Raw genomic sequence first — 72089 nt, 5'->3', positions numbered from 1 at the left:
CATGTGAAGATGATACATTCTAGATTCCTTGACAAAAGGAGTAGACACCCAACATTGGTTGAGTAGTGACAAGAAATCCAAGTGCCTAAACCACATATGCTTAAACTTAAAAAATGGTTTACTACCACTGGGACTCCCCTTAGATTCAATACATAGAGAAATGGAAAAATGATATGAAGCAACCAAAGTGAGGATTTCTAAATTAATATTAATATTTGAAAGGAATCAATCATGAGAAATAAGAAACCTATCAAGTCTCTAGTAATTTGGTGAAATTCTTGTCCCTTATTGGTCCATATAAATGCCCCATTAGAAGGAGGGATATCAATGAGGGTGTTATATTTCACAAAATCAAAAAATTTATCATTTTATGAAGAGGGGGAATATACCTTCAATTTTATCATCCCGATATAGAATGCCATTAAAATTCTTAGGTACAATAAATTTATCATCTTCAATGTTGGAAATAGCCTCAGAATAGGAATCCAAAAGTTTTGTCTTATCATCACATGTAGAAGTAGGGCCATATATAGTAAGCACTATGAATGACATACCAAAATTAGTAACAACTACTTGCCACTAGTTAGGCAAAGACTTAATATATACCAGTGCAAAATTTATGGTTCCAAAGAATACATGAACTACCCGAAGGACCTACAATATGAACATGAAATGAGTTCCACTTAGTCAACTTTGCAATTATAGAAGAATATGATTATTGAGACAATTTTGCAAAATTACATCAGCACCACCCGCATCAACTTAGATTAGAAAGAAGATATTTTGTCTGACATTTCACGAAAGGTCCCTCATTCTTCTAAGGAGTGCCTTTTGTACTCCTTTTCCTTTCCCTATCTATCAAATTTTTATCCAGAGTAGCTTGAATACTAAGGTCAATTTTCTCCTTAATCTTTTAAGAATTAGGTTTGCTTTGTTGTCTCTTACAAGTAGACACTTGAATTGAATCAGGCATGGGAGTTTGATGTGGAGAATAGCTTTGCAAAGGATCAAAATTCTTCTTAGAGTCCTTATTCGCAAAATATGACTTACTAATAGGCACCTTATGCAAAACCAACTCATAATTAGTTAAATCCTTATAGAAATTATCAACTACTATAAGACTGTAATGAATAAAAGGAAACATTATTGGGGTTACATGGATTAGTAAATATCACTATTCCCTTAAATAATAATGAACATTGTTGTATACGCATAGCCAAAACTAAACAAAATTGTTGTTTCAAATATTCTTATAGGGACACTAGCTAAATAGCCTAATATTTGCACAACAAAAAGTGGGTAAAGTAAGACAAACCTTTAATTGATGAGAAAAATAAGAAATCTAAGGAGGAGATGGCTTTAGTGCAACCAATTATATCACCAAGTACAAGATCAATCACATTACAAGAAAAGAAAAAGATGAAAAAGAGTAGAAGAGATCAGGTAATATTAGATGAAGCTATCATACTTTCAATCTATGATCATACAAAATTGGATTTTGATGCTATGATAAATTATGGAGAATTATGAAGGGGAAAGATGCAAAAAAGAAAGATAGGAAGTGAAGAACAAACAAGTATTATAAGATGTAAAGGACATGTTATTACAAATTGTTCTAAATGCACCAGCCAATGACAAACCTCCAATGATTGATCAATTAAGTTTACTTGTAAAATAGGTAAATGCACTTGATGTTGATGTTAATGAAAATTTGATACAATTATAAGAGAAAATAATAGAGAAGAAGATTATGGAGAAACTAGATGAGTCCATTACTACTCAACAAGTTGAACTTGGTGGTATTACAATTGAGCTAGAAAATATTCTTAAGGAGATAATCCACTTACTCAAATAGTTATGTGATGTACTAAATTTGACACAATATATTTTAAAGAAAGTTGAAAAATATTGATGAGGATTTAAAGAATAGTGTTCCTAAGTTAACCGAGGTACCTTAGTTAATCCAGGTTGATTTAAGTAAAGACATGGATAAGATGAGAAGAAAAAGTCTTGAATTTCAAGCACTCTTGATACCTTACTTGGAACTCATACAAAAGAATATTAATAAGGTTAGATAACTTATTCTTACTCCTAAAATGTCTATTATTTAACATGTGATTGAACTTTGAATGGAGATACATCCACAACACTTGGAATTGGATGGCCACTTGGTAAATATTAAGTCTATCTCTCTAATATTTTTATACCACTATTTTGTTGCATAGAGTAATTTCAAACTACTGATTTCTTTAATGGAGTTCCTAATAAATCTCAAGGTTCTCATTTAGGTGACCAATTGCTAGGAGGTCCACGAATATTGCCTGATAATGTCTATTGCCAATCAATATTGTATAAAAAATTCAAACTAATTAGGTATTGAATTAAACTTTATAAACAAATGATAGAGAAGGAAAACTTTAAACATGAACAAGATCATAAATCATATGACAATGACATATTGCAAATGATTAACTTATGCTTAAACAATGATAAATTTTATTGTTAATCAATATTCTATCAAAGTTTTGAATAGATTAGGTATTGAATTTAATTTCATACATGCACATATCTAATTTAATGTCATACACAAACATATCTAATTTAATGTCATACATGAACAAACATATCATATCATATGTCGTATATGAACAAACATATCATATATTAACCAATAATGTCATAAGTTGAATATTGTCACACATCAAATATAGAATGTCATATACATCAAATGTGTATTGAATATGTCCACTGATGCCTATATATATACATGTCTAGATCAACTAAATCTTTTCCTTCCCACAATGGGAAGGAAACAAGTCTCTCGATGTCCTTTTCCATCGTGTGAAGGGAGACAGTGGAGATGACGGGGCCCTCCTGACATGCTCACTTGACCTCTTGTTGAGGCTCTTCTCTAGCTCCAACTGATACAAAGAAAGTAGATATGAATCAATATTTATTATATGTTGAAATCAGATATATGTACACAAAAAATCAATTATTTTCTTACCGCCAACAAATAGTCACTCTGTAAGTTCACCTCAAATGCTCGTGGATGATTAGGCATGCCAAGACCCTACAACAATTCAATAATTATAATCACTTATAAATACACATATCACCAACAAAAATATTGTACCCAAGTAAATATCACCAAAGTCATCTTATACCCACCAATTCCAACCCAAGTTTTGATTGTGGGTCCAAGATATTTAGAGCATGTGAAATTTGATCTAACAACTTATTTTTGGGTTTAGAGAGAAAATACATGTCATAAATGGTAAGATAAGGTCCAAGAAATGAAAGGAATTATTTGATTGAAGTTGAAATAGAGAAGCACACTTATAGATAAGGGTAACCTTGAGTTTTTGAAGAAAATGAATCAATATAGGACTTAAATGATAATTTGAAGGTCCAATGAGGGTTAGGAGAGTGTGAAATCAATGTAGGGACCCATAATGTATATTAAAATGGGCTAAAATTAATACCAAATAAGTTTTCTTACTTTTTCAAATGATACATGTAGTCCCCACTTTGTTGGAAGCATGTGTCCACCTTATGCACACAATAAAGTAGAAGAAAAAAAGAGAAAGAGGTGAAGATTTTTGGAAAACTACAAGGAGATTAAATATCACCAAGTTGGAGGAAAAAAGATCCCAAACCAAGAATATTAACTATTACATTCATTTGCAAGGATACATAAAAGAACAACAAAATCCTAAAGCTTACTAATAGTCCAAGCCAACTAGTTGAAGAGACCTCACTCAAGAAAATGTCTCAATCTCAAGCATCATGTTGAAAAAGCTATAGAAAAAGCTCAAGTGGTCACTTGAGAAAAGAAAGAGAAAAAATAAAAGATAAGAAAATACTCAATGATTTATCCCACTAGCATAGCTATAAGAGTTTGAAAAAGAGAGAGAAGGGCCATGAATCCAAAAGTCTAGTAAGTTATCTTATCCAAGTTTATTTTGTATGACAGGAGGAGGAGGATGAGAATGAAAGAATGTATAATTTTTTTATGCTAGTTCCATTCATCCCAAAGAAATAGTGAAGGAGAGTTGATGGTGTTAATTCCAAAAACTATAGTTTCTTTGAATCCTAAGGATATGCCTAGTTCTATTATCAATTTCAACATTTGACTTTGGCGTATGAATAATATTAATTTAAAACACAAATTCTCCTACACTTATGACTCTACTAGACCAAGGTGAGTATATCTAATCACCAATTATATCTTTAAACTTGACTATTATTTATAGAAAACATATAACTTCTATCTTGTAGGTCCTACTCCTAGTTGCAATCAACTTGGAATACAACTAATCTTATATTCATATATTTACTTTTAATTTCATTATCTCTTACTCTTAGTCCTCATACCTTTATTTGATTTTCCTACTTCTTCTCTACTTCTAACTTCAATATGTGCTCCTAGTTCTTCTTTATCTAATTCTTTCACTGCCACTTCTACCTTCACTCCTAGTTTTTGAATTAAAAGTATCCAAAACTATGGGGCTGACCCTTTAACAAAAAACTAACATACTATTAGCAGATAACCATTAAAAAAAACTACCCCTTACCACTTAGTAAAACAAAAACAAGGTTTTGATCCATAATTAAAAGAGTATTAGTAGGCCTAACATACGTACTGCTTGTGTAAAAACCATAAAAGCTATAGTAATATCTAAACAAAGGTTAACATTAGAAATTTTGAGATTAACTATTATAAACAACAACTAAAATGAAGAAAATTATTTCGTACCTCCATCAGTGGCTGTGAGCTAGCCACAACTGTGGCCACTCCACTATCAATAGACCATCGTAGATGAGGAGGTGTGTCCGACATCATGAGTTGCATGTCATACAATACACGTTACATCTAACATGAAACATAAAATAAATATAATCAAATGAATTAAATTAACATGAAACAACTGTACCTGTGTGAAGCTCATATGATGTCTATGCTCCGAGTCCATGGTAAAGGTTGAGGGTCATGTGGAGAACTGATGCACAAACATAATTTTTTTTGTCAATCCTTAATATGATTACGTAATAAATATATGTATTAATTAAAATGATTAAATTGATACATACCTCAAGAATTGTGGAAGGGACAAACAATGGGCCTGGAGGATCGTTGCTAGGCCCAACAACACTCTGACCCTAAATTTTGAACAATGTCAATAGATGCTAATTAATTAATCACTCACTATACATATGAAATGTGATCAAATTAGTAAATACTAATTATAATTTACCTATGTATCAATGCCAAATGTGTCATTCAAGAATTGATCGGTGACAAACCCACCATCTGCACGATCTCCAACATGAGTGCCAAATGTGCATAGGGATTCACATGAAGTGCACATGTGACCATGATGTGAAGAAGGCTCCCCCTCAACTATTGGGCTTGTCAAATGGATGAGGGTCTACGTCAAAACATTAATGGTCCCCAGAGTGTTTTCCTCTAAATTTTCCTTCACAACTGAAGGAATAGTCACATGCTTGCACTATCACTTGACCACAGGTACCCTAACTACATTAGGGTCATGATGTGCTCCTGACCTCTCAAAGGATGACCCCCCACCTCTACCCTAGGAGTCTAATATATCAAAATAATTGGGGATCTCCCCAAGGACAAACTCACAATATAATTTCTTCAAAAAAGACATGGGGACCTCATGATTGTTGCAAGGAGGGGCATCAAAAACCATCCACCATCTATCCCAAAAAAAATTTCTAATAGCATCGTGTATGCACCAATGGATGGGGAATCATTTAGTACCCTCTCTAATAGTATTTTTCTCATCGAGTTTTCTAAATAATGCACATATACTACCTTTTGGTATTTCTTTTTTTTTAACATCTTCATATGACAATTTATTTGCATAAAATATTTTTTGTTCATCCCTCTTAACCTGCCAAATATCTAACTGACCACTAACTAAGGCTATCTAGGTGTTAATGGATTAGAGGGATGATGCCAATTGAGCCCTCATTGGATTGGTTTGTCCAAATTCTTTCAACCGAGCAATGAGTCTTTCTAATTTAGTTTTGCCTCTCTCTATTTCATTTATTATATTTTCTTGTGTGCATGGCGGAGGTCTTGCAATTGGTTCAGGTTGTGGAATTTGTTGTTCTTCTTGACGAGGGTTTGGGTTTTGAGGGTTTTGAGGCTCTTGTGGATTTTTCGGTTGATTATGGACATTTTCTGATTAAAAATCAATTGAAATCCAAATAAATAAACAAATTTAAATGAAATTTGTAAAAACCCTACAAAACAATATAAAAAACCTACAAAAAAATATGAAAAGCATATTAAACATTGCAAAGTTAAGTTTATATCACTTACGACATTGTCTTGGGTGTGCTTGTTATCTTCAATTTTGTTGGTGAGGAGGCATATTGGAAAAAAATGGTGAAAACTTTGGTTTTTGACTTGCATACACACTATTCTCTGTGGGAATAGCAAATAAAAATAAAAATGATGGGTTGTGGATCTGTAGCCCATCATATATACTTTTTTGATTGCGCAAATAGTGCATGTGCACTATAGCGCGTATGCGCTATTGAAATTAGGAAAAAGAAAAAACCTTGTCACCTTTTTGGCACCACAACTCGATGCATATGCCCTCATCATTATTTTGAAACTAGCATTTTACATGGAAACCCAATTAGGAGCCAACCATGTTAAAGATTACAAAACAAACTATTAAATATAACCTGGTTAGAGGATTTACTCACCCTATTAGCAGTGGTCTTGTAAGAGGACTTTGACCATTCCATTTATAATGTCACCTAGTTAAAGGATTTATATAGACTATTAAGTCTTCAAATGACTGTTAGGTTAACCCTTGTTAAAATGATTTCAATACAAACTATTTACAATGACTAGAAAGTAAGCAATATATTTTTATCTATGTGATTACAACTCACTTTTGTAGGTTTAGATCTTTGTCTGGTCCTTGTATTGGTTTGCTAATAAGCCTTCCATTGACATCTCTGATCTTGATTTTCTTGGACACCCTTCAAGAAATCACTCCACTTTTCTCATCAATATTTAATCCTTTTCCTAGAATTTACTTATTAATAACAAGATCATATCTACAAGCTTTCTCCTTTAGCTTCACATTCACTCACACATATTGTGGATTTATGATCAACCTAACTATGTGTGTCTCTCTTCACATACAAGCTTCCCACATACACACTCACACACACTGCACACACACACACTGCACACACACACAAACACACTGATTTTTTGGCTCAATATCTCTTTAAATAGACAATTTGTTCTTTACCATTTTCTACATCCACTTTAGATCTTAGGTTTTATGATTAGGTTCAACTTGATTCATTGTATATGTCCATCTTCTTGATCTTCTTCTAGAAGTTTGTTTGTTAGGTCTTTACCTAATCGTTGCCTTGAATTTAATGATCCAACTCATTAATCTTATATTCTAGATAGTTTACATCTCTCAAGAAATCAACTAAGTCAACTTCATCTCATAATTTTCTTGAATTCATTCTTATACCAACACCTAACAATCTCTATAATATGGAACTCAATCATCACTAAAATACTCAGTCGCTATAAAGCTTTCTGGCTTGACATCAACTATCTTTCTTAGTTAATGCTAATGCTCGATCAACACTAGATTTGATCAGCACAAACTATAGCTCGATTGACAGTGGCATTACTTGACAGTAACTTTATTTTATAATTATTCTCTACTTGGATTACCTTTTTTGAAATAAATAATCACTTTTCTTTATGAAACTCTATCTAATAAAAAGTCTATTGTAACTTCCTTTTCATAACTCAACCTTTCCTCTAGGTGCTATTGTTATGAGAAACTTCTCAAATCCTCTTTATCAACCAAATAAATATGATATCTAGACTAGGTAGCTATATGTCTCATCAATAGGTTTGACATCAATGACAAAACAACAATTGTTTCAATTATAAGTTTCCAACAATGTCCATCTCTAACATTGATGGAAACATCTCAAACATCTCAATAGTTAAGTAGCTTTGATTAGGGGAATCAATCATAGTTTACCTCTAAAGATATTCATGAGCACCTTTAGGTAAGGGTTTTGTGAATATGTTAGCAATTTTTTCCTTGGTATTCACATATTCTAACTTCACTTCTTTGTCTTGAACTAATTCCCTCAAGTAGTGATACTTGATAGCAATGTGCTTTATCTTAGTGTGCATCATTGGATTCTTTGAAATGTTGATAGCACTTGTCTTATCACAATAGATAACCATTGGATCTATTACTTCTTCTTTCATATCATTTAGTAACCATTTGATCCAAATAATATTTAAATAGTTCACTATAGCTGCCACATACTTGACTTCAGCTATATATTAGGAAATACAATTCTTCTTCTTTCCTATCCATGATACCAATCTCTTTTCTAGAAAGAATGCACTTCCACTAGTGCTTTTTCTATCAACAATATTTCTTGCCCAATTTCAGTTAGTAAACACCCTTAGTTCAAACTTATTATTTCTTTTCTAATACAATTCATAGTCTAATGTACTTTTCAAATATCTCATTATCATTTTCACTATCACCATGTGATTCTCTTTAGGATTTTTTGAAAATCTAGAAACTATCTATTGGTGTTTGAAAACGTTACTTGTTTCCAATTATCCCAATGAGAAAATGATGCATCTAGGGGCATCTAACTCCCATTATCAACACATCCATTCAGACACCAGGCCAACTATAAGGCATGACCCTTCTTCTTGTTTAGGCTCTACAAAACCTAGGCAGGTAGACCTGAGATTCAATTGATACCGTACTAGTGCAAAACATATCCCTAAATCTAATAAGTAGATATAACCTTTATTTCTCCTATTAACTCATGAAATAACAACAATCTATAGTAGCCAAATGTAGATCTATGACATTCATAAGATGAGTGAGGGTTCAAATTTTATAGCTCTTCAACATGAAAGGGAAAAGAGTTTGATTAATAATGTTGATGTTCAAAAAATCCTCAAGCATGCAGCAAAACGTAATGATCCTATAACTGATCAATGCCTAATCCATTGGGCAATTTCATGAATCGAAAACATACATATGTGACATCAAGACATATTTTGTATACCCATACATCAAATCTATCTAATCACCTTGTGATTTAGACATCAATGTTCATTCAGATCTCATTGTCACAAAATATCCTTCTCAGCATAACCAGTAACCCTGTCAAACACATTAAGCATTTACTTGGCACTTTGTTCCAACAGAAAAATATATCAGACATACAACCTTAAGGGGAGGCAAATTCATCTCAACTCTTCTTTCTAGGACCACATAAGACTACAGATTACTAAGATAGGAGATGAGAACCAGAATGAAACTAATGAAATGATTGCTCATATGTATTCATTTCCTTGAAACAATACAATCAAATGTATGAAATTAAAACATGAAACAACCTAATGTATCAGAACTATCTGTATTAACTTTACACTACTATTGTTCACATGAGAAGAAATTGCTGAAGGAAAATGGTGTCACAGTCATGGGAATGCAACCAGAACTGGATCCAAGACCTTGGTATCACAGTCATGTGCAGATTTTCTCCAAAGAACTAGAACTTCCCAAAAACTAGAACCTCTACAAAGAATGAAAGATAGAAAGATATAGAAGAGAAAGAGTTTCTAGATATGATCTTTACTTGACAAGTGTTCACTTGAAATTCAATCTTCTGGCAACTGAAAACTTCCTCCTTCCTTCTCCTATCTAATCTGATTTGATTTCATCATTAATTTGTAACAAACTTGCCAAATATCCTTGCCTGACGATGAAATCCCTTTACTTGCCAAAATATCTAAAATCTTCATGAAATGATAAAGGAATCAAACTTTAACTGATTTGAAATTAATTAAATTCGACCCCAACAACATTTTTACTATCTCTTAACCATACCCATCTCATCATTATGTTAGGAATCAATTTTGAACCTCCATATCTGAATATGGTTGCAGAAAAGGAACCTGATAGAAAACCTCATACTACTTGAACAGATGGATTCCTGTGCAGAAACTAACCTTAGAATTGGAAAACTCAGACTTTCATGATTTTGACGGTGTATGATAAGGCATACTTTGCCTTCCAAAAATGCCTAGAATCTTGATTTGAAAAACACTCCTCTGGTAGAGATATCAGGTCTGCACATCTTTAATTTTAAAAACCAAAATTTTTAAATATACTTTAAAACTTGACGTGGGCATTTTCAACAAAAATAATAATAAAATATTATTATTTTTAACTCTTCAACATTTCCCTGACCCTTTTAATCTGTGGTCAACCTTAAGGTTTGATCAACACAACGTGGCACACTTTGATTAGTCCAAGCATGTACAATGGATGCCACATGTCCTTTTCTCGCTAACTCGCTATGCTAAATCTCGTGCATCTTTCGCTTGGTGAGTAAGCAAGGATCGCTAGATGTGCCACGTGGCACAATCTCATTACAACTGATCTGATCACACCATATCACCTCCTACTCATTCAACCATCTACCACTTGGTGCTACTTGATTTGTTGTTGGATTAGAAAGGGGACCCACATTGTATTTTACACTAGCTTTTATTCCCACCGGGCTTTGAAATTTTTTTGGCTAGTCGCTACCTCGCTAGCCGAAATTTCTCACCACTTTCCGGTGGTGAGGTAGTGAGTCACCATATTTGTGACCTTTTCAGCAACTTACCTCCTTGTTCACATCATCGGGTTTTATTTGTGTGCCCATTCAAAAAATTTCATAGTATACCCGCTAGCTAGCCGACCATGGGCCTATATTACATGTTGGAGCAGCTTACAAAAGCCCCCATCTCAACTTCATATTAAACATTGTGCTGTGTTGTATCTAAAAATTTGAAATTTCTTCCCCACAGCCCATGTGGGATATAACATTTTCATGGTAATCCTTCCTTAACGCATGTGACTGGTTCAGAACTTTGACGCCCTGCCTTCTCACGCAGTGGGTCTTCTCCTTGTTTGGGCACAGGCTTCTCTTGTGGTTGCTCATGTAGAACTCTTCCTCAGTTTGGCAGCTTCATCTTCCAGTTCAATGTGGGCTTTTATTTCTCATGCATGACTTCCTTTTCTTTTTGCGTCTCCTCTGCAACTATTGCAACCTCCCTTGTGGGCATCTTAATGAATTTGCCTTTGCATGGGCATTGTCCTATTCATGCCGCAATTTTATGGCATCATCTTCCTTTCTGAAATGATGTCTTTAGCTTTCATTTGCTCAAGCTATTATCATTTTTTTTTTTGATCTGCGTGGGTTCTTACTACTTGAAGCCTCTTTTTACTCGTGAATAATGCTATTGTTTGGATATGTGACCTCTGCTCTTTCCATGCCTTTAATGTGTTGGGGTTGGTGCTAGGCAACATTACATGGAGTTCCTTCCTAACTATTGTGGTTTCACTGTTATATGACTTTGAATGGTATTGATTGTCTTTAGATGTGCGACTGTTTCCTTCAATGCACTTGGCACAATCTTCCCATTGCACTTTGAATGGCATCTCGTCCTCCTTTAACTAGCATAGATGGTGTCGTTTACATTGGTGTGAGTAGGTAAGATGCCTATCTGCTTCTATTGTTCATGCGACTTTTTTATGCATGGGTTCCTTGCCTACGTTGCACTGGCATTGACTGGTGGTTTTGCTTCTTGTTCACATGGGGTGCCCTGCAGATTCTTCCTATGGTATGGGAATTTGTATTATTTGTTTCTTATTTACTTTGGTTAGATATTCTGCCCCACACCCGAGGTATGAGAATATAGTTTCAGTCACTATAGCACAAGATATGAAGAAATGATAATATGGCTTCATGCCCATATACTGTAAGATCATTATAAACAATTGGTCATTTATGAATAACATCTCATATGATGACTAATTACTTCAAGCATGAACCAATGAATAATACCATGGGGACCCTTAATGAGCAAAAAAATGCAAATTGAGCTTCTTTTATCCATGTATAATCCCATTCATCTGATGGAATTAGTTGGGCCCCAAAGTGGGTCTGACTAAAAAAAATTTTGTTTTCAAACAACTAATATGCCAACTGATCCATCGATTAGCTCAAATTGACTAGAATCCAATTCAAGCACTAACTGATCCTTAAAAACTCCTTTTATCATTTATTTGCAACTTTTCAATTCTGCGCCAGGAGGTCCGTTGATTGCCTTTGAAAATTGACCCAAACCTCTGACTAGGCTCTAAAAATCGGCACACTGACTCTTCGTTCCACATTCTTCTACCCTGTCAAATCTCATCTCATGAAAAATTCAGGGTCAATAGATATTGACCATCAATGTCACCCCTTCAGAAATACCTACACCAAAACATGTCAGACAACAACAAACTGGATTTGAATTTGGCTCGAAAAACTAGGCAAATGAGCACATGGGGAAATGAAAACTAGGACACTCATTTTTTGTCATGAGGACATTATGGATCTATGATTTAGGCTGATGATGAATAACTGGGCGCAAATGGTGGAAGTTCAAAGTAGGCTACCTTGATTTGCAAGACATAAGACATCAGTAAAATATAATTTTTTGTGAATGGAATGACCTTGGTAAAGTCTGAAGATGGATTCATCAAGTTCTAAACATTGGCACAATTGTAGTATTTTCAGTGGACAATACAGGGGAACAAACCATTTGATCTTGGTAATCACAAATTTCAAGTTATAACACCACGAACAGGGGTACTAAAAAATTTGCAAGTGCTGACACCAGTAAAAAGTCATAAATTGTGTTTGGAATTGCATTTGAAAACTGATCAAACAGATTCATCAAGACTTAAAAATTGAAACATAGGAAGTCTTTAAAATCTACCATGCAATGCAGAAGGAAATTTATCATTTTAGTCAACTGGGTCGAAGTTATAGCATGTCAAACAGGGCTCCCCGAAAATGTGTGCAAAGTGCAAAAGCATGAAAACAGTAACTGACCAACTTTGAGGTATTCAAAATCTATTCAAACAGACTCAAAATGACTCAAAATCTAAAACATAGGTTCTTAGGTATGGATATTAGATACTCCCAAAGAGGTGAATCACAAAAAATTTCTAGGTGCAAGATATTTAGGTGCAAACACAACCTACTGTCGTTGTTTGACACTAGGGCAGAATTGCAAATTTGACAAATGCTTGAAACAGGACTTCGCCAAATAGCTCAGAATGATGATTGATCTTCATGGAAAGCATAAACAGGCTATATGGAGGGTGTTAGACACATTAAACACCTTAGGGGCCTCATAGGTACAGCTGGGTACACATGCAATTATGGGCATTCATAGGCTTGACTTGATTCAAAATTTTAAAAGGATGCTCAAAATGAGAAAGCAATTTTTTGTTCCAACAGTGGCTCTATCTGGGGATGCATGTCCCTTGTGAGCATGGCAAGATTTTAGATCTCTGGAGGAAGCAGACCACACACTTGACAACAAAAGCTTTCTCTCTCGAACAACTTTATTGAAAGCAGGAAACAACTACCTCTACTATGCACAAGCGATGGCCCAGGGCCACTGAACTTCAACAAAATTTTTTACATCTATCATTTACTTGATTTTCATTCCTTTCATGATGAGGTAAACTGAAATTATTATTTAGATCAGCTTCACCAATCAGATTAACATTCTGAAACGAATCACTTAGCAAAACTGAATCTACAACTCCACTTTCATAATGCATATGAAAACTTGCTTCACTCTCCACAATTCTCACATCATGAAAGTTCTGATCAGCCTGCTTATAACTATCAGACTCAAACTGAAAACTCTCTTCATTCAATGAATCACACATGCGATGAATCTCAAATATGAATGTATCATATTGAACATGGGGAAAAGAATCACTCATACCTTGAAAATGTGTGTCCTTATGCATAACCGGATGATACTCAAATGAATACTCTGACTTGTACTCACACATGTCATCAATATAAAAATTTGAAACTAATCTGGGATCTTCAAATGATTCTCTGAAATCAGCAAGTGGATTAGTCATCACATTAAAATATTCATCATAAAAATCATTGCAAGGTATAGGCAGATTTTCAATAACCGTCTCATCAAACACCTTGTTATCATAATCAGATGCAATATCATGATCATATTCATTATCATATTTGGAAGAAGAACAGTTTGACCTCTTACAGCAGTAAGAAAAAGTATCATCATTAAACTTATTCTCTGCTAAATCTGAACTGTCCATGTGTTCTTCAAAAAGAGGATTGATAACTCCATGCAAAGCGCCTTTGTAGACATTAGGAAAAGTGATGTGCTGATCAACATCAAACTCCTCACCATATAATGGATTAGTGAAAACTTTAAAACCATTTCTAACATCACTGTCATGGACACTTTCAACATATGAAGAAAAATCAAAACTACATGAAGACTCAACATCCACTCCGTCAACGAAGCATGTAGAAAACAAATCAAAGTTACTTTCATTGTCTCCATAGAGGTGATTCAAATGTATTGCAAGCAAATCATCATTTATCTTACCAATAGGTACCGATGCATTAATCTTAGGATCAATCATATACTGATCATCACTTCACTCATCCTCAAGACACTCTTCTACAAAATTAGGTAATACGTCTCTATAGATAACCTCTTTGTCTTCATACTATGTAGACACATTTTCTTCATAACTTTCAATCTCAAACTGATTTACATAATTTTGAAATGGAAGCTGACTTTCAGATTTAGAAACAGTACTTATACCTTTACTAGCAAAAGAGAACTCACTTCTGTCATTACTTTCTTCTTCCCAATCAGCATCTGATTCACATGAAGACACATATGTACTATCACAATCCTCTTCTTGACTTGAGCAACAAGTCTCACCATTGTCTTCACATGATGCTTCTTCATAATATGTCAGATCAGAAATTTCATCTTTATCACTTGATACATCACTTCCAGGTTCTTCATCCTCATACTGAGATAAATACCTTTCCTCTTCTTGATTCATTATGTTTTCAACATAATGCAAATCATCAATGGGAAAATGAATGACTGGATTTATATCTCACATGCATAACTCATCAAGTGAATCAACTCTATCATTTTCTGTTGTAATACCATAAACATGTGCATTCAATTCATCACGAATAGAATCATTTATTCTTTGCAACAAAGAGATTTCATGCTCACATGTTTTTATTTATGAGTCTTCAGCAAAACTATTTACAATAGCAGGGGTGCCTATTTGCTGATTTGAAATTAAACATTCTATATGACATTGATTTGTTCTTTGCACCTCATCTTGCTGGCAAATATTTCTAGAGAAGTGATTCTTGGTTAATCCATATTTTATGTTATTCTCAATCTCGATCGCTGTCATGAATACCTGATGCAAATTCTTAGGTTCTTTATCTCTCAATAGATAGCTCATATTCTTATCAAATGCACCAAGATAAACTACTGAACGAATTTGATCATCCAGCTTGTAGCTTTTAGGAATTTCATTTAAAATCTTTGCAAATCTGATATTAAATTCAGGAACCAACTCACCATTCCTGATTTGAATTTTCAAAAACTTATCAAAATAATCAAAGATGCTTACTCTTTCCCTAAACTACATCATGAAGGCTGACATTAATTCATAACAAGATGAAATTGAACATGCTGGTAGGAATGAAAACCAATCCCTAGCATCATCCTCTAAAGTTTGAACAAACAATTTCATCTGAATGTCTTCATGAGCAATTTCAAAATCACCAACCGAGTCACTAAACAACTGAACATGATGACTGGCTGAATTTTTATGGTTTCCACCAAACTTACGCAAATACTTTTTGAGGTCATAAGGCATAATATTTGGAAAACTGTGAATACCATTAAAATTCAATGGCATATACCTCCTAGTAGAGATGGATCTAGGAACTTCACTAATAGGCTGCATACTAGATGAGATGAAACTCAACATTCTTCAACTCAAGACTCATTCATCATTAAATACTTTCAAAATTCATAACTTGCAGCAGATCTTCACAACCCTCTACCAAATGAATGCTTCAAATACACTTCACAACTTTAAAACAACAATTGAAACCAAATCCTGTGAAATGTATAAAATACAAAACTATTCTCCTCTTCTTAGTGCTCGAACTTCACTTGATGGAGAATACATATGTAGAACTCACTTTCATGGGAAAGAAAATTGCATGAAAGTATAAAATACCTTAAGTGTTACTATATGAAACCACTGATCTATTGATTGGCCTGGTGCTAACATGAATTTGTCACACCACTGGTCATAACCTTACAGAGTCACCATCTCCTTGAAGAGAGAAATGAAATCATAGCTGTGATTCATGTTTATCATTACAAATTCTTGCGAAAATAGATCAAACAACACTTCCAGACTTATTTGCCAGAAACATATAATAGATCTCTCTTCTTGCTTGCAAATTCATCTAACTTTCAGATCTGCTTGATTCCACTAAAAACTCTTGAAAACAATTTATACATCACTGATCTACAATGATTCAGAGATCCTTTAGATAGAGTCACCACTCACTATTGTGAGAAAGATTTTAAACATGATTCATAACACTGCAGATCTGAACTGAAAATTCAACTTGAAAACTTTGTAAAACTTTTAAAAACATTTAAAAGAGAGAAAACATCTTTCACCAATTCTAACTCTGAATTACAACAGTATTTTGAAAACAACAACTGGTTGACATGACTAAAGATGAACACTCTTAGCAACACAATCTGTATTGAACCTTGAAAAATACTGCTGTAAATGGTTAAAACTTACAGGGGTGCATGATTTGGAGTAAGAAAACTGGAAAGAACATCAGAGAACTTATTGTTGAAACTTTTTAATGCACTTCTCCTACTGTATTGAATCTCTTCTTTTCATATTCTCAAGATTTTTCTTAAATCTGATTCAATACATTCCCCAGTAGAGTTGCCATTTTGTTGGTGTTTGACAACGTTACCCATTTCCAATTATCCCAATGATAAAATGATGCATCTAGGGGCAGCTAACTCCCATTATCAACACATCCATTGAGACACCAGGCCAACTATAAGGCATGACCCTTCTTCTTCTTCAGGCTCTACAAAACCTAGGTGGGTAGACCTGAGATTCAATTGATACCGTACTAGTTCAAAACATATCCCTAAATCTAATAAGTAGATAAAACCCTTATTTCTCCTATTAACTCATGAAATAACAACAATCTATAGTAGCTAAATGTAGATCTATGACATTCATAAGCTGAGTGAGGATTCAACTTTTATAGCTCTTCAACATCAAAGGGAAAAGAGTTTGATTAATAATGTTGATGTTCAAAAAATCCTCAAACATGCAGCAAAACCTAATGATCCTATAACTGATGAGTGCCTAATCCATTGGGCAATTTCATGAATCCAAAACATACATCTATGACATCAGGACATATTTTGTATACCCAGAAATTAGATCTATCTAATCACCTTGTGATTCAAACATCAGTGTTCATTCAGATCTCATTGTCACAAAATATCCTTCTCGGCATAACCAGTAACCCTGTCAAACACATTAAGCATTTCCTTGGCACTTTGTTCCAACAGAAAAATATATCAGACATACAACCTTAAGGGGAAGCAAATTGATCTCAGCTCTTTGTTCTAGGACCACATAAGACTATAGATTACTGAGATAGGAGACGAGAACCAGAATAAAACTAATGAAATGCTTGCTCATATGTATTCATTTCCTTGAAGCAATACAATCAAATGCATGAAATTAGAACATGAAACAACCTAATGTATCAAAACTATCTGTATTAACTTTACACTACTGGTGTTCACATGAGAAGAAATTGCTGAAGGAAAATGGTGTCACGGTAATGGGAATGCAACCAAAACTGGATCCAAGACCTTGGTATCATAGTAATGTGCAAATTTTCTCCAAAGAACTAGAACTTCCCAAAAATTGGAACCTCTATAAAGAATGAAAGATAGAAAGATATAGAAGAGAAAGAGTTTCCAGATATGATCTTTACTTGACAAGTGTCCACTTGAAATTCAATCTTCTGGCAACTAAAAACTTCCTCCTTCCTTCTCCTATCTAATCTCATTTGATTTCATCATTAATCTATAATAAAATTGCCAAATATCCTTGCCTAATGATGAAATCCCTTTACTTGACAAAAAATTTGAAATATTCATGAAATGCTAAAGGAATCAAACTTTAACTAATTTGAAATTAATTCAATTCGACCCCAACTACATTTTTACTGTCTTTTAACCATACCAATGTCATCATTATGTTAGGAATCAATTTTGAACCTCCATACTTGAATACAGTTGCAGAAAAGGAACCTGATAGAAAACCTCATACTGCTCGAACAGATGGATTCCTCTGTAAAAACTAACCTTAGAATCAAAAAATTCAGACTTTCTTGATTCCAGTGGTATATGATAAGGCATACTTTTCCCTCCAAAAATGCCTAGAATCTCAATTTAAAAAGCAATCCTCTAGTAGAGATATCAGATCTACACATCTTTGAATTTAAAAAACCAAAACTTTTAAATATTCTAAAGTCAAACTTTAGAAAAAATGCCAATTGATTTTAAAACTTGACGTGGGCATTTTCAACAAAAATAATAATAAAATATTATTATTTTTCACTCTTCAACATTTCCCTAATCCTTTTAATCTGTGGTCAACCTTAAGGTTTGACCAATGCCATGTGGCACACTTTGATTAGTTCGGGCTTGTATAATGGATGAGACATTTCATTTTCTCGCTAACATGCTATGCTAAATCTCGTGCATCATCCGCTTGGCGAGTAAGCGAGGACCACTGGATCTGCCACGCGGCACAATCTCATTGCAACTGATCTGATCATGCCATATCACCTCCTGCTCGCTCAACCATCTACCACTTGGCGCTACTTGATTTGTTGTTGGATTAGAAATGAGACCCATGTTGTATTTTACATTGGCTTTTATTCCTGCCGGGCTTTGAAATTTTTTTGGCTAGTCGCTACCACGCTAGCCAAAATTTCTGACCACTTTTCAGTGGTGAGGTAGCGAGTCGCCAGATTTGTGACCTTTCTAGCAGCTTACCTCCTTGCTGACATCATTAGGTTTTATTTGCGTGCTCGTTAAAAAATTTTCATAGTGTACCCGCTAGCTAGCCGACCACAGGCCTATCTTAAATGTTGGAGCAGCTTACAAAAGCCCCCATCTCAACTTCATATTAAACACTGTATTGTGTTGTATTTGAAAATTTGAAATCTCTTCCCCATAGCCCATGTGGGATATAACATTTTCATGGCAATCCCTCCTTAACGCATGTGACTGGTTCAAAAATTTGATGCCCTGCCATCTCACGCAATGGGTCTTCTCCTTGTTTGGGCACAGGCTTCTCTTGTGGCTGCTCACATAGAACTCTTCCTCAGTTTGGCAGCTCCATCTTCCAGTTCAACGTGGGCTTTTCTTTCTCATGCATGACTTCCTTTCCTTTTGGCATCTCCTCTGCAACAATTGCAACCTCCCTTGTGGGCATCTTAATGAATTTTCCTTTGCATGGGCATTGTCCTCTTCATGCCGCAATTTTATGGCATGATCTCCCTTTCTAAAATAACGTCTTTAGCTTTCATTTTCTCAAGCTATTATCATTTTTTTTTTTATCTGCATGGGCTCTTACTACTTGAAGCCTCTTTTTAATCGTGAATAATGCTCTTGTTTGGATATGTGACCTCTGCTCTTGCCACGCCTTTAATGTGTTGGGGTTGGTGCTAGGAAACATTACATGGAGTTCCTTCCTGACTATTGTGGTTTCACTGTTATATGACTTTGAATGGTATTGATTGTCTTTAGATGCGCGAGTGTTTCCTTCAATGCACTTGGCACAATCTACCCATTGCACTTTGAATGGCATCTCGTCCTCCTTTAACTGGCATAGATGGTGCCTTTTACATTGGCGTGAGTAGGTAAGATGCCTATCTTTTTCTATTGTTCATGCGACTTTTATATGCATGGGTTCCTTGCGTACGTTGCACTGGCATTGACTGGTGGTTTTGCTTCTTGTTCACATGGGGTGCCCTGCAGATTCTTCCTCTGGTATGGGCATTTGTATTATTTGTTTCTTATTTACTTTGGTTAGATATTCTGCCCCACACCCGAGGTATGAGAATATAGTTTCAGTCACTATAGCACAAGATATGAAGAAATGATAATATGGCTTCATGTCCATATACTGTAAGATCATTATAAACAATTGGTCATTTATGAATAACATCTCATATGATGACTAATTACTTCAAGCATGAATCAATGAATAATATCATGGGGACCCTTAATGAGAAAAAAAATTCAAATTGAGCTTCTTTTATCCATGTATAATCCCATTCATCTGATGGAATCGATCGGGCCCCAAAGTGGGTCTGACTAAAAAAAAAATTATTTTCGAACAACTGATATGCCAACTGATCCATCAATTACCTTAAACTGACTGGAATCCAATTCAAGGACTAACTGATCCTTAAAAATTCCTTTTATCATTTATTTGCAACTTTTCAATTCTGTGCCAGGAGGTCTGTTGACTGCCTTTGAAAACTGACCCAAACCTCTGACTAGGCTCTAAAAATTGGCACACTGACTCTTCGTTCCACATTCTTCTACCTTGTCAAATATCGTCTCATGAAAAATTCAGGGTCAAAAGATATTGACCATCAATGTCACCCCTTCAGAAATACTTACACCAAAACATGTCAGAAAACAACAAACTGGGTTCGAATTTGGCTCGAAAAACTAGGCAAATGAGCACATGGGGAAATGAAAACTAGGACACTCATTTTTTGTCATGGGGATATTATGGATCTACGATTTATGCTGATGACGAATAACTGGGCTCAAATGGTGGAAGTTCAAAGTAGGCTACCTAGATTTGTAGGACATAGGACATTAGTAAAATATCATTTTTTGTTAATGGAATGACCCTGGTAAAGTGTGAAGACGGATTCATCAAGTTCTAAAAATTACCACAATTGTAGTATTTTTAGTGGACAATACAAGGAAACAAACCATTTAATCTTGGTAATCACAGATTTCAAGTTATAATGCCATGAACAGGGGTACTAAAAAATCCACAAGTGCTGACACCAGTAAAAAGTCATATATTGTGTTTGGAATCGCATTTGAAAACTAATCAAACGGATTTTTCATGACTTAAAAATTGAAACATAGGAAGTCTCTGATGTCTACCATACAACACAAAAGGAAATTTAGCATTTTAGTGAACTAGGTCAAAGTTATAGCATGTCAAATAGGGCTCCCCAGAAATGTGTGCAAAGTGCAAAAGCATGAAAAAAGTAACTGACCAACTTTGAGGGATTCAAAACCTATTCAAACAGACTTGAAATGACTCAAAATCTGAAACATAGGTTCTAAAGTATGGATATTAGATACTCCCAAAGTGGTGAATCGCAAAACATTTCTGGGTGCAAGATATTTAGGTGCAAAGACAACCTCCTGTCGTTGTTTGACACTAGGGCAGAATTGCAAATTTGACAAATGCTTGAAACAGGACTTCGCCAAACAGCTCAGAATGATGATTGATCTTCATGGAAAGCATAAACAGGCTGCATGGAGGGTGTTAGACACATTAAACACCTCAGGTTCCTCATAGGTACAGCTGGGTACACATGCAATTATTGGCATTCATAGGCTTGACTTGATTCAAAATTTTAAAAGGACGCTCAAAATGAGAAAGCAATTTTTCGTCCCAACACTATCCCCACTGCCAAAGAAATATCTAGCCTACCATGAACAACATATTGTAATTTTTGAATCATAGATCTATATAGGGTCAATTTCACATTAGTAGAATCATCAGTCTTTGATAGCTTATGTCCAGTAGAAAAGGGTCTACTTGATGAACTAGGATCTTCCATACCAAAATTCTTTAGTATATCCTTGATATATTTGGATTGTATAATGAAAATACCAAACTTCATTTGACACCCTTGTAGTCCAATAGAGAAATTGATTTCACCAAACATAGACATTTCAAATTCCTTCTAAATTTTATCAGCAAATGACTTGCATAAAGCTTCTCTTCCTCCAAATATAATATCATAAAAAAATATTTCAGATAACAATACTTCATTGTTCTTACCATTCTTCAAATATAGGTTATTGTTATCATTTATCCTTTCAAAAAAAATCTTTAGCAAATAGTTGTGTAATATTTCATACCATGCTCTTGGGGCTTGCTTCAATCCATAGAGGGATTTGTTCAATTTACATACCATGGTCTTCTTGTTTGGATCTACAAATCCTTCAAGTTGTTCAATGTATATGTCTTCCTCTAGTATACCATTTAAAAATTCAAATTTGACATCCATTTTATATACCTTGAAATTATTATAGGCTGAGTATGCAAGAAGAGTTTCAAACCCTTAAAGTCTTGCCATTGGAGAAAAAGTTTCTCCATAATCAACTCATTCTTCTTGAGCATAACCCTTGCATACTAGTCTCGCCTTGTTTCTTGTTACTTTTCCATTATCATTCAACATTTTTTTGAAAACCCACTTTGTCCCAATGACATATTTTTATTTAGGTCTTGGCACTAAGGTCCAATTATTGTTCTTCTCAATCTGGTCAATTTCTTCATTCATTGCTTAGATCCAATCTTCATTATCTAAAGTATCCTTTATTGACTTCTTCTTTTCATAACACTTGTTTTGACATCACCAATGATTTTTTTAGGTTTATGATGTCTTTATATCACATGTTTTTCTAGTACATCTAGTTTCTTTCTTTGACCTTCTAAAAGTTCAACGTGAAAATTAATATCAAGTTCTTTTTCTCTTCCTTTCTCTAGTTCAGGTTCAGGTTCTGCATGCTCGACATTTTCTATCTGATGGTTAGAATTCCCTATTTGTGACTCGATATCTTTAGTCTATTGCTTGACACCCACTCTTTGTGACTTGATGATTTTCATTTGCATTCCATCATTTCCTATCCGATGGTAACTTGTAGCTTGACTTGTTTGTTCACTTTGAGCATTAGAAGCATCATCATCCACCTAAATGAATGTACTATAGCCTTTGGGTTCTTTATTATATGAAGTGTCACCTCTTTCTACAAATTCATTAACTCACATTTTCACTTTCCACAACTTCTTTAGTATTAGAATTTAAACATGTATAAGATTTTCTTTTAGTGGAATAACCTAGGAATATGCCTTTATCACTTTTTGCATCGAGCTTTCCATTCATATTATCTTTTAGTATATACATTTACTACCAAATATTTTGAAATATTTAACATTAGATGCATAATCATAGGTAGAAGCAAGAAGTTGGCTCTCAATTCTACAAAAGTCCACAAATTGAGATAATACTCTTTTAAAAATGGGCACTCATTTTTTGAATTTCAAATAACAGGTGCCTGTATCTTACAACATGGGTTGAGATATTTTTTTCCTGCCTCAAATTTTGGGTTAGGATAGGCTTGGTCACACTAAGCCTATGCCTTGACCTCTTAAGATTTGGCTAAGGCATTGAACTAACAAATTCATATCTTGCCATAATTTTTAGAGGGTCTTCCTGATCAATTTTTTTAATGAAACAAAAATCCATTTGAGCTCTCATTGTCCTAATTTCAAAAATATAAATTTTATAGTGTTATGGTTCTATTTACTATTTTTGTATTTTTCTAATCAAAGGAGGTACCTAAATGTAAAATAGCAAGGTTCACTAACACTTTAATAACCTTTTTTATTTTAAGATTTTTCTTAAATTAATTTATATGTCATCAATCAACATACAATTCTTTTGAAGTTAAAAAAATAATTTTTGAAAAAAATTGAAATTTTGATCAACTTAAGGTGTCCGAATGTGAGAGGTTTTAAAATTCACCTTTATATCAAATTAAAAATTAAAAATTAAAAAATCATTCAATGAAAAATTAAGAAAAATGTTATCATCAATCTTTGGTATGTTAGGTAACTTCCTTTAAAAGGATATACAAAAATTGATTTATTTGTGTCAAATTATGGTGTTTGTACACTAGTGTGGTTTGGTCCTGAAACAAACATTTTGAAAAAGTGGTTTTTAAAGATCCCTACCAAAAACAATCTATTATATACATACACAAATAAATTACATATTCAAAAAGTAGATTCTAAACACTATAATTTTTATTTCTGAAATTTTCTATATTCAATTTCTAAATGCATCAAATTTTAACATCAATTGACAAGAAATTTCAAAAATAGGAAAAAAACTTCAAACTTTTTGCCCAAAAGTGACATCCAACTTCTTACACTTACCCCCATACCATAGTTCAAAAGGTGTAGCATTTGTACCTTTCTTGACTTGTACTTTCTTCAAGGCATAAATAGTAGTACTAACCACTTCACTCCAATATTTATATGATGCATTCTTCTCCATCATAAATGTTCTTGTACAATCCATTATTGATTTGTTTCTCTTTCAGCTAGTTCATTACGAGGAGGTGTCCTTAGTGTTGACATCTGTCTTTTGATTCCTCTACCATTGCAGAATGTATTGAACTCATGTGGAAATGAGTTCACCACCTTTATCAAATCTTAAACACTTTAGACTCTTCCCTATTTCTTTTTCAACTCTAGCTAAATACCACTTAAATAACTAAAAAACATTAGATTTATCTTTAAGAAACATCACAATCATCATTCTAGAGTCATCATCCACAAATAAAATGAGAAATTGATCTCAACAATAAATTTTAATAGCAAGAGGTTCACAAAGGTTAGTGTGAAACAATTCAAAAATATTATTAGTAGTACATGTTTTGCTCTTAAAACTAGACTTTGTCATCTTTCCAAATTGACATTGTTTACACATAGCATTGTCAAACTTCTTTAATTCAGGTAGCCCTCTTACTTATACATCTTACTTATATTCACCAAGTTATCAAAGCTCACATGACATAATCTTTTGTGCCATAACCAAACATCTTCTTGTTATGTAAACAAATATGTCAATCATTTCAGAGGTCTAGATAGAATAAGTTACCTCTTGTCTTCTCACTAGTTCCAATTAGCTTACCATTGCCATAATGTATCTTGGCCTTTCTATTGTGAAATTCAACTCTGAAACCTTATTTTTTCAGCTATGAAACACTCAAAAAATTATAGTTAAGTCCTTCAACCCAACAAACATTATCACATGTTATCTTTTTAGTCACTTGAATAATACCTTTACCTTTTATAACACACAGGATACCATGACCAAATTTTAACACATCCACCATTGTATGGACCAATATCTTCAAAATTATCTTTATCACTGGTCATATGATTGGAACATCCACTATCAATTATCCATCTATCACTTTTTTTCACATAAGAAATTAATGCAATTTTCTCATCTTCATCGAAATCTTCTTTCATGGCAACATAGACAAATTCATCATCATTACTCTCAGATTCATTATCATTCCTTTCTTCATCAATATAATAATATTTCTCACCTTTTTCATCCTTTTTTCTCTTGTAGTCTATGTCATCTCTTCTTTATTTGTACTTGGTTTCCTTCCTTTCATCTTTAACATCTCTATCATGACATCTAGTAGTAATATGACCAACTTTTTTGTATTAAAAACACATAATAAGTAATTTTCCTTTGTATTTACCTCTTCCTCTTCCAAACCTTTTCACAATGAGGGCATCAAAATATCATCATCAAAACTACCACTTTTCACATGTTTTCATTTATTCTTGCTAAGAACTAGTTGTGACTTGAAAACAGATTCAATAGTAATAGGTGTGTAGTTATCAAAGTTAGACATCTCAAAACTAGTAAGTCTACCATATCACCTTCTAAGGTCAAATTTTTACCTAATGTGCATCTCAGTTCTTGGATTGCAGAGACTCTAATGGCATAGATAGGAAGTAGAGTCCTCAATATCTTACTTATCACTTTTTTATCTTTGATTTCTCCATTTTCACCTTGAATAGCATTAACAACCTCTTCAACTCTTGTGTAATATTGTACTATGTTCTCACCTTCCATCATTCTCATGTCATCAAATTTATCTCTCACACTTTCTAATTTCTCTCTTAGAAAATTTTCATCACCTCCATATATGATCTTTAATCTATCCCACATCTTTTTTGCATTTTCATAGTCTTTTAGGTCATCAAGCTCAACATAGCTTAGGGATGAAACAATCTCCAACATTTCTTAGTTGTGTTTTAGCTTCTATTTCAGTTGCTTAGAAGTTAGAGTAGTTGTTACCTTTACATATTCATTGTCCAAAAAAATGATAGCAACATCAATGATACTAGATATATGCAACTTCATCAAGGTCTATCATGCATAAAAGTTATCCTTGTTCAACTTGGGTACATCTTTCTTATGTAAGTCATGTGATCTTTAGCTCTAAGTACCTTCAAACTTTTCTCTATAAGAAGTAATATTTGATACCAATTTTTAGAAATGTTTAGAATAACTAGGAGGGGTTGTGGGTGAATCAATTACTCAAGGTCAATATGTATCACCTGAACAATGAAACAATAAACACTTCACTACTTTTCTTATCTTGTTGTTGCTTGGTCTATATTGTAAAACTATCATAAACTTATATTGCATTTCATAATGAAAGCATTATCAAATGTAAACATACATAAAGAATTCATAACTATTTTAACACTAGGATTTTATATGGAAACCCAATTTGAAAAAAATCACCAGCAACATGTCACTCTTTTTCACTCTTTTTAAGTGAGCTCTATTAGGAGCCAACCCTATTAAAAGTTACAAAAAAACTATTAAATATGACGCGGTAAAAGATTTATTCACCTAATTAGGAGTGGCCTTGTAAGTCCTAAAATTATTTAGAATAATTGAGGGGGGGTGGAGTGAATCAATTATTTAATGTCTGGATGTACTAATAAAACTTTTTGCCTCATCTCAACAAACCCATAAAAAATTCATATGCATGCAATCACAAAAACTTGTAGCTTACTATTAAGTTAACCATGAAGAAATGTAAAGATAAAAGATCAACACATTTGACACAATGATTTCACATGGAAATCCAGTTTGGTAAAAAGCACCAGTAGCATGCAACTCATTTTTCACTCTTCTAAAGTGATTCCTTGTGAAAGGCCAAGCATGTTAAAGGTTACAATACACACTATTAAATGTGACCTGATTAAGGGATTTTAATTACCCTGTTAAAAGTAGAGCCTTGTTAGAGGACTTTAGGCCATTCACTTGGAATGCCACCCTATTAAAGGATTTTCAAATGAATGTTAGGTTTGAAACCTTAATCCAAAGGATTTTACCCTAGACTGATATGATTGTTAGAGAGTAATAGTAGAGCTTTGATTTGATTTGACTTACAAATTCTCTTGTAGATTTCAAATCACAATTCAGCCCTCAATTCTACTTGACATTCATTATTTTAAGGTTAGATAGCTTGTTCTCCCTTCAATCATATTTCTTCTTAAGAATTCTTGCTTAGCATGCCAATGTCATCACCCTCTTGGTCACTTGATGAAGTAGATTCCTTGACTCTCTATCTCTATTCTTTCCTAGTCTATTTTGACCTTCTCAGTATCTCCCCTAGACAACTCTTTGATTCTTGACCAAACATTCCTTAAATAGGAAATTAGAATACTTTTCCACTTATTTCTCCATCATAAAATTTAGGGTTTGGATGGATTAGGTAGGATACAAAATATCTACCCCATATCTTGTCTCTTGTAGAAACTTCTCCTAGAATCCATTTGAATTCACCTAGAAATGGTTTACCTAAAATTTGATGCCACCAACTCATCATCCTTATCTAACACCTATTTCACAAAATTCATGACAACAAACTTATTGGATCAGATTCGCTAAATATTTGATCTTTTAAATAATGCAGTAGCTTGACAATATCAATCTTTTGATGCTTAACACATATTGTGTCACTTGGCATCAACTGTGTAATCACTTGACATCCACTAAAGTTTATTAGCACTCAACATCAATTAAATTTTACTCGACATCTATTGTTCTACTTGTCTTATACTAGAATTTTATTTTACTTGGCTCCAATTGATTTTCTGCTCAGCTTGCACTAACTTTTCTCGGCACCTACTAACCAACTCAGTTAATCTTGGTAGACAGTCTTTGGGTAACTTGTCCTTCTAAAGTTTCTAAGTGTAACCAACCTTTGTAACCTTATGTAGATTATCAATACAACATGCCATCTTTGTCTTAACTAATCCTTCTACTTCATCCTAGAAAGATTTTACCTCAAATTTTGTGCTACCAACTCATCATCCTTATCTTCCACCTAGTTCACAAAATTCAAGAAAGAAAACTTGTTGGCTCAAATTTGCTGAATGTTTGATCTTTTAAATAATGCAACAGCTCGACAATATCAATTTTCTAATGCTTGACACATACTACATTGCTTGGCATCAATAGTGTAATCACTCAACATCCACTAAAGTTTACTAGCACTTGACATCCACTAAATTTTACTCGACATCTATTGTTCTATTCATCTTACACTAGAATTTTCTTTTACTGAGCTCCAACTGATTTTATACTCAGCTTTCACTAACTTTTCTTGGCACCTACTAACCAACTTGGTCAAGCTAGGTAGATAGTCTCTAGATAACTTGTTCTTCTAAAGTTTCTAAGTGTAACTCGCCTTTGCAACCTTAAGTACATTATCAAACCATCATGTCATCTTTGTCTTAATTGATCCTCTCACTTTATCCTAGAAATAGTTTACCTCAAATTCTGTGCCACCAACTCATCATCCTTATCTTCCACCTGGTTCAAAAAATTCAAGAAAATAAACTTGTTGGCTCAGATTTTCCAAATGTTTGATCTTTTAAATAATGCAGCAACTCGACAATATCAATCTTCTAATGCTTGACACATACTGCATTGCTTGACATCAACTGTGTAATCACTCGGCATTCACTAAAGTTTATTGGTGCTTGACATCCATTAAATTTTACTTGACATCTATTGTTTTGTTTTTCTTACATTAGAATTTTCTTTTACTTGACTCCAACTAATTTTCTACTCAACATGCACTAACTTTGCTCGGCACCTACTAACCAACTCGGTCAAGCTAGGCAGATAGTCTTTCGGTAACTTGTTCTTTTAAAGTTTCTAACTATAACTAACCTTTGCAATCTTAAGTAGATTATCAATATATCATGTCATCTTTTTCTTAACTAATCCTTATACTTCATTACATAAGGGTAAGTACAAGAAGCTAGGTCTCACTTTTGGGCAAAAAGTTGAAGTGTTTTTCCTAGTTTTGAAATATTTTGTCAATTGATGTCAACATTTGAGGCATTTAGATATTGAAAATAAAAAGACTACAAAAATAAAATAAAAATTATTGTTCGAAATCTAGTTTTTGAATACGTAATTTATTTTTTTACCCATATGATAGATTTCTTTTTTGGTACGGATCTTTAAAAACCACTTTTTCAAAATCCCTTTTTAAGGACCATACCCCAATTGTATACAGACACCATAGTTCGACACAAGTAAATGAATTTTTGTAAATCCATTTAAAAGGAGTTACCTAATACTCCTAAGATTGATGACAATATTTTTACTTAATTTTTTATTAAATAATTTTATTATTATTAATTATTAATTGTATATAAAGGTAAATTTTAAAACCTTTTGTGTACAAACACCATAATTTGACCAAAATTTCACCTTTTCAAAAAATCTTTTATTTAACCTCAAAATAATGGTATGTAGATTGATGACATATAAATTAATTTAAGAAAAATTATAAAATGAAAAAAGTTATTAAAGTTTTAGTGAACTTCACTATATTACATTTAGGTACCACCTTTCATTAAAAAATTATGCAAAAATAGTAAATAAAATCATAGCACTATAAGATTTATATTTTTAATATTAGGATAGTGAGAGCTCTAATGGGTTTTTGTTTCATAAAAAAATTTGATTGAGAAGACCCTCTAAAAATTATACCAAGGTGTGAATTTGTCAGTTTAATGCCTTAGCCAAATCTTGAAAGGTTAAGGCATAGGCTTGGTCTCACCAAGCCTATTCTGAACCAAAATCTAAGGTGAGAGAAAAAAAATCCCGTCCAATGTTGTAAGAAAGCACCTATTATTTCAAATTCAAAAAATGGGTACCCATTTTGAAAATGTCAAATTGGTATACAAAACTCCCCCAAAATAAAAAATTTTAAATTCTTAGAAATGGGTACCTATTTCTAAAAAGTATAATTTTTATATGTTTTCAAAAATAAGTACCCTATTTTTGAAAATAAAAAATGGGTACCCAATTTTAAAAAAAACTTGTGCTCATTTTTGAAATTTAGGATCGGGTGCCCGAGCCTAAAATAGGTACCCATTTTTAAAGATTGGGTACCCATTTCTAAAGGATCATGATCTCAATCAATGGAATTCCATAGAATTACAACCCAACTCCTTGCTTCTACCCATAAGCATAACTCAACCTTTATCCTAGGTGCAATTGTTACCTCTTGTTGATCAAATCCTCTTCATCAATCAACTAAGTGATAATACTTAAATCTTATAAGCAATTGTCTTACCAAAAAAATAGTAGGCTTGACATTAGTGACAAAATAGTGATTGAAATACAGTTTCTACTTCAACAATCTCCTTCTTTCAATAATATCTTTCAACAATGATCTTTTTAATCAACTTTCAATAGTAACAGGACTTTGATCATTCCATTTAGAATGTCACCTAGTGAAAGGATTTACATAGATTGTGAAATCTTCAAATGACTATTAGGTCAACCTCTGTTAAAAGGATTTCAATACAAATTGTTTACAATGACTAGAAAAAAAATAGTAGGTTTTGATCTGTGTGATTACAACTCACTTATTTTCTCCTTTAGCTTCACATTCACTTGCACTCTTGTGTATTTCTAATCAACCTTTCTTTGTATGTCTCTCTTTACATAAAAGCTTTGCACATACATACTCATACATATTGCACACACACATGCACATACTAATTGTTTAGCTTTTTATCTCTTTAAATATGCAATTTGTGCCTTATCCTTTTCTACATTCACCATAGATCTTAGGGTTTACTATCAAGATCAATTTGGTTCATTGTATATATCCATCTTCTTGATATTCTTTTAGAAACTCCTCTAAAATTCATATTTGTTCTTTACCTAATCCTTGCCTTGAATTTAATGATCCAACTCATCGATGTTATTTTCAATGTGGTTTACATATCCCAAGAAATCAACCAAGTAATCTTGATCTTACAATTTTCTTAAATTCATTCTTATACTGTCACTCAACAATCTCTAAAGTTTGGCTCTTGCTCATCACAAAAATACTTAGTTGCTACATAAATATTTCTAGCTTGTCACCAATTGTCTTGATCAGTCGATGTTAATGCTCGGTCAACACTAGATTTTCTTAGCACTAATTGTAGCTCGATTGACACTAGCATTGCTCAACACTAATTGTATTTTATACTTCTTCTCAGCTTGACTGAGTATCCTTAACATAAATAATCACTTTGCTTTAGCTTAGCTTTATTAACATAAACAATCACTTTGTTTTATCAAAGTCTATCTAATCAAATGTCCATTGTAACTTTCTTTTCATTACTCAACCTTTCCTTTAGGTGCTATGTCTCATCAATAGATTTGACATCAATGAAAAAATAACAATTTTTCAAATTATAAGTTTCCAATACTTTATATTGACCCATGATTCTTATCTTTATATTGACCACCACTGATCTTACTAGCCACTAAACATCTTGTATTTGAATAATGTTTCTCATTCACAAAGTTTGATTGATCATTCAAGTAAGAAATTTTTTCCAAATAAATTATTGGTTTATGCTACAAGTTAAAGATAGTTATATTAATTTTTGAACAAACAAAAGATTTCAACAAAAAAAAAAAGATTTAAAATCAATTGATAATTTAATATGCTCAAGAAATAAATTGATTTTGAACTTGAAATACACAATGAAAATGGTAGAACTTAGAGATGAAACTTAAAATAAAATAAAATTGTAGGGGACTTTATATTTGCATTTTCTTTGGCAAAGAAATATGGGAATTTATTAACACTAACTATCCTAAAGTACATACTTTTCCACGAGCGGGGTTTCAACTTCTTAAATATCATCAAATATGAGATATTTAGGCACTTCATTTGGCAATATGGTTACCCAAACAACCCGAAGGAATGGTACCCTATGTGTGTTGGGCATGACATGACGCTTTGGCCCCTGACTCTACTAAGACCAATTCTATATTATCCATTCTTATATCCATGCATGATCCCTCTTGATTGCACTTCAATGTAATTCCATCCTTTTTTACTGATGTCCCCATTATATTTATGTATTTTACATTGCTTATTTTCATAGCAGAACCAAAATTGCCCTACAGCAAAAGGAAAAAAGGTGACTTCTCCATAGCTGATATTAGTTATACTGATTAAAGGAAAAACTTTTCTTAGTACATGATTTGATTATTCTACCTGAGAGTTGCAGGGAGACCTATTTTCAGTCTTGTTGTAGTAGAACTAATCAATTATTATTGGGTTTCTCACATTTACCATCTCTACATTCTTCATATGTTATATCACTTACCACTCTAGAACCTCCCTATCATATTATGTCATAGTGACTTTGTTAATGAGCATTTCATAAAATCTCATAAAAATACCATTCTTTTTATGCTTGTGCATTTCATCTATCCTCAACATTTTTCACTGTAATTTTTTTCCAGATAATGATAATCATAATACCAGCCATGTTTTGATTCTCAATCCATTCATTGTCAATTTCAACTTGGTGCTCTTCACCTGAATCGAAGCAACATCTACTTTTCTATTCCCTCTTCCAAGACTTCCAACACTAGACACACAATCGCCACTCATAAACATCACACACTAAGGAGAAAATTAAGCTTCGAAAAAAGAAGTCGACTTTGACTATTTAACACTTTTAGTATTGGAATGAAGCTTAGTGTGTGATGTTTAAGCCATCATCACACAATTAGAATATGATACAAAAAATTAATATAAACAATTTCTCGTACCAAATACATTGATACTACTTAGACAAGAAACTACTATTAACTGTTTAAAAGAATATGCAATTAAATGACCTAATTCCATGGCCTAGACCACATTGATATCAATGATCCTAATATTTTAATACCCATCACCTATCACCATGTAGTCATCTCCTGCACTTCCATATCATCACAAATTCATCTATACACATCTCTTAGCAAATACCCTCTGCTATCTTATAAAATTACATTAAAGAATAAGAAAAACCATCTCTTATATTATTGATTTCAAAATAGCTTGGTATTCAATCTATAATATGAAATTCTTTCTATAATAATTATAGAAGATTAATATTGAAGACATGGCTATCCTCCTACAAACTATACAGTTACCAATTTTTTAAAAATAATATTTTTTGAAAATTTCAGCATTTGATCTTTTCATGATGTGCATAGTTTTTAGTAAAAACAATTTTAAAAACTATGAAAATATGACTATGTTTTGATTTGGATTAAAAAAAGTTTCAATTTGTTCTGACTTTAGTATAGTTTATCTCAAAATTAGCAAGTCGTATAACAAATCACCTTTACAATCTCAAAAAGTAGAAACTTTAAATGATTTAATATTTGACCCATTGATCTACTTGTTCCAATAATGTTATCTCTTATGTCAATTTTTTTTTATCGAGATGTATCAATTCCATCAGTGTTTGGACTTATTCTTGGTGCTTCTATTGTAACACACACAATCTCCACACTTTCACATCTTATCAACGTAAGGTGAAATCTAGGGTTGTTGGTCACCTTCAATCCGCTCATTGCACTACCTTTCACATCATTGAAATGAATGGTCTGTGGAAAAATCAAATCAAATTTGTTATATGATATTAATCAATATTTTTTATGGTGTCAATGGGCCCTTGGTCTACTTATGAAGTTGAATGGCTCATAGAGAGCCTACCATGGATCAAGTCTTGCTAAGTGTAAGGCTCCAATATCATAAGGAATGAGGTAGCTCTGAACACTCCAAGAAAAATAAAGAAAATTATTTTCTATGGTTACATCAGGTTACCATTGTAATAGGTTACTAACTATTGGTCTATTTTTAGGTTTTTCCCACCAATTATTTCCTCTTCCATCAATAACTCCCTTCCCTGTCAAATTAAATTTCTAAAGATTCTTGAAGGGTGAACATGCTATGAGAGACAAAGAGGATAAATGCCAAGAAGAATGGAGGGCTGAACAAGTGTCTTGTAATCTACAATTGAGTTGTTTCAGTAGTCAGATCAAGTCTTGTTGTTACTCTCTAAGAATTGTATTAGTATAGATAAATCCTTTGGACTAAGGTTGACCTAACAATCATTAGTAAATGCCTAACATTGTAAGGGAATGTTCTAAAGTCCTCTAATAGGGCTCACTCCTAACAAGGTGATTGAAATCATATAAGTAGGGCACATTTAACAATGTGCATTGTAACCTTTAATAGGGTTGGCTTGTCATAGGGTTCATTTCATCAGAGTGAAAATTTGTAGCATGTTACTAGTGTTTTTTCCCAATTTGGATTTCCACGTAAAATCCTTGTATCAAAATGTGTGATTGGTTTTGTGGTATTGCATGTGTTGGTGTAAATAAGTATTTACTATTTAAAATTACTTTAGTTTACTTAGGTTAATACATTATTTTAATATTTATTTATTAGTCACCTAGGAGTTTTTGCACTCTTCTAAGTTATCATGATGACATCACAAGGGTCTGCATCTCTTTTAAGCATATGTTCTCTACAACACAAGAGATAGATGGTTCTATAGCCTTCTAATACTTATCCACTCACCTAGAATGTTGGATAAGGCTTGTGCTTAGTTGTCAGTGCTTATTTTATCTCCTGGTTGTTTCTAGAGATATTCTAGGTGCTTCTTGAGAGGCCTTTATATATAGGCACTCCTAGTGTGTTTGTACATGCTTCTGATAATAGATAGCATTATCATATTGATCATACGCTTTGGTCTACTGAGTGCTTGTGGTTGTGCTCCTTGATCTTGGATGAATCTTGCCTTAAGAAAAATTCTTACATGGTATTAGAGCTTCGGGAGATTATCATCACTAGCCATTTGAGACCATAGTTGCTTCAACAGCTCAACCCAAATCTGGAGAATCTATAGAAATTGGGAGCATCTAGAACCAAAGTGGACCTCACCATTGCATATGGAATGTCGATTTGGTGAATAATTGAGGAAAAATTGGTATGATCATTTTAGATTTGTACATTTAATTTTTAGATCTGCCTCTAGAAAAAAAATTCAGATTTGCATTATTTTTTTCAAAAAAATTGGCTATTAGGCCTATAGGAGAGATATTTTATAGGTGAAGATTGAAGCTTGTTGGTGTAAATCTAATATTTGTGTCATATTTAGAAGGTCAAAAAACCCCCAAATCATATTTTGTTTCATCCAAATTGGACATTTGAAGCAAAATCTAGAGCCATTTCATTTTTGGAGGCATGGCCACAATTCAGGAAAAATAATTACATTAATGATTTTCAAACAGCGATATCTTCCTCATATGGACTCCTTTTTGCAAGCAAATTTTTTGGTTTTGAGGTAGAATTTTGTGATCTACACATTGGTGCAGGTGGTTTGAGATCTCTGTTCCTAATTTTTTCTACAAGTCACAAATCTCAATTTTTGCCACTTCAAATGCTTGGTATGGGCCCAACTAGACTCCATATTAAGTTCCATTTTTTTTAAAGTGCATATTTTTTGTCTAATTTCCATATCTACAATCAAATTATAGGTTATATGGATAGAAATAATGCTATATGGTTAGGAGGGTTGATTGATTATTTCTATATTTTGGGGGGTGCATATACTCATTGATCTCATGCAGGATTTTTGTGACACATGTCGGTTTAGAATCAGACCACAACTGACAAAAAGGAATTATAAAAAATAGAGTGCTTTAGTTATTCATCATCTAAGAAGTGAGCATAAGGAAGTATTTCCTTATTTATGTTCCAACGAATTGATCTCTAACACTGACGTACAACCACCTCTTACAGACTCTAGGATATTATTATCCTGAATTTGAGTTCTGAAACTAAGCATGTCATTAACAAGCTCACTTATCCACATGATATGTGGATGGCTCTTTGGAAAAAAATATGAAGATCCCATAGTTTCTCCTTTTCTAGATGAAATTCTATCTTCTTTGGCTTTAGTCATGGTTCCTCCAACTCCAAAAGAAATCTCACTTCTTGATACTCCTGTTGCTCCTACTGATCTAGTTCTAGTCATAGATGCTTTAGATTTAGTGTAGTAGGACCCTTCATGTCTTCCTACATCAGCTTCATGGGACAACTTTCTTTTAGACATTGTAAGGTTTTTCATGGAGTCTCATATTAAAGATGTGGGAGACATTATTGATGGAATCCATCTTCTATTTGAGGTAGATACTTCATCTTTTGTTGTAGTGATAGATTCATGTACTTTAGCATTGTAGGGTAATCATGGTCTTCCAAGTGATGATTTCTTGCTAGAAATCTTAGCTCTATTCTTGGAGTCACACACAATATATATGGGAGACTTTTATGGTGATTTCTTACTTTTGTTTGCTAAGGATTCTTCTATAGTTTTTGTGAGGGCCCACTCTGACCCTCAAGTCCATGCTCTACATGATCAATCCTTCCAAGTTGGCATGATTGTGGATTCTCATTTATAGCATCTATAGGAGGTCTCTTCATTAGTTGAGAAGCTAGTTGGTTTCCTAAAGTAGGTTCTTCATCTCTCCTTGTTTGATCTATACTTATCTTCAATAATTTTGGAGGAAGCCATCATCAGTATCAACACAGGGACCTTTGAATAGGTTTTTGTGATGCTAGTCATCATAGATAATCTCCATATAGGGGATGTATCTCATATGTACCCTTTCCTTTGTTTCTTCCAAAGGGTAGGAACATCATTTAAAGGTCATGGATCAGCTTCTACATTGGAGCATTTCTCACTAATCAGAAAAATACTTTTAGGGGGTGATTACCTCATCTCCTTCTTCTCCTTTTTAGGGGGGCCTTTTTCCTCTTAAGGGTTTTGTCCTTCTCCTTTTCTATATTGTATATACTAAATGTATGTTGTAATGGGGGGGATCTTGATTACTCCATCCATCCATTCATCCTCTTTCATTTCTCTTTTTGGGGGAGGTTTTTTTCCATGAGGTTTTCCCTCTTTCCCCACTTTATGAGAGCTTTGCATTTGCATTCATTATGTACATGGGTACCTAAAATGGCCTAGTAGTTGGGACCCATCTTGCATTCGCCTAGTAGTCGGGACCAATCTTGCATTCATCTTGTGTTTGTAAGCTTAGGGGCATTCCCCTAAGTTGCACTTAAGGGGGCGTGTTGGTGTAAATAAGTATATAGTATTTAAACTTACTTAAGTTTACTTAGGTTAATCCATTATTTTAATATTTATTTATTAGTCACCTAGGAGTTTGTGCACTCTTGTGAGTTGTCATGATGACATCACAAGGGTCTACACCTCTTTTAAGCACATGTTGTCTACAACGTAGGAGATAGATGGTTCTACAACCTTCTAATACTTATCCACTCATCTAGAATGTTGGATAACACTTGTGCTTAGTTCTCAATGCGTATCTTATCTTCTAGTTGTTTCTAGAGATATTCTAAGTGGTTCCTGAGAGGCCTTTATATACAGGCACTCCTAGTGTGTTTGTACATGCTTCTAATAATAGATAGGATTATCATATTGATCATACTCTTTGGTCTACTAAGTGCTTGTAGTTGTGCTTCTTGATATTGGATGAATCTTGCCTTGAGGCAAATTCTTACATGCTATCAGAGCTATACCAAATTCTTATAGCATGTTTACATTTCTGCAAAGTTATTTTTACTTAGGACAACAATATGTAAAAGTTTAAGATATTGAATAATCAATGTAAGCATAAATATAAGTTGAAGTACTAAAATGATTTATTTCTACATTTTGAGCTTGGATAACTAATTCACCCCCTCCCATTAGTTATTCTAAATATTTGAACACATAATAGGTTGGAGGGATACCAACTTAACAACTTAGATATTCTGCCTCAATTTGAGCTTCCCTTAGATAGTCAATCGGTAAGGGCTTTAAAATAAACTCTAAAATTAAAATTTTAGTAAATGTATTTCAAGAGTCAAATACTAGTATGGAACAATACAATGATTTCATGAAGGGTATTTTTACTCAAGCTAAGGAAGTCAAGTTAGTTAGGAAGAATGAATTAGAATATATTAAGGAGGGTTTTTCCATCCAAGAGCCACATGGGTGTAAAAGAAACCTTGCATTTCTATTTTCTTTTGAATAAGGGTTATCTCAATGTAATCATAGAATTTTAATGTTAAAAGATGAAATACTTTTTGGTTATTCAAAAGTTTTCCTTTTAAACTATTTGATTTTAAAATTAAAGTTAATAGGAGATAAGTTTCAATTTGTTATTATGAAGCATACTTCTTTTCATTCTAACAACATGATCATAGCCAAGTATAATTTTTCAGATTACATTCATAGAGAAGTATTAAGAGAAAAGTTATAAATTTGGAAATTAAAAATTGATATAAAAATTGGTTAAATTACTCTAAGATATTTATGTAAGGGCTACACAAATGATAAATATCCATATTTGATATTAGGTGCTCAATTGAGATTTTAAAAAAAAATCTAAACACAGTCTTTGGCTTCATGACATTTTGCCTATATAAAAAAGGGTTATCTCAATGTAGACTAACTATTTCTGGAATCTTACTATTTTTAGTAAGTTGTTTGTTTGAGCTTAGATTATTCTAATTTCATCCTTTTAGGTTCATTTTAGATATATTAGCTTGATAATAAAGACTCATTGTAGTATCAAGTCTACTTGTGAAGTTATTAGAAGTTTTTAGTATTATCAAAAGGGTATAAAAACATTGAACTCAGTTTTGAAATCTTTAGATGCTCCAAAAACTAGTCAAACCATGACTAACTAGACCTTGCATGAGTCAAGAATTGTAGATTAGATTGTGGCAATTATGAAATGGGGTCATAATAGTTAATCAAAGTAACTAGTGAGGAGTTATGGTCTTCAATAGTCATGCCATCTAAAATGGGCAAAAATGAAATTATTTTAAAGAATGTTGATGTTTTTATTAGTTTATATATGTTTCTTGATATATGAAAAATTTGCCGAAACATATTTTTGTTGAGCTATAGAGATATAGTTGAGAGATATCCTTCTTGAGGCACCCATTTTCATAAGCCCATAATTTTCATCATCGCATATTTATGTGCATCTAAGAGGTGTGAGGAAATGATTCAAGACTCTTGATTTGCCTCATTTTTACTTCCATTTCCTCGTTGTATTTTTCATGATTTTAATTATATTTAGTCCATTTCTATTTTCTCTTTCTAAAAAGTAAATGAACATCAATTTTTTAAAAAAATAAAAAATGTTTACATTGAAGATTTTTGCCACTATAGAAAGTCTCTCAGCTTAACTATACAAAATATTAAAATTATAACAATGACTCTAGAAATAGGCAAGAGCCTACAACACAATGGTAAATTGTGAGCCTCTTATCGAAGAGGTCTTCGGTTCAAATCTACACGTGCTTAATAAAAATAATAATTAATAATAATACATAATAATTAATCTTGTCTTTAGCCAATTACAAATGAAAATAAAAATAAAATTTAAATAAGCTAGCATACAATTAATAAGTACAATTTTTGATATATTACAATAACATTATAATTGTGATGTCTAGTTATAATTTTATTCCAACTAGATAAAATATTAATTTAATATCTTAGAATATTATGATATTATTATTTTTATTCAATATTTATTATTGAAATAAAAATTTAGACCAAGAAGGAGGAATTCAATAATCTAGTTATGAGTAACAAATACACTCATTCTTGCATTCTCTCATTGGATCATACAGTGTGATATGAAACGTTGATGCTAAAAAAACAACAAACAATCAAATCCACAAGCAAAAAATACATGAAAAATGGATTGTGGAAATCTTATATTATTAAGAGAAGATTGTAAAGAGCATGGTCTATATGGGAGGGATATCATTAAGAATCATTCACTAAGGAAAGAATTAAGTTTCAAAAAAATAAGTCAACATTGACTATTTAACACTTTAAGCCTAGCCTTAGTGTGTGATGTTCAAGTCATCCTATACATGAGCAGGTGTGGATTTAGGTACTCAATGAAGAACTTAGTTAGGTAGTTTAAGGATTCATTTGCAAATCAGGTTAGTAAAGCAATCATTAATGATCAAATTTTGTTTATTGATTGCAAGCAAATTTCTTCATAATAATAACTATTACACAGGAATATAATTTAATTTAGAGGGTATTTCTCAAATTTTTAGAATGGAAACAAAACTTTGATACAAATGAGTTCCACAATATTAACATACCAAGGTGGATAATTATACATATCTACTAATTGAGTTAATTCATAGGTAGATGCTTATCAAAATAAAAGACTTCCTTTGAGGATTCATAGGGATTGAGGAATTTTTTTGTCATCATTATCCATGTGAAGTTCTAATTGATATGAATGTATGGCTTGAACAAATTAAACCAATTAAAATTGTAAAAAAAATACACAATTTATTCATTAACCCCTAAATTATATGAGGGAAATATTTATAAAAAATTAACTACAATAATTTTAAAGTCCAAATCTAAGACTAGATTTATTAAAACTCTAGAATAGGAAAATGACACTATTATTAATCTTAAAAAGGGCAAGGACAAGGAAACAATTCCTTGGATAGATAAAGTTTATACACAAATAAGTCAAAAAATCATAATTTGAATATTATAAAAAATATAAAGATTGAAGATGGAGAAATATTAGAAGAAGCCATGTCTCCCAAGTAGCATACCCTTGACTATGCTATGACACATAAAGCTAGAACTAAAAGTGAGGAATTTAATATTCATCAAGATTATGTTATTAGGATTGACTCCTTGAACCTCAAAGAAGGTTCAAATAAGGAAATTACTAAGAGATGTAAGCACATTTTAGACAAGGAAGTACTTGAATTAATCAAACCATGGAAACAAATTCCTTCTAGAAAGAGTATGAATTATTGTAGATGTAGTTGCTTTATCTAATTTTTCAACATAAATGATTGAAAGATTACTTAAAATTGCATGTTCAGGAAGAAAATAATTTGAAGCAAAAGGGGTTGGATGGAGTAAAGGGAAAATAGAATCCAACTTTCCATGCTAGAGTAGTGGTAAGAAATCTAAAAGAAAAGAGTATGGAAAAGATGTATGTTGGTCTAACTATTCCATTCTTTATGATGATGAGAATAAAAACATTCTAAAGGAAGAAAGTATTTTAAAGTGAAGGATATTCAAATTGGTATAGTAAATCTCTAAAATGAAGTTCTTGGGAAAAATTAGGAAAGGAAAGTAGAAGGTTTCAAACATAGCATGAGTGTTAAATATGGGCCTCTAATTCTACACACACTTCAACATGATCATTATTTGCCAGTAACATCCTAAAATGACTATGAGATAATTCATTTGATATGTTTGCACAAGGTGATTTGTTGCCTTCTAACTAGACAAGGTTTGACTATACACTCTCAAAATTGAAAGTTTAGTAACTAGACCAAACTAGTATGAAGGACTTGAATGAATGAAAATACAATATAATCTACATGTTTGATGTTTTTGCATGCAAAGCTATGCATTACTATAAATAATTTTAAAATAAATTTAAGAACAATGAGAAACAAATTAAACTAAATGAATGTACTATAATCTAGATGATGAGCATGTAAAAGCAAGGAGATTTGAATGAAAAAGCACTTGAGTAATCAATCTAACAATGATTTGATACTCTTCATGTGCATCATCCCAAATGAGAGTTTAGGGGTCTCCTTTTATAGAATCTTGGATCTGATCAATGGTCAAGATTAAACCAAGTGTATAGTTTAGATTGAATGTGAGATTGAGTTCTCCATTTTTTATGGAGTTGAATGAGATGAAATAGGAGATAACATTGATTCATTCAAATATGTGCTCATAATATTTTTCTAATTAATTAAATAATTAATTTCAACAATTATGATGAGTATATTTGATCAAATCATTATTTTTAATTCCTTTTTCATATGAGATGAATTAGGAAAGAATATTTATCCATTCAAACATGACATTATAAAAAGATATTCTATCTAATTAAATAATTAGTTTCAACACTTACAATATATATTTAATTAAATCATTCTATTTTAATTTTAAGTTTTAAAAATGTTTATTAGCTAAAGAGGGTGGATTTAATTTAATTAAAGTACTGAGGAATTTTAATTAAATTAATTCAATTAGGAGATTAATTTAGCTATTTTGAATCCATATTTAGGAACTATATAAAGTATGTGATTAATACAGATTACAGATTTTCTGCATTTGGCACTTAGGTCAAGTAAAAATGACCAGAGTCAAAAATGTCAAGTACAGTAAGACTTAATTTGATCAACAAATAGATGTTGTAATATTAATGTACCAAAATTGGTTCAAAATCCAATGTACCAATTTAGGGGTATTACACATAAAGGGGCCACTTTTTGGGGAGGTGATGAGGATTATAGGAAACCAAGTTTTAATGTTACTAGCACCTATAAATAGAAATAGGAATGTAAAATTTTTGGTGAGAAATTGAAGGTCTCTTAAATGTATTAGAATAAAGGGTTGATGAAAACCTTGTTAAAACTACATAAGCGTATGAGTATGCGATTAAAGAACTCTTGAAAGGAGGTTGTTCAAATGAAGAAGATTGATGAAACTGATGCAGGAGCATCTAGAGGTATAAGGACAATCCTGTGTCACCCAAAAAAATGTACTTAGACTTAGTTTCTATTTTATGTCTTTACATTTTTGGATACCCATTTGGCTCAAATAAAGGTTCCAACTCTCATAGTTCAACTATCAATGCGTTTGAAAATCCCAAAAAAATAGGAGCATGTATTTGGGCCATCATTTCGGTAAACTAGAAGGTGTGAATTGGCCAGATGAATGTAATCATGATTTAGAGCATTCCAAAAAAAGAATGAGGTCAATAGGCCCCACGGTTTGAAAGTTATTGCAGTTTTTCGAGTTTTGGAGACCTCCTAAGAATGCTTCAGAGTCAGGTTTGGGGCATTAAATGACCTCAAAAAGGGTCAAAAAATGGGGGACGAGCTATGCTCCTCCATAGGGCTATAGAGCGCTTCGAGAGCTTTCTGAAAATGTAAATGGTTCATCAATCGGAGCTACGGTTCAAAAGTTATGCCTCTCGAAAGTTCAACTACCGTTTCTGGATTCTTCTAGATTTGCACCGACTTCTAATGCAGCTTCTGGAACCTTCTATTTTGTCGGTGGATGCCTACTAACAATTTCTAGAATGTACTCCTAGTCCTTAACCCTCCGGGGTCTATTTAAGAAGATTTTTGGCATTGTAAAAGGCAGTTCGGATTGGAGCTTGAGAGGAGGTGCTAAAAGGAGAAATATTCTCCAGATTTATGCTATTGTAAGCCCGTAGGGCATGTTTTGAAGTTTATTTTCTCTGCACTGTTTGTACTAGCTTATTTTATTAGTTAATATAATTCTCCTTTTCTATTGTGTCCATTCTGTTGTTGGGTTGTGTCCCCGTCAGAAACCTATCATGGAATAATCATTATTTTGTCATTGATGTCAAACCATCTACTTGTTGCTAAGACAATTTCTTACTTTGATTTGAATGCTATCATTTGATTGATTGATGAAGATGATTTGAAAATAAAAGATAACAAGAAAACCTAGAGAAAAGTTGAGTTATATAGTGTATAAAAGGAGCACTAACACCAAGCAATGCATTGATGATATAGTGTATTGTTTATCTACTTAAAAGGATACTTGAGAAAACACTAGAAGAAGGCTAAGTAAAGAAATGTTTTTTCCAAGCCTGACTATACAAGTCATTGCAGATCGAGCTAAAAATTAGTTGAAGCAAAAAGAAATACTATTGGAACCAAATGAAGAAAGTTTAGTATGTGCCATGTACCAATAAAGACTTAGTGTATGCCAAGCATCAAAAGATAGTGTTTGTCAAGAAAACAACTTGTTATTGCTAAGTGCCAATAAACTAAGTTTGATCAAATATTTGATGAATCTGAGCCAAAAAAGTTGATTTCTTGAATTTTGTGGAGTGTGTGGAAGATAATTATGATGAGCTGGTGCCACAAAATTCAAGATAAACCATTTTGAAATGAATTTAAAGAGGATTATAGAGGAAGTTTCTAGAAGGGAATAAAATGGAAATATGGATAGATTTAATTAATCTGACCTAACCCTAAAATTGATGATTTTGGTTAAGTGGCAATAGACCTAAGCTTTCTATATAAGGAGATAGTTGGCTAGAACTAACTTGTCATTTATGAGAACCTGAGAAAGATAAGAAGTCTAGGGTGTTGCTTCATATGGTGGCCTAATGAAAGAGTCTACAATTAGAATACTAAGAAAGAAGACATAAGGAGATGAAGGCTTGAATGGTGAACAACCTATTTGAGATCAAGAGGATGAATACCAAGAAGAATCGATGATTGAACAAGTGAGTTGTTTCAGTTATCAGATCAAGTCCTATTGTTACTCTCTAACAATTATATTAGTCTAGATAAATCCTTTGGATTAAGGTTGACATAAAAATCATCATAAATCCATGATGTTATAATGGAATGTTCTAAAGTCCTCTAATAAGGCTCATTCCTAACAGGGTGATTGAAATCCTTTAACTAGTTCACATTCAACAATGTGCATTATAACCTTTAATAGTGTTGGCTCCTCATGGGGCTCACTTCAAAAGAGTGAAAATTGGTAGCATGTTACTAGTTTTTTTTCCCAAATTGGGTTTCCATGTAAAATCCTTGTGTCAAAATGTCTGATTGATTTTTTGGTATTGCATGTTTACATTTTTGCAAAGTTATTTTGACTTAGGACAAAAAAATGCAAAAGTTTAAGATATTGAATGATCAATGCAAGAATAAGCATAAGTGGAAGTGCTAAAAAGTTTTTTTTGTACATTTGGACTTTGGATAATTGATTCACCCCCCTCCCTTCATTTATTCTAATATTCCAATAAATCAAGGGTTGTAGGGATACCAACATAAAAACTTAGATATTCTACCTCAATTTGAGCTTCCCTTAGATAATGAATGGGTAAGTAAGGACTTTAAAATAAACTCTAAAATTAAAATTGTAGTAAATGAATTTCAAGAATCAAATGTTAGTATGGAACAATACAATGATCTCATGAAAGATATTTTTACTCAAGCTGAGGATGTCAAGTTTTAGGGAGAATGAATTAGAATATATTAAGGAGCATTTTTTTTATGCAGGAGCCACATAGATGTAAAAGAAACCTTGCATCACCCAAGAATATTTCTATTGTCATTTGAATAAGGGTTATCTTAGTGTAATCATAGAATTTTAATGCTAACAAGTGACATATTTTTTTATTATTTAAAACTTTTCCTTTTAAACTATTTGATTTTAAAATTAAATTTAATAAGAGATAAGTTTCAATTTTTTATTATGAAGCATACTTCTTTTCATTCTAACAACACGATCATAGCCAAGTTTTATTTTTTAGATTATATTCACAAGGAATTGTCAAAAGCAAAGCTATAAATTTGGAAATAAAAAATTGATACAAAAATTGGTTAAATTACACTAAGATATTTATGTAAGGGCTACACAAATGATACATATCCATCTTTGATATTAGGTGTTGAATTGAGATGTTTTCTAAAAATCTAAACCTATATTAAAAAGGGTTATCTCAATGTAGACTAACTATTTCTAGAAGCTTACTATTTTTAGTAAGTTGGTTGTTTGAGCTCAAATTATTCTAATTTCATCCATGGAGGCTCATTTTAGATATATTAGCTTGATAATAAAGACTCATTATAGTATCAAGTGTTTTTTTGAAGTTGTTAGAAGTTTCCAGTATTAGCAGAAAGGTATAAAAACTTTGAACTCAATTTTGAAGTCTTCAGAGGCTCCAAAAAGTGGTCAAACCTTGACTAACTAGAGCTTGCATGAGTCAAGAATTTTAGATTAGATTGTGGCAATTATGAAATGGGGTCATAATAGTTAATCAAAATAACTAGTGATGAGTTATGGTCTTCAATAGTCATGCCATCTAAAATGGGCAAAAATGGAATTATTTTAAAATTTCTTTTAGTTTCGAAATTTGTTGAGGCCTACTCTAATGTAATAAATTATGAAAAATAATAACATGTTAGGGTTTTCTAAACTCAAGATTTAGGGTTAAATTTTTACAAGCTTCTTGGGTGGTGGAAAATTGCTTATATAAAGGAGGCCCATAGGGTTGTCTAGGATAGTTCTAGAGTATTTGTAATGGCTTTGGCTTACAAAACATTGTAAGGAAAAATTCCCCATGTGGGTTTTCATGTTGCATTTTTGACATTTTTATTTCCATACTTTTGGAGATAATAAGAAGCCAATTTGTTTGCTCTTGAAACTTGTTGTTTCTCTATTTTTGTTATGTGTTTGTGTTATTAGGGGGATGAGCCTTCATCAAGTGGTACTATGGTGGGATTTGCTAAGTGTGTAGATAGATCATTAACTATGAGGTATTTTGCAATAGGACTGTGGTTGTGGGTTTGAGCAATAAGAAAGAAAATGCCACTCTAAAGGGAACATAGTGCAAAAGAGTCATAGGTGTGATATCTGAGGTTTTTAAAGCTCTCTAGAGACAATTTCAAGAATTGCAAAGGGAGATTCATAGAGGAATGAATATTGTGGTAAGAGATGGAAGTGAGGATGAATTCAAAGAAGAATGAAATGTTGATTAGTTAGTATATATAAGTAATGGCTACAGATCATGAGGAGGATAGGTTTTTTAGAGTCATTACGAGGATTGGAGAAATACCCAAGATTGAATTCCTCGCATTTTTGGTAAATCATAACTCAAAAGAGTTGACTGACTTGAGAAATGATCTAGATCAATATTTTTAGAGGGTATGTGGAGGATCATGATCAACCAAGCTATGCCTTTAAGTGGCAATTAAAAATTAGAAAATTAGGGTTATGTCAACTTGACATGCAATTTTCTACTTGTTATTAACTTTATATCAAAAAGTTGAGAGAAAAGAATCTCTAGAAAATTGAATCTAGTTTCTAAACTACTAGGACTTTTTTGAAAAAATTAAAAATTGATTGGTCAAAATTTTGAATTTTAATGCAATATTACAAAAAATTTAGAAAAAAAAAAGTAGACGTATGTTTGACCACCTTGATAAAAATCAAATGAAAATATTTTTTAATAATATTCTAGATATAAGTAGTAGACTTATGTGTGGATGTGACATATATTTTTGGGTATTTTTATTCTAAATAAATAATAATTAATTAATTTTTGACTTTAGTATTTTTGGAATAAAAAACTCTTGTGTGTAACCACCTTAACTAATTCAAAACTCTAAAAAATTCAATTTTTCCTTATAGTAGAAGAGACATAGAATGTGATGCATCTTTTGGATATAAAAAATGTTGTACCATTTGAAAGTTATAGTTATTTTTCAAGTAGTGTGTCAGTCAGCACTTTATACGTAACTACATTAGAAAATAAGTAATTATTACGTAGTAAACTCATAATTTGACAAACCTTACATTTATGGAAAGATAAGATAACTCTTAAGAAACCCTTTTCATTTCATTAAAATTTGGCCAAAAAAAAGTCATCAACTACATGTTTGGAGTAAAAATCACATAAAAATAGGCCAAAAGCACATTTTAAGGATGTCTTTAAAGTTGACTATATAGGTTTGTTATCAAAAGATATAGTAGACCTTATAAAGATATTAATTGTTTTCATTTAGTATCAGGGTCAGTGGGGAAAAAGTTAGAATATATTTTGAAATGGTTTGAGATATTTCAAAACCATAGATTTTGTAGATCGCCACTTTTTGACACACTGTGATCATGCACCTACCCTTGAGTATGAGGAAATCAAATATTCTAAGAGGCTCAAATTTTTGAAGGCTAAGATGAAAGGGCATGTAAAAATTTGGTTGCAGGACATTCTATTGCAGCATAATAGAAGAGGAAAAGATAAAGTCACAAGATCAGATTGGATCATGGAGAAATCAAAGTGATAATTCATTCCTCTTAATTATGATTGAATATAGTAAAGAAAATACAATGATTGAAGCAAGCGAGAAGATCTATTTCAGAGTATATAAAAGAGTTCTATCAAGTTCTCATCAAAACAAGCCATGCAAAAGATTACAAGGAGAAAATTTATCATTACCTTAATTAATTGAGTCCAAGTATTCAAGAGGAGTTGAGTCTATTAAAATTATTAGTATTGAATAAGCATGCTGATTTCCCTCTAGAGTGGAAAAGTATTTGAACAAGAAATTTGATAGCAAGAAAGGTGGAAGAGGTCACAATGGATGATCTAGTGGATGGTCTTATGGAGGCCATAATAAGGATTGAAAAAAAAATGATGGGGTGAGTAGTGGTTAGCAATAAAAGGGGGTAATTTCAACTATTTATGTGATCATAATAATAGGGATTAGAGAGGAAGAGGAAGAGGGCAAGGACTAGGAAGATGAGGTTTTTGTGGAAATTGTTTCCATTGTGGTAAACAAGGGAATCAAGCCTATGAAATTGAAAGAGGATATGTCCTAATTACTAGAAAAGACTTGTTGAATCATGAGAATGAACTTGAACAAAGGAGGAGTCTATTTTGCACTAGGCACAAGTGTGTGAGTCTATTTGACCATTAGTCTCCTAGTCTCCTCCATAGGGTTTTCTAGAAGTAACTCATGAATTTGGTGTCCCTATTTGACACAATACCTATTGATAGTCCATGAATTCTAACTACCTCTTTGAAAAATGTATTAGAAAATTGAAAAGCATCATGGATAGTCTTGCAAGGTAAAAAGTGAGCCATCTTACTAAACCTATCCACAATCACATAGATGCTATAAAATTCCTACTTTGATTTTGGTAAACCAACTACAAAATCCATGCTTATGGATTCCCATGGCCTGCTAGGAATTGGAAGTGGTTGGTAAAGATCAAAATTTAAGGATGTTCCCTTAGTGTTTTGGCATACTATGCAACTCTCAACATACTTCTTAATGTACCTAGTCATCTTAGCCCAAAAATAAAATCTAGTGACTAACTCTTGAGTCTTGTTAACTCCAAAATTACCACTAAGTGTCCCATAATGCTTCTCTTGGATCAAATTCTCCCTCATTGATCCTCTAGGAATGCAAAGTTGACTACCTTTAAATAATTGGCCATTTTGCAATGTATAATTAGAGATTTCCTCATGAAAATTATTTTAAAACTCATTACATACCTTGTAAATGTGAGTAAAGTCTTCATCATCAACATAGAGATCTTTGAAACTATATATACCTATGCTTTGGAGTTGAATATTTTGGACTATGAAGAGTCTTCTACTCAAAGAATCAACTACTTTGTTCTAAATTCTCTTCTTTTGATTGATTGTAAAAGATTAGGCCTACAAATATTACACTCACTTCATGTTCTTGCTACTTAGTTTTTCTTGAGAATTTAGAAATTTGAGAGCTTGGTTATTTGTATACTTCAAAAATTCCTTATTGAGTAGATAGTGCCTCCACTTTCTAAGAGTCTAAACCAGAGCATACAACTCTAGGTCATTAGAGGAGTAATTTTTATTGGCATCATTGAATTTCTCCCTATGAAAAGACAATGATCTCCCTTCTTAACTAAATATAGCTCCATTGAATACATTATTGACATCACATTCCACTTGGAAGAGTTTAACAAAACTAGGAAGAACTTTGGTAGAAAGCTATACTATTTTGTTTTTGAGAGTTTCAAAACCTTGATCTTATTGAGGTGTCCAACTGAACTTTGTATTCATGCCTCTCTTGATTGTGTCCAACATAGGAGCATATATGCCACTAAAATGTCTGATAAAATTTGTATAGTACTAAGCTAGTCAATGGAAATTCCTTACATGTGATGCTACTTTAAGAGTAGACCAACTTAAGATGGCATCTACATTCTCTTGGTCCATTTTGAGGTTACCTGGAGATAGAAAAAATCCTAGATATACTAAATCCTTCCTCATAAAATCACACTTCTCCAAATTGATCAATAGTTTTTCATCATGAAACTTCTTTAAAAAAAGTTGTAGATTCCTAATATGTTCCTCTTTACTTTTTCTAAAAATTAAGATGTCATCTAAATAGACAACCACAAACGTATCAATGTGAGTTTCTAACACCTCATTCTTCAACCTCACAAATGTGGATGGAGCATTGGATAGACCAAATGACATCACAAGCCACTCATAAAAACCTTCATTAGTTTTGAAAGCTATCTTCCATTCATCTTTTTCATTTATCCTAATTCGATGCTAACCATTTTTTAAGTCTATCTTAGTGAAATACTTGTCTTCCCCTAAATAATCCTTTAGGTTTTCAATTCTAGGTATTGGAAATCTATACCTAATGGTGATCCTATTTATGGCTCTAGAATCCATACAAAGCCTCCAAGTTCCCCCCTTCTTGGGTACTAAAATAGTAGGGACTGGACATGGGCTAATTCTCTTTGTAATTAAGCCTTGGTTTAGGATCTCTTGGATTTGTTTTGCAATTTCATCATTTTTTTGATGAGTCATCTTATAGAAAACTTTATTTTGTAGGGTAACTCAAGGTATAAAATCTATTTGGTAACTAACAAGTCTTTTTGGAGGCAAGGTGGTGGGTTTCTCATCACTGATAATGTCCTTGTATTCCTCAATTAACTCTTGGACTTCATTTGGTATTTCTACTTCTTGGTAGCATTTCCATTTTTTGGTTTTGAAACTAGTGCAAAACCAACTCCATCTCCTTCCTCTAAAGTTTGCAAGAACTCCTCACCAACCATGAGTAAACTTGGTCCTAAGTTCTTCAACCCTACCTCTTCTAGCAAGGATTGGATCTTGAAAGTTATTCCATCCTTCTTGAATGAATATAATTCTGAGTCCCATCATGTATAGCATAATTGTCAAATTTTCATGGCCTTCCAAGTAGAAGGTGGCATGCATCCATGGGAAGAATGCTATGTAGTACTATATCCTTGTATCTTCCTATAGCGAACTCCACCCATGCTTGTTTTCCAACTAGTATACGTTGACCCTTATTGAGCCATGTTACGTTATATGGATTTTTACGATGGATACTCGTTAACTTCAACTTGCTAACTTCCTCCTCATTGATTATGTTATTAGTTGGACTTGAAGCAAGGATAACTCTACATACCTTGCCAATGATCTTCCATCTAATCCTAAAAAGTTCTCTCCTTTGGCTTGGCTACTCTTTGATTGGATATTTAATCAATGTTATTCTTATCATCACATTCTCCTCTTCCTTTGAATCTAGAGGTACCTCAAAGTGATTTTTGCTGCTACTAGATTCCTCTTTCACATAATTGACTATTTTTGTGGCTCTTTAAGAAGCTAAACCTTTTTAAGGGACCATGTAGTAGATTTCCTAGCTGATGAAAATGATAACACTTCATGGTGGCAAAATAATAGCCTCTTCCTTTGTTGCTGCTCCTTCCTCTCCAACTTGTGTCAGAGCCTCTACCCTTGTTGAAACCTCCTCTTCCTAGACTTCCTAGATGGTTTATTATCTCCTTGTGATGTGTAGTTAGGTCTTCTTCCACCACAACTTCTAACACTTCCGTCTCTACCCTTAACTCTTCCTCTAATGTTTGACTCTGGCTCCTTTGTATTCTTTTATAGCAATTTGGAAGTATTTATGGACTATTGTAGGGGTCCAAAAATTGATTTCCTCTTGAATGATCCATTTCAAGCCTCCTAAATACCCAATTACCCTGATGGATTTATCTTCTTACACTCTTGACCTTAAGCACAACTTTTGGAACTCTTCAGTTTATGTTGCTATATCCATGTCTTTTTTCTTCAAACTTTGCTTCTTCTTATGAAGTTGAGCCTCATAATCTTCTAGTAGGTATTGCTCTTTCATTTTTGTTAGCATTGCTAGGATAAAAACATGGGCAAAAATAAAAACTACATGCAAATATAACCAATAAAAGAAAATAACAGATCACACATAAATGAACACAAGGCACCAAGATTTAAGGTGGTTCACCCAATCTGTGGGCTACGTCCACCAAACAGCAAGTTGGATCTTATTATGATCTAGTGATTACAACTTGATTACAATCTGTAATCCCTTACAGCTCAATATCGCCGAAAGAACCAATTTCGCATCACATCATAATGAAAATACCTAACCCTAAACCATTTTATACAAGTATTTTAATCTATTTTATGGTTACAAAATTTTGGCCATATTTTTGCCATAATATGTCAGCTACAATGTTGGCCATAATCTAATAATCTCCCACTTGGGGACTAATCAGGCTCCACACTAAACAACAATCTCTCTCTTGGAGACTGAGCCTGTAGCAATACCACTACCACATGGGGTTCCCACTGGATCAAACCACCCTGGACTCTATTGTTCTTTTATTCATGTTCAGTCTAAAAGATCAATCGAAGATGAAGAGGAGTTCAACTTCTCCCTTGTTACAACCTTTGTCAACATATCTGCTGGATTTTCATTGGTATGTATCTTCTCTAGCTTTAACCATCCATCCTCCAAAATTGATTGAATCAAATGGTCCTGCAACTATATGTGTTTGGTCTTAGAATGCAAAGCTAAATTCTTTGCAAGATGAATGACACTTTTACTATCTATGAACAAATAATTATCCTTTTGACGATGCCCCAATTCTTCTAAGAATAACTGAAGCCATATCATCTCCTTGGCTGCCTCTGTAGTAGCAAGATACTCTGCACACAACTGCCCCACCAACAGTAAATACATAACCTGTAGTACTCTGCTTGGTATCAATATCTCCTGCCAAATCTAAGTCAACATAGCCCTACAAATCAGTAGTAGATCCCCCAAACTGTAAACACTTATTGGATGTTCCTCTCAAATATTTGAGAATCCACTTGACAGCATTCCAATGATCAAATCCTAGATGACTCATATACTTGCTAATGATGCCCACTGCATGTGCAATATCTAGCCTAGTGCATACCATATCATACATAAGGCTTCCTATAGCTAAAGCATAGGGTACCTTGGACATTTTATCCTCCTCTTCCTATGTCTTGGGACACATCTCCTTAGTCAACTTCAAATGACCAGGTTAAGGTGTGCTGACAGCTTTAGCATTCTCCATAGAGAAACGTTGCAAGATGTTCTCAACATTATCAGCTTGAGATAGCATTAATGTTTTTTTCTTCCTATCTCTAAAAATCTTCATACCAAGGATTTTTTTTTTTCCCCCAAATCCTTCATAGCAAATGCATGTGCTAACTGGCATTTTAGCCCCTTAATATGATCCATGTTAGACCTAGTTACAAGCATATCATCAAAATATAAACATAAAATAATGTAGCTATCATCATCTAACCTCTCAAAATAAACACAATAATCTGAATGACACCTATTATAGCCATGCTCATGCATAAAACTATCAAATTTTAGATACCATTGCTGAGGTGCTTGCTTCAAGCCATATAAACTTTTCTTCAATTTGCACACTAAGTTCTCCTTACATTTGACCTCAAAACCCTATGGCTGAGCCATATATATTTCTTCATCCAAATCACCATGAAGAAAGGCTATTTTAACATCCAACTACTCTAAATGCAAATCTTCAGTAGCCACAAGACTTAAAACAATACGGATAGAAGTCATTTTAACAACAGGAGAAAATATCTCATCAAAATCAATCCCCTTTTTCTATGCAAATCCTTTTACAACTAACCTGGCGTTAAATATTTTCTTGCCTCCTTCCTCTTCTTTCAACTTGTAAACTCACTTATTCTGTAAAGCCTTTTTATCTATAGACAACTTGCATAGATCCCATGTCTTATTCTTCAGCAAAAAGCCCATTTCATCTTTCATTGTAGACTCCCATTGAATCTTAGTATTCACCTGCACAGCTTCATCATAACTTTCAGGTTCACCAGCATCAATAAGTAAAATAGAATACAATGAGGCAGAAAACCTTTGTGGAAGTCTAATTTTCCTTGTTTACTATCTAACATTCACTAGTGTGTGTGGTATTTGTTTTTGTAGTTGTTGCATGTCATGAGGAATGGCTGGAACATCAGCTTTTGGAGTATCATCCAGCACTATATAATCATCTTCTTTCTTCTCATGTTGCTACAACAGATCTTTATACAACACTTTCTCATTGAATATGACATCCTGAATTCTTACAATTTTAAGATTTTCAAAATCCCAAAGCCTATAACCAAATTCATTAATGCCATATCCAAAAAAGATACATTTCTTTAATTTAGCATCTAGCTTGGTTCTATATTGAGAGTCTATATGAGAAAAAGCTTCACAATTGAAGGTCTTGAGAAAAGAATAACTCACCTTCTTACAAGTCCATGCCTCCTCTAGAATACCACACCCCAAAGGAGTAGAGGGACCTTTATTAATCAAATATACTATAGTATTGATAGCCTCCACCCACATGTGTAAGGGCAACCTAGCATGCAACCTCATGCTCCTTGCACGCTCCATTATAGTCCTATTCATCCGTTCAACCACTCCATTTTCCTATGAAGTCCTTGGAATAGTTTTCTATCTACGAATACCATTAGTGGAGCAATAATCTTCAAATTCATGACTGCAATACTCACCACCATTATCAGATCTAAGACATTTTAATTTCTTACCAGTCTCATTTTCAACCAAGCATTTCCATTTCTTAAAAGTTTGAAATACATAAGATTTCTGACTAAGGAAATAAATCCATACTTTTCTAGTTGTGTTATTAATAAATGTAACATAATAATGAGAGCCACCAAGGGAAGATACCTGAGCCAGTCCCCATACATCTGTATGCACAAGCTCTGATTTCCCCTTTTTGTTTTCCTTCCTAGTCTTTACAAAACTCACTCTCTTATGTTTTCCATACACACAACTTTTACATAAATCCATATTAACACATTTTAGACTTGGTAAAACTTTCTTTGAATGAATTAATTTCATACCTTTCTCACTCATGTGCCCAAGTCTATTGTGCCACAATGGTGTATCAGAATCTATAGCAGCTATTTGTTCTCCTGCTCAACTGCAACAATTGTTCTTGAACATTCATTTTTCTTTGAAACAATCAAAGTAGAAGGAACAATATGACCTATACAAAGATATAAGGTGCCTACTTTCACACCTTTTTCTACTACGAGGGAACCTTTTGAAACCTTCCAATTTTCATCATTAAAAGTAACTACACAACCCTCATCACCGAGTTGCCCTGCTGAAATTAATCTTAATTTTTCCCTTTCTAACAATTTGACAAGGTTCATTATCTCCCAAATAAACAAGCCCAAAATCCCCTTGGACATAATCGATGAAATAACCTCTATGAGGTGTAGATGAAATGAAGCACCAGAATCTAAAACACGTGAATCATCAACACTTTCTAAAGATAGAAGCAAAGCATCCTCTTCAGATTTGTTACTTACCATATTTTTCTCCTTATCTCCGTCTGATTTATCTCATTCATTTTTCTTTTGATTCCAGTAATATTTCTTTTTGTGACCTAGTTTTCCACAGTACTAGCAGTCATTTGGTCCTCTTGATTGAGACCTCTTCCCCTTAGACTTTCCTCTTGATTTCCAGAGTTACTTCCTCTCTAAGTCATTCTACCCCTGCTTTGTGCATTCAAAGCACTTCCTAATGTAGATCCACCTAAGAATTTCCTATGAGTTTCCTCACTCAAAACAACATCGATCACATCATCGTATTTTAGGGTACTAGATCTAGGAACAGAATTACTCACCGCTATTACCAAGCCATTCTATATTTCAGGCAAAGAACATAAAATCAAGAGAGCCCTAATTTCTTCATCAAAATTTATACCCATAGAACATAACTAACTAGTAATTGTATTAAACTCATTTAAATGATCTGCAATAGATCCACCTTCTGCCATTTTCATATTAAATAAATGCTTCATGAGAAATACCTTGTTTGAAGCAGAGGGCTTTTCATACAATGTGGCTAGGGTTTTCATCAAGTCTTTTGTCATCTTTTCTTTTGTAATATTAAATGCCACTGATGGTGCCAGACATAATCAAATTCTTTCAAGTTCATTTCTGTCCAATAGATCCCATTCAACATCTAACATAGATCCCTAATTCTTGGCTTTGCCTTCCAACAGTTTCCATAAATCCTTCTGATACATATAGTCTTCCATTTGCATCTTCCATAACTGGAAGTTCTACCTATTAAACCTATCAACCATCAGTTTACCCTCATCTTCCATTGCTCCCCCTCAACCATGAGACTCCCACTTAACCGTGAGACTTTCCTACAAATGATAACTAAAAACCAACTATGCTCTGATACCACTTGTTAGGATAAAACCATGGACAGAAATAAAAACGACATGCTAATATAACCAATAACATAAAATAATAGATCACATAGAAATGAACACAAGGCACCAAGATTTAATGTGGTTCACCCAATCCCTAGGCTACATCCACCAAACAGCAAGTCTGATCTTATTACAATCTAATGATTACAACCTAATTACAATCCGTAATCCCTTATAGCTCAATACTATCACAAGAACCAATTTCACATCACATCATAATGAAAATACATAATCCTAAACCCTTTTATACAAGTATTTTAATCTATTTTAGGGTTACAACATGTCAGCCATATGTCAACCATAATATGTCATCCATATCATCTCCTTGGCTACCTTTGTAGCAGCAACATACTCTACCTTTGTAGTGGATAGAGCATTAATCTTCTATAACCTAGAAACGTAGCTCATGGCTGCCCCACTAACAGTAAAGACATAACCTATAGTACTCTGCCTAGTATCAATATCCCCTACCAAATTTGAGTCAACATATCCCTGCAAATCAGTAGTAGAGCCCCAAAATTGTAAACACTTATTGGATGTTCCTCTCAAATATCTGAGAATCCACTTGACAACATTCCACTACTCAAATCCTAGATGACTCATATACCTACTAATGACACCCACTGCATGTGCAATATTTGGCCTAATGCATACTATAGCATACATCAAACTTCCTACAACTAAAGCATAGGGTATATTGGACATCTTATCCTCCTCTTCCCATGTCTTGGGACACATCTCCTTAGTCAACTTCAAATGACCAAGTAAAGGTGTGCTGACAACTTTAGCATTCTCCCTAGAGAAATGTTTTATTAATACATTTGTAACAAATTTTCAATTTTGAGATATTGTCATCATGATTCAAGTGGTGTTTTTGAATCAAAAGTATTTATCTATGTTTTATTAGTAGTAATTTACAAAAAATCATCTCTAATGTAATGTCTGGCCTATAGATGCTTGGAGCAAAGATTAATAAAATCTAAAACATCTTTTTTTAAGGGATAAAACATGGATACATACAACATCAACATGCAAATGATCACAAAGATTGCAATAGAAGACTTCACCAAATAGTTGAAACAACCAACAATCTCCAAGAATCACTACTTATCAACACATTCATTAACCATGTAAGTTAAACCTTGTTACACTCATGTAATCATGCTTCTTATTTTATGCATCTTGGTTTTGTCTTTCTTGAAGTTGAAGTTACAGTTTCACTTCTCAATTCAAGTTTAGGTTTTAGTTGAGCTTTGTATGAGTGTTTAAAAGTTGAAACCCTCTTTGTTCCAAGTCATTGATGGTTAGTACACCAATGCATCAAGTTGAAGTTGAAGTTGAACTTGAGATTTTCAAGTTCAATTTTAAGTTCAACATTCTATTTTTTGATAAATTTTGACCCCTTTTCTCTATAGGGATTTTTTGAAAATGGATTTAAGAATGGAGTTTCATAACTTATACACAATGCTAGGATCAGATATTGAAATCATGATAATAGTGATAGTTGGAAGACACATGTTAAAGTATGAGTCATCATTGGATGGAGTGTGATGAAAAGTAGATATCATTCAAGTGTGAGATTGTGTGCCAATTTGATGAGATCAATTAACTGAAAAGACTAAAATGTCTTGTCAAATAAATCTTCACATGGGTGTATTAATTATTTTACATTCCCATATATGTTCATGGTCTTTCTCAAAATTTTCACCTTATGTACTCATTTTCTTCCCTTGTATTCTAAATATGCTATTCTACAGCTTGGAGTGACAAGCTGGTAAGGATATTGTAGGAGTTATTTAGCATGTGAAATTAGTGAGTGTGAAGAAGACTTCCTTTTTCATTTTCATTTGATGGTTTACCTTTAAGAATTTAAGATAGTTGTATTTAGTGGGTCATTTTGCATTTTGAAATAAACATGACCTTTTTTCAATCAAAACTCCTGAAACCTAAGAAAGCCTATTTGTTGAGCTCTCTCTTTGAAATTTGAGATACACTTTTCGTAAATGTAAATTTAAAAAAGCTAGTTGAAAAAACCAAAAATGCCCAAAATGGAACCATAGCTCACAAATTGATCAGTAGTGGATTGTTAGAGGCCTTAACCTTATGTTTGTAGGAAAGGTTTAGACTATGTAGGATTTACTAAAGAAAATCTTAAGGTTACATCCACTTTCATACATATCCCTAATTTAGAGGATTATTGTGCCAACTACTATGATGAATTAGAGGTGAGAAAAAGGTTGTTGTCAAGGATGACCTTAGATCAAGTAAAATCAATTTTCCACAAAGTTGTTGCTTGAATCATCAGAATTGAGAGGGGGCACATAGTAACAATTCCATGACTTCTTGTTTAGGGTATGGAAGGGTGTTGCATGGAGAAGAAGACCTATAATAGCTCCCTAGCAGCTATGGTTTTCCCATCATTAGAGCCATTATAGATTTTTGTGAATACTTCATAAAGAAGGGCATATAGGCATTCTTTAGAAATTGCATAGACAAGTACATGCCGTATTCAAAGTTAACATGCCAACTTAGGTTTCCCTTATCTAATGAACCTTGCATCATAATTCTACTAGACACCAAGAGCTTCCTTGTCCTCTTCAACACAACTAAAGTGGAGAAGGAGAACCTCTTCACGTGGTTCTACACACTGAACACAAAAGTTATGTGTGGGTATTGGGTGCTCTTGTATTTGGACCCCTCCAAAGAGAACCATGCCAAGCTAAAGAAATTCTACTTCCATGTGCTCAAGTTCAATGCACCTAAATGGCTCCCAGAGTTGAGTTGTGGTGGAGCTCTATGATTTTTTTGATACTTAAAGTCTATGGCTTCTCCCTACTTGCCCCTCCCTTCCTCGCCTTGAATCTATAGAGTCCTTGTTTACTATCGACCTACATAAGAAATTGAAACACATGCAAATTCTTGCCGTTGAATTTGGCCCTATGAGACCTAGAAAATTGGGTTTAACCAATTCTATTAATATTTCTTGTCCACCTTTAGGGTTGTGTCCTCCTTATTTCTTTATGGTGCTCAAACAATTTATGGATTCTCCTAAAGGTGAACCTGAAACAAAGAAAATTTCTAGTAAAAACATGTCAAGTATGGTAGAAAGTCAAAAATCTTAGCTAAAGATGGAGGTATCCCCATGGATGCCCTCACCCTCACCAACACCTTCACAACACTAGAAAAGAATCCCATAGAACCCAAATGGCTAGAGAATTCAATAGTGAAGAAGTGAAGCATAGTACCATTGTCCATGCTATTTGATTACTAGGTGAGTAAATGTCTAGGTAAGTCATCCATGGCTAAGAAAGCAAAGACATAATCTATGCTTAATTTTGATAAAGATACAACACACTAGTTAGTAGATATCACAAAGCCATCTCAAGACAAAGATGTGATGAGATGACTGCTAACCAATCCTAGAAAGATGCTTAAAATAAGAAAGATATGAAAGATGCTTAAGAAAATTGCTAACCGATCCTAGAAAGATGCTAAAGATAAGAAAGATATGAAAGAGACAATGAGGAGTATGGATGAATACATCAATGCTATCTTACATCTAGAATTAAAGCCACTTTATGAGATGTCTACTATCATTGATGTTAAATCTTTGGTTAATAATAAAATTTAGACAATTTATAGAGGAGGAAGGAAGTTGCCAAAACATTTGAAGAATTGATTTAGTTCATCCAGCACAAGAGAGTTAAACATCTAAATCTCCTTAATGAAGCACAAAAGGAAACTACTAACATGATCAAGAAGACATAGTCAAACCTTGATGCTCATGAGAAAGAAAACACTAATTGTGTCAAAGAGGTTTCATGGATGAATGAGTTGCAAGAGTATCATTTGCATAAGTTCCTTGTAGAATGGCCAGTGATAGGGTTGGGTGGAAAAACCTTCTATGTGATCAAGAATTGCATCAAATGGAGGAATGAATCTATCCCACATTATTGTGTGTGGGATCAACAACTATATTAAGGTTGTAAAAAACAAGGGTTGGATGAGAAATATTAAAACACCAAGTATAAAAATCACTCAACTGAGCACATTGTTGGGAGTACAGATTCAACATGAATCCCAATACAAGAAGAATACATCTATGGCCAGTTTGGAATCCTCATAGATAATCCAAATCCATGACCAACACCAATGACAAGAAATAGCCAAGAAAATTGGGCGACATACAAATCGAGGCAAGGTCAAAATGCCCAAAATTCAACATTATGTAAATAAATGAAATTATAAACCTTTCTATAATTCGGTATAAAAACCCTAAATATCAAATAAAATTAAGGTTCAAATTTCATATGAAAAAATGACAAGCATAATAGTTCAAAAACCCAAAACCCTATTTCAAAAGATAATCAAATGGTCATACTTGTCCAATGGCATAGAGAAAGTATATAGGAATGGAGGGGAACACTAGTTCTTTGCCTCCTAGAAAACTACTATCCAAAATAGACTCTAAAATGGAGCCAAAATATAAAAATATGAGACCCCTACCTAGTAGCCAAAATGGAAAGTGAGAGAATTTTCATGATAAAATAATTACTTTGCTAAAGTTTTCAAAAGTCTCGACAAACGAAGGTCTTCTTGAGTTGGATCCAATGAGATGAACCTTGCACCGATCCCATGGTTGCAACTCCCACAACAAGAAAAATAGTAATTCCTCCTTAAGAGGATTTTGTAGTTTTGCTCTAAAAAATCAAATTTAAAAGTGAGAAATGAGAAAGAACTCACTTTTTGGGAAATATATTCACTTGAAAAGTGAAATATTAAACTAAAATAAATCTAGCTCACTTAATTAAATCTCCTTTTAACCTATAAGAGATTAGGAAATTCCAATTATATGGAATTAAACTATGACAAAGCTGTTGGTTATTAAAATAATTAAATCAAATAATAAAATTCTCCTAAGACATTAAATAAAAATATTCCTTAGTAATTTCTGTGATAAATGCAGATATCTAAATGCATAGATATAATACTAGTCTAGGACCACAATTGTAAATGAATCTTGATTTTTTAAATTATTAGAGAGTTTAATTAAATAATTAAACAAGATACATCACCCATGCATGGACAACATTGGCTAGGTATGAAAAACAAAATCACTAACTCCATGTGCTACTTCTAGGGATATAAATCCTACACATTAAACAACACAGTCAAGTGCAATTGCATATAATAATATAGCCAAAGTGATAAATGCATTAAATCACATAATTAATCTTTTATTTAATTATAGTAAAATAATCTATTTAAATCATTTACTACATCATAAAACATCTCAAGGAAAGAATAAAGTAAATATCCATAGCATCAATTTAAAGTATCCAAAATACAATGAGTCCATCATATAATCATAAATAGAGTATATGTCCAAATCCAAAATAACCAGATATCATCATCAAGCATCATGCCACATTAATAAGCATCATCACACTAGTATGATTAAAATGAACAACATATTATCTATCATCTATGATATTGACACTCAAAATATAATAACCAACCATTAGGTCATCTCAAATGTCATGCAACATGAGTATCAAAGTATCTCTCAAATCAAAATACAAAAAGGAAGAAAATGAAAACACAAGACGAACTATATCTCACGAGAATGAATTGAACACTTTAAAATTTACTGTATTTAGGTTATTCTTACAAAGATGAGGAATTTTGTCTTTCTAAGAGATCATCCATCTGAGTACTAGTCCAACTTAATTGTAACCCTATTCATGAGCATAATCATAACTCTAATACCTACTGTTGGTGTTTGAAAATATTGGAGGTTATCCCTATGAGAATATGACACATCTAGGGGCAGCTAACTCCCATTATCAATATATCATTTGAGACATAGGGCCAACTATAAGGCATGACCCTTCTTCTACTTTAGGCTTTGCTAAACCTAGGTGGGTGGACCTGAGATTCAAATGATATCGTACTAGTGCAAAAACATATCCTTGAATCTATTTAATGTAGATAAAAACCCCTATATCTCCTAGTAATTCATGAAATGAAATAGATCTATAGTAGCAAATTGAAAATCTAGAATATTCACAAGCTGAGTGAGGGTATAACATTTAGGTCCTTTAACATAAAATGTAAAGATGATTTTGATTTTGATTTTATGTGGCTGAGGGAAAGTGAATGAAAACCATGCATGGACAACAACTTAATGACCCTATATCTAATTAGTGCCTAATCCATTAGGAAAACTTGTGAACCTCCCTCATGCATTTTAGATATCTGATAATGATTTATATATTCAGATATATGATGTATCCATTTACCTTGTAAATAGACATCAATATTCAACTTAAATCTCATTCATATCTAAGATCCTTCTCAGTAAATTTGCAACCCTATTGAATCTATGAAGCATTTACACAACTCTTTGAATTATCAACAATAATGAAACAACATACAGCCTTAAAGGATTGTAGCTATGACCTGGTCTCTTCATTCAAAGATAATAAAACATTACAACTTACTGAAAATGGAGACAAGATTCAAACTGGAACTCACATTTGTTGTTCTTTGTATTGATTTCCTTGAAATAATACATGACAATGCAGGAAATTAACTCACAAGCTACCTAATAAACTAGACTATATAATAAAAAATGCTATCATACAAGAGAGAAATTGGCGAGAATGAGAAGCTGATGGGATGGGAAAGGGGTATCACAACCAAAGAAAAGCTTCATGATCTGGAACCAACACATCCCAGGTCTTCCATTCAGAATTCATCAATTCCAAGGCCAATTCTGCCAAGTGTTTCCATTCTAGAGACTTCCCAAATTTTCCAACCCCTACCAAAAGATGAGAGAAAGAAAGATATAGACAAAGGTGAATTCTCGGATTTGATATGCAACTAACATCTGTACACTTGAAATTCCCTCTCTTAGCAACTGAACAACCTCTTTCTTCTCTCCTCAATTGGTGAATCAAATCGTTTTCAGTTATGGCTCCAAAAGCATCAAATATCTGAAACTATGATTGAACAAACAACTGATTTGATTCTTGATTTTTACTCATAATTAAAATGAAAATCAATTTAAAATTTGACTTCTAAAAGCCAAGAAAATCTTCTACACTTTATTTTCTTCATATTCAGGCCTTACTAGGCCTTCAAAACTACCTTGCAACCACCTTTGATGATGTGTGATCAAATTTGCTCCTTTCACTGAGAATATCTAAAAAATTGCAAAATTGCTTACAGACTATAACAGATTAAGACATGTGCATAATCTGATTCCATAAATGGATAGTTAATTTTCTCTGGGTTCCAACAATATATTGTACTATACATTTCTGATAAAAAATGCCCCTAATATGGCAATTTGAAAAACAAGCCTCCATGAATGAATCAGAACATTTAAAATGACATTTTTTTAAAAAGTATATAGTTTGGACTATACAAAAATTCTAAAAATTTGAAATTTTTCATTTGATGCGTTTGAAAATCCTCTAAATTTTCATTTGATATTCACTTTTTTATCTTCCTCAATCTATTGTCACCATGTGTCAGATCTTGATTGTCTGTTACCTCTTAAAATATTAATTAATTAATAATTAATTAATTCCTTTTATCCACAATGTTCTCATTTCCCGTGAGATCATGAGCATATGAAATTTTCTTTACGCTCTCACACTTGGGCTTTGCTTTACATCTATACGACATCAGTGAAAGACCAGGCTCTTTGAAATATTCATTCATGACCATATAGGTGCAGGACCCCTTTATGTTCTCATGGTGACACCTTCCTTTACGAGCTCATGGGCACAAGCGTATCACTGGGAACCTTGAAGAATTCATTTACGTGCTCATGGGCTTGTGTATACGCAGGACCCTTTAACAACTCCATTTTTGCCTTTATGCTACCTATGAAACATAAGACCGAAGCCTTTTGAAAATTGCATTACATCCTTATGCTAAACATTTCCCTTTACATTCCTATGGGTCACAAGCTTGGGACCATTGAAAATTTCATTTACACCCATACGGGCGAGTGTATCATCAGAGGCCATTGTGATATGCCTTATGTTCTCACGAGCACCCTATAAATCCTTTTTTTCTATAACCCTAGAGCCTTTTATTTCTTCATTTATGCTTATACAGGCTTTACGCTCTCATGGTTTAGCCCTTTCCCTTTCCCATAGCCCCATGACCCCTTCAATTTTCATTTATGTGCACCCGCTCACATTTAATTTTTCCCCTTTTCACCTATACGGGGCACTCACACCTCTTTTTGCCTTTATGCCTTTACGAGCAGGTACCATCGAAGATGCTTAAAATTCCTTTCTCAAGCCTATAGGATCTTCAACTCGCATACCATCATAATGCTTTAAAAATTTCTTTATGTCCACACAGGTGGTTGTAACATCGGAAAGCTCTTCAAATTGGTTTTTGTCTTTACGCTTTGGTCATACACATGGCTAGTCAAAATTTGACTCCATCTCCGTGCCAACCAAGGGCCCCATGTACATGAGCACTTGTCTTAGACACCATGCAAAGTATTTGTAATTATATTAAAAGATCTAAAAAACCCCCATGTAACCAATATGGGATTAAAAAATTTCAAATGCCTCTCTGCCCTACGGCCTTCTGTTGACTGTTGCTATCATGGGGATTGGCTTTGCTTATCACATCAAGATCTTTATAGGTACAGTTGGGTACACAAGCATTTATGGGGCTTGATTTCTCAAAATTTTAAAATGGGACTTGAAAATGAAACATGCAATTTTTTGTCCCAACACCTACATCACATTGACAACTCTAATTATAAATCTAAGATTAATAAGTATGATACGAATCCTTATTCTAAACTCTAAATGTCATCTCCTATCACATCTCTTTTTAAACCCTAATTCTTGTGATGATCATAACCCTAGTTCTAACCCTAACCCTAATCAATGTTATAAAACTATACCAAAATCTTATTCTTTCCAAATAATATAACACTACACCTAAATCCTACACTACCTATTATATTAATGCCAACTATAAGTGTAACCATAACTATCTTACAAAGTATGTTGGAAATATTCTGATCAAGGATTGAGGGGATGGGGGATGGGGTGAATCGGTAGTACAAAGACTTACACTTTTTCTTAACTTTTAAGCTTAAACTAATCTAATAATAAATTTTTCTGATATAAAATAACTTATTCACCAAAATATAAAGCTGTCAAAAACTAATGAACATGTAACATAAAAATAACACATAAAAAATTATTTTGGTCTCCTAGAAAACCCTATGGTTAGAGGGGAGAAATGCTAAGGGGATGGTTCCCACAACTCATCCCTATAGTAATAAGGTGCATGGTTAAGAGTGTACAATAATATAATCTTGTGAATAACTTTGCCTAGTTAGAAGTATCTACAGTTCTATTAAGGACTACTTTGTTAAGAGATTTTATCTCACTTACGTAATCTTCACCTATATAAAGAATGTAAAATAAGTTCAAAAATAGAAATTCTAAGTCATGTTTTGGATGAGTTAGATATTAGCCAAAAAATGGGGCTGACCTCATAATATAGAAGGTAGGAGAACAACTGGTAGTTACTCCCTTACTATCTAACCAATACCTTTTCTAGACATCAAAAACATCTTAATGATTAACAACATAACAAGGCACTTCTTCGTATCAATTGTTAACATCATAATGTTTTTGACACTTGAGTGCCAACACACTTAATCATATTCCATATTGGATGCCGAGTACATCATGCATGCTAAGTAATTTTCAAATGCTGAGTGAAGTTCAGATGCTGAGTGAAGTTCAAATGCCAAGTGAAGTTCAGATGCTGAGTGAAGTTCAGAGGCTGAGTGAAGATTAGATGCCGAGTGAAGTTCATATGCTGAGTGAAGATCAGATGTCGAGTGAAGATTAGATATCGAGTGAAGATCAGATACCGAGTGAAGATCAGGTGCCGAGTGTTAACAAGTGCTGAGTAACATAAGGTGTCAAGTAATACAATTTTGTTAAGGTGCTGAGGTATCCAAGAAACAACATATGTCGAGTATCAGAAATACTTCAGGAGCTGAGCAATTCAGTAGATCAGCATAAAAGTTTGTCATTGCACAAACTATGATGCAAACAGTTTTTACAGCTGACATAAGGTAAATCTTGAAGGATTTAATGATGAGATTGAATATTTTATTTTTCCTATGTAATTTGCATGCAGCCAATAAGAAAAATGCTAAACGCATGCAACCAATCAGCAAAAGATAAGTATTGAGTGGAAAATGAAGATTGAATATGGATTGTAGATCCATACCTAACCCTAAACCTTCAAATGTCTTTATAAGGAAGATGAAACTTCATTTTAAAATGTAAGAGATGAGAGGTTTGAGAAGATATACAAGGGTTTGCAGGAATTCTATTTTCAGAAGTGAGGATTATTAGATCACAAAAGGATCCAGATCAGAGAAAGAAAAACAAGTACCTGCAATCAGCAATCAAGGATTGTAATCAGTCAGGTTTATTGTACCTAATACTTTCTAGCAATTTTATTAGAATAAAAATCCTATGGTGATAGGTTAGCTTAACAGCTATTTCAATAAATCCTTTAACTAGGTGATAAAATCTTTAACAGAGTAACACTTCATGTTAAGTGTTTGAAAGCCTCTAACCAGGTCACTATTGACACAGTGTAAAGCCTTTAACAGGGCAGGCCTTTAACAGGGCAAACCATCAGAAGTGGTTGAACAATATTGCTGCAGTAATTTTTGTGGGTATCATCCCCACCCCAGCTTTACCTTCTTATTCCTGGAGGGTTTCTAGGTTACCAAATTCCAGTGTTAAGTGTTATTGATGCATGTGTTTTGTTATATGTTTATTTGATGTATTTACATGCATGCAACTTACTTTCAGTTAAAATTTTTATTAGCTAAAGTATGATACTTATGATTCACCCCCCCTCTCATAAGTACTCTTTCCATATTTGAATATTCCAACAATTGGTATTAGAGCTTAATCCAGGTTCTCTTAAGGAAAAGCCTAACAGCTTGGAGGAAAAGATCTAAAGATGGAAGCTTTCAAACTTGGAAAGATCATTGAAAATTAGGTGATAGATGTGCAACTTGCTTTGCATAGCTTGGAGGAATTCAGAAACAAGTTGAGAAACTCATTAAAAAAGAGGAAGGATCTAGCCATAGCTGAAAATGATATACACTACAAGGAGATTGATACCACCAACATATTTTCCAGTGGAGACACTAAAGAGTTTGATGCAACAATAGCAAAACTGATGGAGAAAAACAAAGTCCAAGCAGATGAGATAAGATCTCTTAAGATGGAACATGAATCACAGGCCATAATGATATGTGAAATTACTAAACACAAGAAAAGAGTAGTTGAAGACAAAGTGATGTTGGAAAATGATAAAAGAAATCTTGCAAACAGACTTGAAGAAAAATGTACTGAACTGACAAGGATCTCAAACATGCAGATGGATACACTTGCCCAAATGATGAACTTCATCATGAACTCAATGTAAAGGATATTGAGATCTCTACCTTGAAGATGCAAAATGAAAAAATTCAGAATGAATTGAACAGAGAAAAAGAGGTAGCAGAGAATCTCAACAAATCAAGTGAAGCAATCAAGTATTTTGAACAGTTGCTGAAATCACCAAAATCTGCCCATGATACATCAGGATAGGATACAATAGCACTGAAGTTGGAGAATCATCAAAGAGTGCTGAACAAATAAGTGACAAAGGTAAGTATTCAAAACCCACTTGTCATTTTTTTAATAAGAAGGGACATATAGCTAATGTGTGCAGGAGTAGAAGATTCAATCAATCAAATATACCCAAAAGTTTTTGTCACAAGTGCAACATGCAAGGACATATGACACAAAATTGTAGATCCAATGTCACAAGGACTCAAAGATTTGATGGAGATTGTTATAATTGCAAAAAAGTATGGACATCGAACATTTGAATGTAGATCAAAACCTATGTGGACATTAAATCAACTAGCAAAAACAGAAGGGAATGGAAGCCACTATCATTGGGATTACAACACCAGGTACATTTGTCACTATTGTCAAGAATATGGACATATACCATAGAACTATATAAGAACACATTTCAAATGAAACTATAAAAGATGGTTGAATCAAACTACATGTTTTAATTGTTTGAAAATTGGTCATATCAGCAAAAACTATCCTACAAGATCGAAGGCACCCAAGATTGAAGATAACAAAGGAAAACAAAAGATTGATGTTGAAAAGATAAGAGGGCAAATGAATAAGACTTGGAAAAAGAAGGAAGAGTGCAACACATCAAGTGGAGGGATCACTTCACCCAATGGGTTAAGTGATCATATTTCATCAAACTAAGCATAAGAAGTACATAGGACTGATATGCAAAGCTATATCATACATCAGTCCCAAGAAAAAGAAGCTAAGCAACGTATAAATCTAAATGAAACAAGATGTCAAGACAAAAACTAAATGTTGATGTTGAGCTCCCAACAGTGACCGAGCTAATAACTAATGCTGAGTTGGATAACTCCAATAGAAGCCGAGTAAAATGGAAATAATGGAAGCTGAGTTGGTAGTTGAACATTCAATGCGATAAAATTAGGGTATATTATCACGATTTTGATCAGTTTTTCGCATCGTGATCAAGAAGCAAAGGAGAAGAAAGAGAGTTGAGTGACTCCATAGCAAGAATCTAGTATTTCAAGCAAATTGCAACCTCATTCAACATGTTTTTCATTGATCTAAAGGTATTTTCATTTGTGCCGAGCTACGCAATTTTATACCCATTTGTTGTATAAACCCTAGTTCGTAATAATGGCATCAAGTTCAAAGAAAACCCAAGAAAAAGAGTCATTTGAAGTCCAGTTATTTTCAAATGAAGTAAAGCAACCTGATTTCTGCCCTATTCTCGAAGTTGCCTACAAAAACGACCCAGCTGGAGCTCTCTCCCACATTCCCCCAAAAGTTTTAATGGTTCAAGATGTGAGGAAATGTTACAATTGCAAGATAGGAGCTCTAGGAGACATGGAAATTAGACAAGCTTATGATAAATTATGTGTAGATGGAGTACTAAAAGAAGAATTTAAAATCATTGAAAGGAAGGGTTTGACCCGAGTTTTAAGTTTTCCCACCGTATTCAAAACTGAATGGATTAGACTTGTACTGAGCAGAATCCATGGTGGAAACTTGTGGTTAGAAGATATGCCCATCAAATTGACAAAGGAAATTATACATAGAGTAACAGGGTACCCAACCCTAGATCAGTACAAAATCCTAAGAAGTGAATCAAAGGAGGTCATTGAAAGGAATATTGGTGCACAATGGAACAAAAGAGGAATGACAATTCATACCATACAAGATCCTCTATTAGAATTTGATGTTAGAGTCATTGCTCACAAATTCTATCAATCCAATAGACTCAATAGTGTACCATGCATTGCAGTAGATGTAGGTTACAAATTGGTGAAAAATGATCATACTTATGATCTTGCAGAACTACAATTGCAACAGATCAATGAAAACCTAGCTGCCATAAGAAAAACAAAGGGCACACAATGCAAATTTGGAGCAATCCTAGTTTGCATATTCTTTTATGTAAAAAATGAATTTCCTTCTTTTGGTAATGTAGCATGGAGGAAGGACAAAACCATCATTGCACAAATTAATGAATATATAGAGCAAATGGGAGAAAATTTTGATACCTTGATGACAAGCTATTTTGAGGATTTCAAGAAATCCATGAAGCAAAGGTCAAGGATACCAGCTTCATTAGTAGAAAAGCATACAAATGACATATGTTTCTTAGTTGACATAGATTTTACTTACATTCAAGCAGTAATACCAAGGGTAAGATGGATAAGGCCATTTGGATATGAAATCAATATTGATGAGGCATCAGCAACAATAACTGCATTATTGGTAGAGGAAGCAAATAAAAATGCACCACATTTTGGCAATTATGATGTGGTAAGATAAAAAATAAACATGGAATTAAAAACTACTTCTACATTAAAGAAGAAAGATAAATTAATCAAGAAGATCAAGAAGAAGTTTGGCAAAGAAAGTGAGGCTGAGGCAGAAGAAGAAGAAGATGATAGTGAGGATGAAGATGAGCAAGAACAAGGGCTAATAGAACTAACCCAAGGTTTTGGAGAAGACAAGGAGGAAGTTGCAAAAGAAGAAGAAGCCAAGGAAGCACCAACTGAAGTTGAGCCAAAGAAGAGAAAGGCAATAGAACAACCTTCAGCCAAGCCCAGAACGAAGAAAGCTGCCACTCCATTACCTCAGAAGCCAACAACATGAGCATCAACAAGAGCCTCTACTCAAAAGGCTAAAGAGGAAGTTGCCAAGAAGAAACAAGTCAAGGAATCTTAGGAGGAGCTGAGGAAAAGAAGAAAGTATGTGGCTCAACCTGACACTGATGACAAAGAACAAATAGAAGAGGTAAGCAATTCATCAGTTGATACCCTATGTAAAAGGATTGCAAGTGGTGACTTGAATAATTTAAATAAAGTTGATTTTAGTAAATTTAATAAAGAAGAACAAAATGAGATAGAAGAAATAGTGTATGGAATGATGGCACAGTTCAAGTACACCCCACTTGAACTAGATGCTCAATTGCCAAAGGAGCTATCAAAAATTATAGAAGACAGATGGCGTTTTTGCTTTAAAATGGAGAAGGAGATGAGGGAATCAACCCTAGCTAGTGTATTGCCAGATTTGACTAGAGAACAAGTCAGCAAAGCAGTCAAAAGGCATAATAATAGGTTTACACCCAAATATAGGCCATTCTTGATACTTCAAAATAGAATGGAAGAGATTGTTCAAAGAACAATGAAATCGTTGAAGAATTTGTATAAAAAGATTGAAGATTTTCTTGAGGAAGAATACAAGGAAGAAGCAGCTATACCAATAGAGGAGAGGAGAAAAAGGAAAGAAGAAGAAGAAAATAAAAGAGAAGAAGAAAAGAAAGATGGAAAGGAGGAAGAAACAAAAAAATAGGATATAATAGCAACAACTGAGCTAGAGCAGCAACTAGAACAGAGTGTGCAAGACACACAATTGCTACCCCATAGCCCTCTACAAGGATCCATCCCACCTGCAGATACTATAAAAATTACTGATGTTCCTAATACTTTTGGTTAGAATGTCAATCCATTAACTGTAGAAGATCTGAAAAAAATTCTTGACCAATCAACACAACAAGCAATATTATGTACAAAACTAGTTTTGGTCAGTATAGATGAGGTACAGAAACTAGTAGAATGTACAGTTAAAGATAAGGTGAATACACAAGAACCACCTTCTATCACTACTACTATTAGTCAATTTGAAATACCAATGAGTATAATTGATGCTGCAAGACAAAAGCAAAGTGCAGCTGTAGAACAAGGAAAGGAACAAACAGGACAGACCATTACATCTGATCCTACAACACAAACACAAGGTGCACTTC

At 33.2% G+C, this 72089-nt stretch overlaps 1 pseudogene; it reads right to left on the bottom strand.

Annotated features, from left to right (window-relative positions):
* Nucleotides 1–32262: 32262 nt before the first annotated feature.
* On the bottom strand, nucleotides 32263–64500 carry LOC149570948 (polygalacturonase-like; annotated as a pseudogene).
* Nucleotides 64501–72089: the final 7589 nt, after the last annotated feature.

Source organism: Cupressus sempervirens, chromosome 2, assembly GCF_028749045.1.
Source record: "Cupressus sempervirens isolate cs-2001-9-10 chromosome 2, ASM2874904v1, whole genome shotgun sequence".
NCBI classification, from domain to species: Eukaryota; Viridiplantae; Streptophyta; class Pinopsida; order Cupressales; family Cupressaceae; genus Cupressus; species Cupressus sempervirens.
The sequence above is the reverse complement of the archived record's forward strand: the minus strand, read 5'-3'. Positions and strand labels throughout refer to the sequence as shown.